At 33.5% G+C, this 72,089-nt stretch overlaps 4 protein-coding genes across 5 annotated transcripts; 3 read left to right on the top strand and 1 right to left on the bottom strand.

Annotated features, from left to right (window-relative positions):
- The first annotated feature begins 11,781 nt into the window (after positions 1-11,781).
- On the top strand, positions 11,782-36,099 carry LOC129880183 (probable RNA-dependent RNA polymerase 1). The gene is made up of 5 exons (XM_055954115.1): positions 11,782-11,992; positions 12,991-13,563; positions 30,571-32,435; positions 33,683-33,833; positions 34,997-36,099. The coding sequence occupies exons 2-5, from the start codon at positions 13,057-13,059 to the stop codon at positions 35,816-35,818; spliced, it is 3,345 nt and encodes a 1,114-aa protein (XP_055810090.1). The 5' UTR covers positions 11,782-11,992; positions 12,991-13,056; the 3' UTR covers positions 35,819-36,099.
- Positions 36,100-36,654: 555 nt separating this feature from the next.
- LOC129880184 (uncharacterized) lies at positions 36,655-41,202 on the bottom strand. Its single transcript, XM_055954116.1, has 10 exons — positions 40,853-41,202; positions 40,514-40,605; positions 40,106-40,213; positions 39,941-40,023; positions 39,675-39,808; positions 39,482-39,531; positions 39,236-39,328; positions 37,719-37,810; positions 37,228-37,334; positions 36,655-37,065 (listed from the first exon to the last, which is right to left on the bottom strand). Exons 1-10 carry the CDS (start codon positions 41,066-41,068, stop codon positions 37,024-37,026), a joined length of 1,017 nt encoding a protein of 338 aa, XP_055810091.1. The 5' UTR covers positions 41,069-41,202; the 3' UTR covers positions 36,655-37,023.
- An 8,186-nt stretch (positions 41,203-49,388) lies between these two features.
- Positions 49,389-56,748, top strand: LOC129880182 (probable methyltransferase PMT2). Of its 2 annotated transcripts, none has more exons than XM_055954113.1 (7): positions 49,389-49,697; positions 50,619-51,270; positions 51,387-51,597; positions 51,722-52,016; positions 53,198-53,572; positions 55,030-55,107; positions 56,149-56,748. In XM_055954113.1, the coding sequence occupies exons 2-7, from the start codon at positions 50,626-50,628 to the stop codon at positions 56,381-56,383; spliced, it is 1,839 nt and encodes a 612-aa protein (XP_055810088.1). In that variant the 5' UTR covers positions 49,389-49,697; positions 50,619-50,625; the 3' UTR covers positions 56,384-56,748. The 2 variants fall into 2 exon arrangements, with proteins under 2 accessions (XP_055810088.1, XP_055810089.1); XM_055954114.1 differs by lacking the exon at positions 49,389-49,697 and adding an exon at positions 50,196-50,325.
- Positions 56,749-59,027: 2,279 nt separating this feature from the next.
- LOC129875026 (protein PHYTOCHROME KINASE SUBSTRATE 1-like) lies at positions 59,028-60,918 on the top strand. Its single transcript, XM_055950463.1, has one exon. It carries the CDS (start codon positions 59,303-59,305, stop codon positions 60,689-60,691), a length of 1,389 nt encoding a protein of 462 aa, XP_055806438.1. The 5' UTR covers positions 59,028-59,302; the 3' UTR covers positions 60,692-60,918.
- Positions 60,919-72,089: the final 11,171 nt, after the last annotated feature.

Here is a 72,089-nt window from a genome sequence, read left to right as displayed (position 1 = left end):
TTTTGTTCTCTTATACTGGATTTTTTTACCATATTTAGAGAGCTGGTATTTATACAAGAGAGGAATTGCATGAGTGACAATCCCAAAATCTTCTAGTTGTTGCTTGATCTGATAGAGTTATTAGTGTTGTGTTCTTGTTTTAGAATTGTAATTTCTTGTTCTTAATCTTCTAAGGTCTACTCCTAATCTTTAAAGGAAGTTAGGTCAGTTCTTATTTCTATTTCTTTTGTTCATTTTGTCAAAGTAACTAGAGCTAGTTATGGAGATCATCCAAACTCTAAATCATCTAGGAGGTTAGTGATTTAGGAAGCAGTAGAGTTATTGCTTCAAATCTGTAACAAAGTTGTTACAAGGTGTGGAGAGAGATTGTGAGTACAATTCCTAGATTACAATAGCTTGTAATCTGAATCTTTGGCTCAGTTGTTCTAGTGGAAGTTTTGAGATGAAATCCTATGGGACAAGTCGTGGTTTTTCTCTCTTAAGCAAGGAGTTTCCATGTAAAAATCTTATGTCTATTTTATCTTTCTATTCTTTAAGTTTCTGCACTAATTTCTGATAAGGAACCCGGTCCCAACTATTCTGGTGGAAGCATACATTCTAATAATTAGTATCAGAGCAGGTTTCCTCTATCTGGTTAACAAAAGAGAAGGTCTTATGAAGATGAATGCTTCCCTCAGATACCCCGAAGGATAGAATATCAATAGACCTCCAGTGTTCAAGAGACATTACTTCTTACTGTGGAAAGCAAGAATAGAAGCTTTCATTCAAACTAAAGACTATGAACTCTGGACAAGAATTACTGTGGTCTTGAATATCCAATGAAAAAAGACAGTGATGGCAATGACGTGAAAAAAGAGAAGAGCAAATATGAAGCAGATGACTTTAGATTACTCAAAAAGAATGCAGAAGCTAAGCACATACTTATTTGTGGTCTAAGACTAGATGAGTGTGCTCAAGTACTTAATTGTACCTCTGCAAAGCAAATCTGGGATGCTCTCATAGAAATATATGATGTGGAAGATGACAGAACTGATTCTAGTTCAATAGTTACTCTCATGGCTCAATCAGAAGCTAAAGAAGAGGTAACACTTCTTGATCTTAAACAGAACCTGCACACTTATTCTGTGAAAAAATTGAGAAGTCTTGTTACTGTATTGATAGATTCAATTGTTGACCTATCAAACGATAAAGATAGAGTTATTAACTGCTCAAATACTTCTCAAGATGAGAATTTGTCTCTAGTTATAAAAATATCTGATCTAGAAGAACAAATAATGGTCTTGGTGGCAGAAAATACAAATCTTACTCTCGATATTAAAAAGTTGAACCAAAATTGCGTTAATGGCAAAGATATAGTCAGTAGTGTTCAACTTGAGCTAGAAGGAAACCTTAGTGATGCTAAAGTAAAGTTGTCTATGATTCTTGATAGAAATGTGCAGCTTAAAAATGATCTAGCTTTGGCAAAAGAAGAACTATTTAAATCACTAAAATGGACTAATTACCCAAAAAAATTTGAAAATGCTATTGATCAGAATAACAATGGTAGAAGAAGTCTAAAAAATCTTAGAATCAGTCCCTCTTACAATTCTAGTTGAAAGTGTGATTCAGAATCTGAAAATTGGTTGTGTTTTCATTTTGGTCGTAATGGTTATCTGAAGAAGGACTTCTAGCTTTGAAAAGGTCTTTATAATCGGTCTTCTATCTTGATGAATAGGAAGTGATGCACAGAAAGGAACTTGGTTCTAACTTTAAGCTTAATCATAAGATGAGAAAAGATACTTTGCCTCAATTGGATAAAAAAAACTCTTGTTGACCATTTGTCTGATTACTGGGAACTCAGATTGAAATGGATTCCTAAATCTAACAAATGATCTGTACTGTAGGAAATGGGGGAAGTAACAAACAGTGCTGGTTCATGGGCAGTGGTTGCTCAAAGCACATGACTGGCAAGATCAAAAACTTCTTCTCACTTAATGCACTTCAAGGAGAAGGTGTCTCTTTTGGCAATGGCAAGAAAAGATACATTCTAGGAGTGGAAAGAATTGGCAAATCTCTAAAACACTCCATTGAGAATGTTTACTATGTGAATGGCTTGAAATATAGTCTTCTAAGTGTCTCTCAAATATGTGACAAAGGAAATGAAGTCAGGTTTCGATCATAGATATGTATTGTTACAAATCTAAAATCAAGAGAAGTGATTCTAACTACTCGTAGATGCAAAAACATGTATGCTATTGATCTGGATACTGCTCAAGGGAGTGATCTTACTTGCTTAATTTCTCAAAGTGAGAATGCTAATCTGCGCCACAGAAGATTGGGTTATGTAAGTTCGTCTCTACTGAACAAACTGGTATCCAAGGACCTGGTCCGTGGGCTGCCCAGAGTTAAATTTTTAGAGAACAAAGTGTGTGATGCCTATGTCAAAGGGAATCAAATTAAATCCTCTTTCGAATCCAAGAAACAAGTGAGTACCAAAAGACCTCTGGAATTAATTCATATGGACTTGTGTGGTCCTGTGAAAATTCAAAGTAGAGGAGGAAAGAAATATATTTTGGTGATAGTGGATGACTATTCTCGATACACCTGAATAATATTTCTGAGGTCTAAGGATGAAACTTATGATGTATTGTTGATATTTTTCAAGATGATTTAGACAAAGTTAAATTGCAAGATCGCTGGAATCATGTCTGATCATGGGACAGAGTTTTAAAATGCAAGAGTTGATTCAAATCTTCCTAAAAAATTTTGGGCAGAAGCTGTCAACACAGCCTGCTATGTGACTAACAGATATTTAATAAGGTCGATTCTGAACAAAAATCCCTATGAGTTTCTCAATAATATGAAGCCTAAATTGAGCTATTTAAGAGCATTTTGTTGCAAAGGTTTTGTATTGAATAATGGAAAAGATGATCTCAGAAAGTTTAATCCTAAAAGTGATGAAGGAGTTTTTGTAGGATATTCCTCCTTGAGCAAAGCTTACAGTGTCTATAACAAAAGAACTCAATGCATTGAAGAGAATGTTCATGTGATTTTTGATGAAAATGGTAAAACCAAAGATCTTACAAGTAGAGATGATGATGAGTTGGAAGAACTATTACAAATACATAGAGATGTCTTCAATGAAGTCACAGAGTGATGTGAACCCTGTTACTAATATGGCTGAACCTGGACAAGATGAAGAAATAAATGAAGATATTGAACCTAGAGAGGGACCTGGTCTCCTTGATAACTCTCCAGTGAATGATATTATTCAAACTGAAAATGAGGATCTGGAAAATGAGAATGAAGAATTTGAGAAACCTTCTCAACCCTTAACATCCAAAATGGGGTGGAAACAAAAAATGTCTCATCCTCTTGATTATTTGATTTCTTCATTGGATTCAGGAATACAAACTAGATCCAAGACAAGAAATCTAATGACATTCTCAGCATTTATTTCAAATATTGAGCCAAAGAACATCAAGAAAGCTTCGAAGGATGTTGATTGGGTGAATTCTATGCAAGAAGAATTACATCAGTTCGAAAGAAGCAAGGTATGACATCTAGTTCCTACTTCCTAGACCTTCTGATAGAACCATAATTGGAACAAGATAGGTGTTTAGGAACAAACTAGATGAAAATAGAGTCATTACAAAAAAAAAGTCAAAATTGGTAGTGTAGTGATATAATCAAAAAGAAGGAATAGATTATGATGAGACATTTGCTCCTGTAGAAAGGATGGAAGCAATCAGAATTCTTATTGCCTTTGCAGCCTTTATGGAGTTTAAACTATTTCAAATGGATGTAAAAAGTGTCTTTCTAAATGGCTTTTTAAAAGAAGAAGCCTTTGTGAAACACCCTCCTGGATTTGAGGATGTTGATCATCCAAATCATGTTCTGAAATTGGACAAGGCTTTATATGGACTGAAACTAGTTCCTAGGGCATGGTATGAGAGACTATCAACATTTCTTCTTGGAAATGGCTTCAAAAGAGGAAGAGTTGATAACACATTATTCTTGAAGTTTAGAGGCAAGAAATTGCTTATTGTTCAAGTATATGTTGATGACATTATCTTTGGAGCCACTTTTGAATCTCTTTGTGAAGAATTTGCAAACCTTACGGGAAGTGAGTTTGAAATGAGCATGATGGGAGAGTTAAGCTTTTTTCTAGGACTGCAGATCAAGCAAACACCAACTGGAACGTCTATTTGTCAAGAAAAGTACATCAAGGAACAACTAAAAAAGTTTCATATGATGGATGCAAAGAACTATTGATAATCCCATGGGAACCAATCTAAAATTGGATTCTGCTGGGACTGTTCTGCAATTAATGAGACTGTGTATAGAGATAATTGGCTCCCTGCTATATCTAACTGCTAGCAGGCCTGACATTGTGTTCAGTGTTGGTATGTGTGCAATGTTCCAGGCTTTTCCAAAGGAATCACATTTGAAAGCTGCCAAGAGAATTCTAAGATATCTGAAGGAGACTGAGGACCTGGTCTTATTTTACCCATCAGGAGACTGTTTTGATTTAGTGGGATATGTAGACCCTTATGGTCAGACCCTTCTCCGGATCCTGCGCATAGCGGGAGCTTTAGTGCACCGGGATGCTCTTTATGTAGATGCAGATTATGCAGGGTTTTAGGTTGACAGAAAGTACACATCAGGAATGGATCATTTCTTGGGTTCATTTCTTATCTCTTGGGGAACTAAAAAATAGAATTTTGTTGCTCTCTCAATAGTTGAATCTGAATATGTCGCGGCTGCATCATGTTGCGCACAACTAATATACTCATGCCGAATTCCGGACCACCATCTCTATGTTAGCCCAAGCCATGACTACTCAATCTTCTTCCAGAGCAAATTTCAGATACTTGAGAGCATGAGCTTCAATGGATATTTCCTTTTTTTGATTCCAAAAAGCCAAATGAGAAATGTTGTAAAGAATGTATATATCAATGATATACTATGCATTGGACGATTTGTATTGGTTAGACAACTGGCCTTCTGCACAGGGACTCGGCCACATACACACAGACCTGCAAACTTGGCAAGATCTATTTTGTTCTATTTGTGTGTTGTCGTTATCAGCAAGATGTCCTCAAAGAGACCAGGTCCTCTACATGTTCCCTAAGTTTGTCAAATCATCAAAACCAACTACATTGAGCATTATCAGTTCAACTGGATAACTAAAGCACACTGATCATGTTAAGAGATGTCATGCTGAAGAAATGTATGTAGAAAACCTTGTTAATCCCCTAACGATATCTTACCAGGGACGTTGTAACCAGGAAACCCCACGATCATCACATAACTGATAACTTGTAAGGGCTCTGCTTAGTTTAGCTTGGTATGCCTTTTTGGCACCTCTTTTGTTGTCAAATATAGGACAAGACATTGAATATATTTTGTTCTGATATCGGAACTTAATTACCGTGTCATAAAAGCCTTCTGTTTCCTTAAATAAAGGTAGGACCTGTGAGAGGCTTCAATCATATTTTCTTGACTAGTAGACGGAAAAGAAAAGAGCATTCGAATTTTTTTAGGGTTCTTTAGTATTCAACTACATCGTACAGTTAGGTATTTGAATGTCTCTAGAATGTGAAGAGAACCTCGATATTGTTGAGTATTAGAATGAAACAGATCCAAAATGGGTATTGCTGATTCATATAACTTAGTAGAGACTTGATGGACAAAGACTTGCCACAAAATGCTTTGTTTGTTGTAGTGATATGCTCTTTGTGCACTTCTTTTTTTAGTCAAATATAGAAGAAGACGTTGAATATGTTTTTTTCCTGATAAGGTGACAACACATTATATATATACGTATAGCTTGTAGTTCTTGTACGTATTTCTCCTTTTTATTCTGTTATAATTCATGAAACAGAATGTTCTTAGGTACATGTATAGTTTTTATATTTTCTTAAACCACTGTTCTCGTCTGAAATAATTATAAAAGAGAAAGAGAGATAGAGAGAGAATCCTTGTTTGAAAGAATTCATCATTATAAATAAGATAAACTATAACAAACTCTGATTATAATTTCGAACAAAGACGCAAGTAATGCAAATTTTTATAGTGGGACTTGATAAATTGAGAATATGTAGGATACAACAACATACACAATGTAATTTAGAATACGAGGATGTAAAGATAAAAAGGCCAAATTACTTAATCGTACATGTGATGCAACGATGGACACAAGAAACAAGAAGAGAGTTTGTTTGGATGGAGTATCTTTTAGAGCATTATTTTTAGATAATATTTTGAGCAAAAGCAACAACTATGTACCCGGTAATCACACAAAGTAGCATCTGGGACGGTAGAGTGTATGCTGACTTTATCACTAACTTAGAAGTAGAGAGGTTGTTTTCGATAGACCCTCGGCCCAAAAAAATAGTCCACACAGTGAATAGTTTCATCCAAATGGTGCTCCATGTATATGCTCAAGACATTCAAAGGGGATAAAGCAAAGGGATCCTGTAGTGCTATACACTGTTTTTGTGGATATTTTGTGTGATGCAACCTTAACTTGTTTCGTACTACTGAATTTCAGGGATATTTTGTGTGATGCAACAAAATTCATACTTGCTGACTGTTAAATATGTCAAGATTCTAGATGAATTAATTTGAACATATGGTAGGAAGATAATTCTTTTTTGATATAAAAAGTCAAGGTAGAAAATTTGAAGTTGAAATATTGGTAAATCATAAAATGGTTTCACAAGATAAATCTTGACATTTTAACCTATAGTGATTTCATGGATGACATCAAGAGGAAGATTTCATTCTTATAAATAGGTAGTTCTTGGTTCATTTGTAACACACCTCTCACTTGCATTCTCATCTTCTAAGGTATTTGATCTTCTTTCTCTCTTGTAGTATTTCACTTGTATTCTTTTGGAGTGAGATAAATATTGGTTGGTTGTGCCCGAGGATTAAGCAAAAGAAAATAAACTTTTGCCGTTGTGATTTCCTTACTCTTTATATATCCGGCTTCCACAACATTTTCTGCATGGATCGAAATGATGAAGCCTTGTAATTATCTGTTTTTGATGTTTATTATGATGCATTAATTACTGATCTTTCAATTGCTTGCCGAAGTTGAACAATGATCTCTTTTGCTTTCTCCATAGTATATATGTTATAGGCCAAACCCATCGGTGGCCCCTTAAAGTTGGCACTAACTTTCACTTAGACACCTAAATCAGAAGATGTTCATTTTAGACACCTTATGTAAGGATCGAATGTGTCATTTTGACACTTTTTTGACAATCACCAAAATATATTAAGTGTGTGTAATGCACTCGCCTGACGTATCAAAAACATCGAATTAAATAAAGACACGTGACATATATATCAAAAATAATTATCAAATAATTACTTTTATGACCAATAATTTGATGACACGTGGCATTTTTTAATCCAAATAATAATTTTTTAAAAAATAAAAATTAACAACTATTAACCCACCCACCCCGCCGTCATCTTCTCCAACCCCTCCCCCACCCCGCCATCTTCTTCTCCTGCTCTGTTTCTCTCTCAATTTTCTCTCTTCCAACCCATAATGAAACACAGCAAGCATAACAAACACTGTGTTTTGCTTCATAATCCCTCTAAAGATGAAATTGAAGTAGCAAAAATTCTACTCGATCTCAAAAATCTAGTGAGAGGAAATCAATTGTGTTCGTTAATTTGGGGTTCTAAGAAAAGAAGATCTAATCGAGGAATAGATTTTTCTTCTTCTCGTGTCGTCAACTCTTCAACTTCTCTTCAAGAAAGTTTGAAAATCGATGAACATGAAATTCAACCCAAAATTAAAACTGAAGTTACTAGCCCTGCTACACCTCTTTCTTTTTCTCCAAATGAATCTGATGAAAAAGTTTTTCCATGAATTCACAATCCTTAAGGAATTGGTGAATGATTTTAGTTTTAAAATTGTTGATTGGTTTTGCAGACGAACCCCAACATTAACAAAAATGGAGCTAAATAATCAAAACAAAATGAAGAAGAAGAAGAACAAATGAAAAACTAACAAATGAAGAAGAACAACAACAAAAAAAAATATTTTTTAAGAAAAAACGCTCTTCACGCGCTTAAAATGGGTGCAGCACACACAATGTGCCAAGTCAGCACAAAGTGTTAAAATGACACATTCGACCCTTACATAAGGTGTCTAAAATGAACATCTCCTGGTTTAGATGTCTAAGTGAAAGTTGGTGTCAACTTTAGGGGCCACCGATGGATTTTCCTATGTTATATTTAGTATCAGACTTGTGTTATATCTTGTTACCAAATTTACAATCATCCATTGTAAACCCAAATCCTGATAACAATTGTAATTAGATATTTGTATATTGTCTCTGGAATGTGAATAGAACCTGATATTGTTGAGTATCGGAATGAAACAAGTTCCAAATAAAACAATATTGATATCGATGATTCATATATGACATAAGTGATTTCTACTTTCTCCCAAAATGCAAATAGACTTGTGAAGGTACACAAAGAATTTTAAAGGAATTATTCATGGTAGAAAATCCAACAAATTTCAAAAACATCGACCTCTTCACCACATAGCTTGGGGATCGATCTCATCCATGGATCAAAATTTACCATTTGAGGACTGATTTTTGGAGAACAATAAATTTCAGGACAACTTTATGATAAATTCTTCGAATAATTGTCAACGCAAAGCCTTTTGGGCTTTATTTGTTTCAATAATTTTTTTCAAAACCTGCTCTAATAGGAATTTTTCAATTACATAGATATCCTTTCAAATTCCTTGATTGGTGGAACTGTTTCGCTATTTATTCATTTTTAAAAGCAAGTGAATGCAACAATTTTATCTTTTTAATTATTTGTAATGATAGCAAAGAGCATAAATGGGAGGAAAGTGGGGGGCCCCGGGGGCAGGAAAAAGAGAGGAAAAAACATAGATACCAATCATCATTTATCTCATTTTTTTAATAAAAACAAAAACTTAAAGAAGAAGAAATTAGTAGAAAACGATAACGATAGGATATTAAAACTTTAAATAGCAAAACTAGAGAAGAAAGAGATATCATGATATTGCAAGAGCAAAGTAAATAAAAGTAACAAGGCATTAAGACTTGGAGTAGTCATAATGCTACAGTAAGGCATGATATTGCGAGGCATTAAGAATAGTCAAAATGCTACAGTAACAAGGTGAAGTCATCCATGACATCCCCAAATAATATATTTACAACAATTTTCAGTTTTTTAAAACATAATTAGTTTTTTTTAAAAAAAAACTAAGAATGTTTTTTTCTAGATAAACAATCAATATTTAATTAGCAGCCGAAAACTAATTACCCTCCTTTAAATGTACAAAATATAAAGGTAATTGTTTGCAAGAAATTTTCTAAGGAAAATCAACCGCAATTACAAAATAAATAAATAAAAAGTGATTTTATTTATTAAGATTGTGAGTATAATTCTGTTCTCTCTAAATTTCCTTCTTACTAGTAACTTATTTCTGGAACATGGGATAATTTGAACCTCTAACAATGTATTTCATTGCTAGGAACATCGGATAGCAACTTTGAGAAATACAATATTTAATACTATGATATTCAAGAGTTTATGGAATATTTGAGATAATGATCTTTTTTTGAATACTGAAGAGTTTATGAGAGCATTCGAAATGACCACTATTCAGCTTTGAGAAAAACATTATTTGATGTCTTGATCTCTTTGTGAACAACCAAGAGTTTAGGAAATATTAAAGATGTCTATTCAAGAAAATATGTATCTCTTTATATAGGCATAAGCTAAAATTTGGAATAGAATAGCCTCCAAAAAAACTTAATGGACCTTAGAATTTAAAGATGGATTTAACTTATAGAGTCATATTTTAAATTTGATAAAATTTACGGAAGTAAGACTTGTCTCAAATTGTCACCTTTATCATCATCATATACTAGTACTAATACTAATACTAATTTTAACTATATTATAAGCCGGAACTTTCAAAGTTAAAGTAAAAGACGAAAATAACCCTATAAAATTAAGTGACCATAATACCCTTCCATCAATCTCTTTGCTTCTTTTATTATAAGAAAGAAATTTGGAGAATTTGAAGAGTTAGCATTGAATAATTAAATGTAGACTAATTAAATTAAAAAATTCATGGAAGCTCAAGAATCCATAGGAGAGTACTATATAAATAATGTTCTAATTTTACATAAAGTGTGTAAAAAAAAAAAGCATGCTAAAAAAATGACTTCCTTTATGGTATCTGGCAGCCAAAGTGATGGTGTATGTTATATGTGTATTTGGAGGGTTCTTAAAATAATATATTGCTCGCAAATTGCTGGTTAGTATTTCTTATTCTTCATAACAAAAAATCTTAGCTATTGTTATCAATATGTGATGTGGTGCAATGGTGGATTGTTTCGCCTTAAACAGAGGTCTCGAGTTTGAGTCTTGGGTATGAAAAAAATCATGTTGAGATTTTCACCCTCGAATGATCCTGCAATACGTGATCCAAATTTAGTTGAGGCTCCACGGGCTCCAGACATCGGATGAAAAACCAAAAAAAATATTTCATATTCCTTATTAATGGTGAAAATATAGCAATCATCTATTTTTATAACATAAATAGTAAAAGATATGGAAATTGTCAGAAAAATACGAAAAAAGATATATAGAAATCATCTATTTAAAAATAGATTGTTATTTATCTTTTTCCCTGTTTTATGCCATTTTCCTTATCTTCTATAGTACTATGCTATTATGTGTTTGTTTATTTTGAACTTTTCTTTCTAAAATCAGTATTTGAAATTCGTTTACCATACATCTCCTTAATTAATGAACTAATAATTTCTAATTCAATCATGAAATTTTCAACAAAGAAAATAAAAAGTATTAAAACTTAAATAATAGTTTAATTTATATATGATATTTTTCTCCTATCAAATATGTATTTTGCTAAAAGATAATAAACAGAAACAAAAAGAATTTAAAAAGAAGCAATGATTCATTGAAACGCGTCCAAAGGACAAATAAAAATTGTACTATTTAAAAACAAAAAGTTGTACTATTCGAAAGAAATTGAAAAATAATAGATGACTTATTCGAATGATAAGCATTCTTCACTTTCAATTTTAAATTTTAATCATAAAAAAATAAAAAGCTGAGAACTCCTACGGAGGGATTAACAAAAATGAAAATTAATATCATATTTGAAAGTAGATTATATTTATACATGTATTTTATTTGATAATAAAATTATTTTGTCGAACATAAAATTCAATAACAACAATCTATGCAATGTAATTTTACAAATGGAGTTTAAAAATGATAGTGTGTATGCAACTTAATTACATTATGAAGATAAAAATATTATTTCCAATAAATTATCTGCTCAAGTAAAATATATCAAAATCAATAAGAAAAAAATACATGAAAATCATATAAAAAAATATTGTAGAAAAAACAATAGCAACCACAAATCATATTTGATAAACTAAGCAAGGAAAACAATAAATAATAATAAAATAATATAATAATAGGAGAGTTACTAATACTGATACTTATAAGCAAAACTAAAAGATGTTGGATTACAAATTAACATTCTACCCTAATCTTCGAACATAAAATCATCTTCAAAAATATCTAATATTTTAAAATTATTTTTCGATAAAAAAAAAAAAGCATGATGTCCGTACAGTATTAGATGACTTAATAATTGATTGGTTGTCTTACGTAAGTCTCAATCATCAGCAAACATCTAAACCAATCCCAAAATTTTATCAATTGAATCATTGTACGAAAAAAGCGAAGAATTATTGTACCCTGTTCGATTTTATATTTATATTACAAAAAACTTTGAAAGAAAAAGCAACCAAACAATGATAAAGAAAGATTCTTTACTTAGTTCACTAGGGATTGACTGATCACTCCGCCGTAACCCCAACGCCCCCACTCTGTGTGTGTGTGAATAAATGCTTCAGTTTCTGGCAATACTGGGTTGTATAATTTTTGAATAGTAAGTCTCTTCTTCAAAGACCCATGTGAAATTTTGCTTTGATTCAGTTTATTTTGAGTTGTTTATGTCTTTGAGGATGTTGGGTGACTGTTTCTTGGTTTATTTTTTTTGGTTTTAGTTGTTTAAAGTTTGAATCTTTTTAACGGTTTTGTGAGTATGACTGAATCTATATGATCATGGTTGGTGAAATTTCTGTAAAATGTCTGATGGAAAGAATGTTTTAACTAATGTTTCTGGTATGCTATTTGTTGATCATTGGTTAAGAAGAAGCAAAAGTTATCTTTAAAGAAGAAAAAAACAGGCTTTGTCATCTGTGCAAAAAGCTATATAAAAGAGAGTGTAAAACCACTAGATATGGCTAGAGGTAGTAGTAATTTGCTAGACTGGTGAAAGTTAAGAAAACCCATTTAGCTAGATGATTGACTTAAACTGGGGTTGAGTTAGCTTCAGTTGTCATATCTTTATATGGTATCAGTGCTAGGTACATCATGTTTGGCTCTCGGTACACGATCTAGTTGGGCCTGGATCTGAGGGGTGTTAGAGTGGGTCCCACATCAGTTGGGGAATGGATTGGTGGTCATATCTTGCATGGTATTAGAGTTAGGTCCATCGTATTTGGGCTCCCGGTGCACGCTCTATTAGGGCTTGGTTGTGAAAGGGTGTTAGAGTGGGTCCCACATCGGTTGGGAAATGGATTGGTGGTCGGTTTATATGGACTTGGACAATCTTCTCTTCATGAGTTAAGCTTCTGGGGTTGAGTTGGGCATGGGTACCATATCTTTATAGGCCAAAAAACCCTTTTGGACACACTATGTCTGTGTGAAATAGGAGGATGCAGCTAAATTTGAAATGCATTACATTTAGGATTCTCTTTTACCTAGTAACTTTTGGCTCTTCTTTTACCTAGTATAGTAACACTTTTACCTTAATCTTGTTATTTTATTCTTGTTATCTTCGTTCTTTACAAGTATTCTTACTTGTGTTACACATGTATGTAGACTTCAGGGTGTATTCCAGTTGGTGATTAGTATTTGAAAGTCGAACTGCACTTGGAATTTGGCTATATGGGAAAGACTATTCAGGTTTACGGATTCCCTTATCTTCTGTCTGCAGAAGTGGTCAAGTCATTCTTAGAGAAATATACAGGATATGGAACTGTATGTGCATTGGAGGTTAAACAGTCCAAAGGAGGACCTAGAGCATTTGCCAAAGTTCAATTTGTCGACAACATAAGTGCGGACAGAATCATCTCTTTGGCTAGTAAGAGGCTGTATTTTGGCTCTTCTTATTTGAAGGCTTGGGAAATGAAAACTGATATTGTCCAACTGCGGACGTATGTGGATCACATGGATGGCATAACTTTGAATTTTGGATGTCAGATATCAGATGAGAAGTTTGCAGTGTTGGGAAGTACAGAAGTTTCAATTCAATTTGGCATTGGATTAAAGAAAATATACTTCCTTTTATCTTGTGGTTCAGCTGATTATAAACTTCAGCTTTCATATGAAAATATATGGCAGGTTGTGCTTCATCGTCCATATGGTCAAAATGCTCAGTTTCTCCTCATACAGGTTTTTCAATTAACCAAGCCTTTAGCTATTATTTTCATCCTTTTCCCTGTGCTGGTCTTTGTGAATATTGTGACTATTTGATTGTTGGGGGAATGGTACACAATTCTCATGTATTGGGTCTCTTATTGTTTTTTGATCCACTTCTTTTAAGGTAAAATCATTTCTGCTAACATATATTTATTTGTTGAGTTATGAACCATATGGAAGGGGTTGAAATCCTATTAATGAGAATTTTGACAATCAATTCCATTTCTAGAAACTGAACATGCATGAAGGCTTGAACTATTTAAGTAGAAACTTACTAGCTACTGATCATAACGTAAAGAAGCTTTAGAAAATACAAAGTACAAGTTCATTAGCATTAATAGTGGTTAGGCACTCCCCAATATCATTCTGCTTGAAGTCAAGGTTGAATGCTTGTGCCTTTATAAGCATTGCTACGTGGATAACCTAGCATCCTGTCCAAAACCCTAATTAACATGCCAGAGTGACATATTCTCAGCCTATCTTTTGATCGGTCGACGTCCTTTTCTTTTTTACAAAAATATCTGTAAAAAGGGAAATGGTGCGGAAATATTCGATCAAATTTCTTTGACTAAATAAATTTAAAAGTACGTGGCATTGTTACACCAGATCTACGAATTTCTCAAGGAAATTCTTTCGTCTGACAGAACTGGTTTCCAGCCGATATACTTTTAGATCTATTCTGATCTAGAAATATGACCTCCTATTCTTTGAAGAGTATCTTTCAACTCTAACAGAGGTTGTTGACTAGAAACACTAGGTGCTTCTATCCTTATAGATCTGGTTCGATCTATTATTTTTCTAGATAGAAATCTAGAAGAATCTTCAAGCTGCAAAAATGGTTTAAACAACTTGTCTACACAGATTCTGTCGTCTTGAACAAACGTCAGACTGTGATGACTGTTAGTTAACGCGTAATTAACTTTGTAAGTAATTGAAAAAGGATGATTCGAATTTTTCATAAAATTCCTCCTTTTAAAATTGTATCCTATGGATATAGATCTTCCTAGATCTGAATCTCTCAAGCTCATACTTTGTTGGAGATTTATATCAACAAAGATTTTACCAAATTTTAGGTTTCCCTGTCCTCTGGTGATTATAGATTCTTCTCTATCAAGTAGTCTATCGTCTGAAACTACTAATTCAATCGGGGAATCTATACCTTCCATAAAAGTACTTTTAAGAATAATCTGAACAGTACTAATATGTATGTAAGCTAACTTGCTTCGTTCTTCATGACTCTTAATGGAGTTGAATATCTTTTCTAGTTGATCAATAGATACAACCGGAATAGTTACATTCCCGTTCGTCTTCTCAACTGGAATAGGCAACTCACCATACATGAGTCCATACTTAATGATATTCTTTCTAGATATCATGTTTTTAAACTTATCTATAACAGATTGTTTAAAATTATGTTCTGAAGATAGATCAAAATCAGTTTTTCTAACCTTTTTTAGATCTATTAAAGCTTCTGTAAAGAAACCTGATGATCCTTCAATTTGTTCGAAGTATTCAATATTATCAGACATATTTATTCATTTGTAGAAATGAACCAAAATATACCTGTTTCTTGTGAGTATGGCTTCTCCAAGCTGTTGGTTGACCGGCGTCTTTGTCCGGCGAGTATGGCTCCTCCGAGCTTCTCGTAACCCCGACGGGCTGTACCTCCAGAGCAGCAGCAACTGCTCAAGCACAAATCTAGGGTATAAACCCCCTAGGGTTCTTGCCTTTCGGCGACCAAAACCTTTCAGTCAGGAATTTGGGAGAGAATAAAAGAAACTTTTATCTTTATTAAACTCTGAGTAATACCATCATAGATGGCCTCAATATATAGATGAGGAGGAGCGGCCTCTACATTATTGCTCCTGACACAAACCACAAGATTATAACACGTCTCCTATACGTGGACGGCTATAATCAAAAGCACAAAAAGCTAAAAAAGACTAAACAGACAGAGTGGGACAGGATAATAAAGTAGATTCCCACCTACTCTGTCATTATTACAAAACGACAAACTGTACAAAACGTCTACATTTCTCTTACCGCGTGAAGCGATAAGGTGAGACGTGTCTCACTTTTCCATCACTCTTTCTTTGTCATGTCACTCTCATCCTGGCTGGCTGGTGACTTTGTCGACTCTGAAAGGGCGGGGTATTCAGTGATGTCCACATGTGCTGGGACCTCGAAGCAATGCTCGCACATGTGATCCTTTGAAGATCTTATCATTGAGCATAGCTTCTTTCTTTCTTCTTCTTGAAGTTCCTCAAGCTTTCCTTCCATGGAGTAGAAGGATTCCTCGAACTTAATTACTGCTGCAATTTCTTCTTGGGACATTTTCTTAGGAAACCAAGAAGTTGCAATAGTGTAATCGCTTGAATAATTTACCTTGCAATTAGTGGCATTTATTTCCTGCGATTTCTTGAAGACTTCTGCAATAAGCTTCATGTGAATATCATCCTTGAGTTTGTAACCCTCAGGAATGATATCTCTGGTTGGATATGAACCCTTACCATTTTTCCCTAAGCTGATGACAGACATTGCTGGAAATCTGATCTCCTTGCCTGCTTCTTCCTTAAAGATTGGGAATGACTGAAAACACTTAACTGTCATTATTGATTCTTTAACAATAACATTAAAGAATTTTTTAATCATCTGTTTGAACTTGCTAGGAAACAAATCAAACATTTTTGAGTCGTTACAGTAGATTGTTTGTATTAACCCACTGTGGAAGAGATCGTAGACCGTCCTTGGATCTGCTCCTGGGACTACAATTGCTCTTGGTCCAGATTTTGTCATTCTGGGGTAAAACCCATAGGTAGTATGGATTTCTTGGTAGTTGGTTAAGACTTCCCAGTAAAATTGAAATTTCTCCAATGTTACTAGCAAATCTCCGTCTTCTACTTCTTTCTTAACCTTGGACTTGTTCCTGCCTGTTATAGGAATCTTTCCAATGTTAACAAATCTAGAGCCTTCAGCTGTTTTCTCTGCTGCTCTTGCTGGGTTCAAGCTTAGAACTTTTCCCCATGTTTGGTGATATGCTTTGAGTGCATCCACCTTCCTGTCAAAGGATTCGTATTTTACATCATTTTTGATGTGCTGACTAGCAATATGCCAATCCGCATACAAACCCTTGAATGGTCCTGAAAAGATAACAAACCATTTTTTGTTAATAGATTTATTATCTTTTTCTTTTATTGCAACATCGTTTTTTGATGATGCTTCTTCTTTCCTGACTACCGCTGTAGTAGCCTTAGGAATTTCATCTTCCCTGATAGTTGCTGCAACTATCTTAGGGATGGAAACTGTTTCCTTAGGAGTTTGAATTTCCATAGGAACAATTTCTTGTTGTTGTTTATTTCCTCCGGAGATTAGGGAAATTGCTGATTTTATGCTATCCCTCTCCCCCTTGAAAATGTTTAATTGCTGCTCTGTAGCAGTAATTAATCTTTCTTTTTCATCCAGCTGCTGCCGGAGTTGTGCTAGGATTGCCTCCATTCTCTTGTCAATGTATCGGCGAATGGGTTATTTTCTGACTTGATAAATTTCAAGTATGGTTGAAACTGATGAAGTTGCAACTGCCACCTTATCAGTCTACCACGCTTGTGATCTTCAGATAATTTGTATCTCCAGAATCCTGTAAGATACTTTGAATCTGTTCTTAACTCGAACCTTGTTGATAAAAGTTCAAGCTTCCACTTCTTCAGCGTCCTTAAGCACGCCAAAGTTTCCTTTTCCTGGATTGGATAATTGAGCTCCGCTCCAGTGAAAGTACCTGAAATGTACCTGCACAAAACAAACTTTAGCTTCTCTGTTGAAGGAAGCTGGTTAGCTTTGGCGTTTGAATCAGACTTCAAACTTTTAGTCTCTTTGTCAAGAAACTGTTGTGAAGTATTACGTTCAGATTGTAATACCACAGTATTTTCAGATTTGTGGTTCTGAATCGACCGATTAGAATTTTGCAATTCCAATTTATTAGAACTTTTTATTTCAAGTTCCAATTTATTCTCATTGCCTATAAGTGGATTGCCCCAACAATCCAGGCCTAGAATTTGTTTTCCGTTTTGTATGGCAAGCATACAACCTGACCATGTACTATCCGATGCATCTGTTTCGATGATCAGAAAGTCCTTATCAGTTGGGTTGTAAAGTTTTGGTAAAACTTTACAATTAGCCTTGATTTTTCGAACAATGGCTGTATCAGCATCTGTCCAGTTCCATCGAACTTTCTCTGATATTTTCTTTTGCAAAACTCGCCGTTCTCCTGCAAGATTAGCAAGGAATCCTTGTTCTGCAATATAGTTCAAACATCCTAAAAATCTTTGAATTTGTTTTCTATCAGTTAAAACGTCTGGAAAACTTTCAAGTTTTTCTTGAACATTTGGAGTTAGCTCGATTTCACCATTACTGGTTATTTTTAACCCCAAGTATTCAACTTGTTTTTGTAAAAGTTTTGATTTCTTTTTAGAAATAATCAAACCTTTTTCTTTACATCTGTTTAAAACATTTGTAATTAACTGAATATGATCAGTTTCTGTTCCTGCAGAAAAGATAATTATATCATCTATATAAGCAAGACAATAATCTTCCAAACCTGCAAGATTTTTATCCATAAATCTTTGATAAATGGATGGAGCTTGTTTTAATCCAAAAGGCATGACATTCCATTCATATTGCCTTTGTGGAGGACAACTAAAAGCTGTTAGCGGCTTAGTTTCTTCTGATAACCTAAGCTGCCAATATCCTGACTTAGCATCTAAAGTACTAAACCAAGTGTTACCTTTAAGGCGTTCTAAGATGTAATCCTTCCGAGGTAGTTTGTAACTATCTCCGATGGTAGCATCGTTCAAAGCCTTATAGTTTATTACCATACGCCGTTTTCCACGCTTAATCTCATTGTTGTTTTCAACGTAAAAAGCGGGTGCGCTGTGTGGTGATGTGCTTTCCCTTATAATTCCTTTTTCAAGGAGTTCTGCACATTCCTGCTGAAATTCTTCAACATCGCGAAGTCCATATGGTATCCTGTTAGGGATATTGACTTCTTGATTTGGATCCTTCAGCCTGATCACAACCAACTCTTTGTTAGTATTTTTAATACTATCTAGTGGGTGATCTGAGCATACCTGATCAAGTAGATTATCTAACTCATTTACTGCAAACAATAAACAAGTTAATCTACATTGAATTTTATCTCTAAGAGCATCTCTGTTGAAGGAAGCTGGTTAGCTTTGGCGTTTGAATCAGACTTCAAACTTTTAGTCTCTTTGTCAAGAAACTGTTGTGAAGTATTACGTTCAGATTGTAATACCACAGTATTTTCAGATTTGTGGTTCTGAATCGACCGATTAGAATTTTGCAATTCCAATTTATTAGAACTTTTTATTTCAAGTTCCAATTTATTCTCATTGCCTATAAGTGGATTGCCCCAACAATCCAGGCCTAGAATTTGTTTTCCGTTTTTGTAAGATACTTTGAATCTGTTCTTAACTCGAACCTTGTTGATAAAAGTATCTGAAGATCACATTCTTTGAAGAGTATCTTTCAACTCTAACAGAAGTTGTTGACTAGAAACACTAGGTGCTTCTATCCTTATAGATCTGGTTCGATCTATTATTTTTCTAGATAGAAATCTAGAAGAATCTTCAAGCTGCAAAAATGGTTTAAACAACTTGTCTACACAGATTCTGTCGTCTTGAACAAACGTCTTCTAATCAGTATGGAAATAATGGAGGAGCTAGGAAATCAAATCGAACAGTTATCCACTTTGTTGGCTGCCTTGGATATCCCACAGGATAATGAAGAGGAAGTCTACGAAAGTGACGATAACAACGAAGTCATTTTTGATTATGAAACTGAGGATGAAAATCCTTATGACCAACCCTGTTTTCCCAATCAGGAGTTAGCACCATTCCAAGCCAATGAGGATCCTAATCCTTTTGGTGATGAAGAAATGGTTGATCCACCAGGATCATTGTTTGCAGTAAATGAGTTAGATAATCTACTTGATCAGGTATGCTCAGATCACCCACTAGATAGTATTGAATGGTTCTTTGAATGTCCTTAGATAGTTTTTTGTCTCCCATGCGGTAGACTCAACTATCAAACCTGATGATCCTTCAATTTGTTCGAAGTATTCAATATTATCAGACAATCAATAGTTGAGTCTACCGCATGGGAGACAAAAAACTATCTAAGGACATTCAAAGAACCATTACATGTTTCAGACAGCTGGAACAGATTCAAAGTATCTTACAGGATTCATGAGATACAAATTATCTGAAGATCACAAGCGTGGTAGACTGATAAGGTGGCAGTTGCAAATTCAAACGTCGATCAGTCTTACAACCATAGTTGCTTATTTTATCCTGAGCTTCGCAACATATTCCGAATTCTACTCGTTTCCGAATACAATTTTAAAAGGAGGAATTTTATGAAAAATTCGAATCATCCTTTTTCAATTACTTACAAAGTTAATTACGCGTTAACTAACAGTCATCACAGTCTGACGTTTGTTCAAGACGACAGAATCTGTGTAGACAAGTTGTTTAAACCATTTTTGCAGCTTGAAGATTCTTCTAGATTTCTATCTAGAAAAATAATAGATCGAACCAGATCTATAAGGATAGAAGCACCTAGTGTTTCTAGTCAACAACCTCTGTTAGAGTTGAAAGATACTCTTCAAAGAATAGGAGGTCATATTTCTAGATCAGAATAGATCTAAAAGTATATCGGCTGGAAACCAGTTCTGTCAGACGAAAGAATTTCCTTGAGAAATTCGTAGATCTGGTGTAACAATGCCACGTACTTTTAAATTTATTTAGTCAAAGAAATTTGATCGAATAAGATTGACTACTTCAGGATTCAAAGTATCTTACAGGATTCTGGAGATACAAATTATCTGAAGATCACAAGCGTGGTAGACTGATAAGGTGGCAGTTGCAACTTCATCAGTTTCAACCATACTTGAAATTTATCAACTCAGAAAATAACCCATTCGCCGATACATTGACAAGAGAATGGAGGCAATCCTAGCACAACTCCGGCAGCAGCTGGATGAAAAAGAAAGATTAATTACTGCTACAGAGCAGCAATTAAACATTTCACCTTGCTCTCTTGATCCTGGTGGATCAACCATTTCTTCATCACCAAAAGGATTAGGATCCTCATTGGCTTGGAATGGTGCTAACTCCTGATTGGGAAAACAGGGTTGGTCATAAGGATTTTCATCCTCAGTTTCATAATCAAAAATGACTTCGTTGTTATCGTCACTTTCGTAGACTTCCTCTTCATTATCCTGTGGGATATGAGCTAGGAAATCAAATCGAACAGTTATCCACTTTGTTGGCTGCCTTGGATATCCCACAGGATAATGAAGAGGAAGTCTACGAAAGTGACGATAACAACGAAGTCATTTTAGAAGGATTCCTCGAACTTAATTACTGCTGCAATTTCTTCTTGGGACATTTTCTTAGGAAACCAAGAAGTTGCAATAGTGTAATCGCTTGAATAATTTACCTTGCAATTAGTGGCATTTATTTCCTGCGATTTCTTAGAACTTTTCCCCATGTTTGGTGATATGCTTTGAGTGCATCCACCTTCCTGTCAAAGGATTCGTATTTTACATCATTTTTGATGTGCTGACTAGCAATATGCCAATCCGCATACAAACCCTTGAATGGTCCTGAAAAGATAACAAACCATTTTTTGTTAATAGATTTATTATCTTTTTCTTTTATTGCAAATTCAAATCGAACAGTTAATTTGTTTCCTATTCTTTGAAGAGTATCTTTCAACTCTAACAGAGGTTGTTGACTAGAAACACTAGGTGCTTCTATCCTTATAGATCTGGTTCGATCTATTATTTTTCTAGATAGAAATCTAGAAGAATCTTCAAGCTGCAAAAATGGTTTAAACAACTTGTCTACACAGATTCTGTCGTCTTGAACAAACGTCAGACTGTGATGATTCTTTAACAATAACATTAAAGAATTTTTTAATCATCTGTTTGAACTTGCTAGGAAACAAATCAAACATTTTTGAGTCGTTACAGTAGATTGTTTGTATTAACCCACTGTGGAAGAGATCGTAGACCGTCCTTGGATCTGCTCCTGGGACTACAATTGCTCTTGGTCCAGATTAGGATGCTACTAGTTCTAAACAAATTGTTCCAAGAACAATAAATAGATTTGAATTCAGACCTTCACCATTTTCCCAAACTCAATGGAAATAATGGAGGAGCTAGGAAATCAAATCGAACAGATCTTCCTAGATCTGAATCTCTCAAGCTCATACTTTGTTGGAGATTTATATCAAACTTGATTTTACCAAATTTTAGGTTTCCCTGTCCTCTGGTGACGTAAAAAGCGGGTGCGCTGTGTGGTGATGTGCTTTCCCTTATAATTCCTTTTTCAAGGAGTTCTGCACATTCCTGCTGAAATTCTTCAACATCGCGAAGTCCATATGGTATCCTGTTAGGGATATTGACTTCTTGATTTGGATCCTTCAGCCTGATCACAACCAACTCTTTGTTAGTATTTTTAATACTATCTAGTGGGTGATCTGAGCATACCTGATCAAGTAGATTATCTAACTCATTTACTGCAAACAATAAACAAGTTAATCTACATTGAATTTTATCTCTAAGAGCATGAAGAACCTCGTTCCTAGAGATGATGCGAGTTGTAACAACTTGCTTCTTTTGTCCCTGCAATTCTGGACAAGTTATTGATATAGTGTTTATCCTTTGAATGAAAGGTTGATATAGTTTCCTTTTCCTGGATTGGATAATTGAGCTCCGCTCCAGTGAAAGTACCTGAAATGTACCTGCACAAAACAAACTTTAGCTTCTCTGTTGAAGGAAGCTGGTTAGCTTTGGCGTTTGAATCAGACTTCAAACTTTTAGTCTCTTTGTCAAGAAACTGTTGTGAAGTATTACGTTCAGATTGTAATACCACAGTATTTTCAGATTTGTGGTTCTGAATCGACCGATTAGAATTTTGCAATTCCAATTTATTAGAACTTTTTATTTCAAGTTCCAATTTATTCTCATTGCCTATAAGTGGATTATGTAATCCTTCCGAGGTAGTTTGTAACTATCTCCGATGGTAGCATCGTTCAAAGCCTTATAGTTTATTACCATACGCCGTTTTCCACGCTTAATCTCATTGTTGTTTTCAACGTAAAAAGCGGGTGCGCTGTGTGGTGATGTGCTTTCTCTTATAATTCCTTTTTCAAGGAGTTCTGCACATTCCTGATTCTTCTCTATCAAGTAGTCTATCGTCTGAAACTACTAATTCAATCGGGGAATCTATACCTTCCATAAAAGTACTTTTAAGAATAATCTGAACAGTACTAATATGTATGTAAGCTAACTTGCTTCGTTCTTCATGACTCTTAATGGAGTTGAATATCTTTTCTAGTTGATCAATAGATACAACCGGAATAGTTACATTCCCGTTTTCATTTTTCAAAAGATTAATGATCTGTGTTTGACCATTAATTATTTCAACATATTTTTCTTCAGTAGTGCGAACAAGATTGACTACTTCAGAAAAATGTGTTTCAACTAAAGATTTAATGCAATCAGTAGTCGTTGTTCGACAAGAGGCAAAACTTTCTTCTCCATTTTAATCGGATCCTACATCAGTCCAATCATATTCTTCATATTCATAATTTAAATCATGAAAATCTAAGTTGTTGAACTGATATTTTCTTTTGCAAAACTCGCCGTTCTCCTGCAAGATTAGCAAGGATAGTACATGGTCAGGTTGTATGCTTGCCATACAAAACGGAAAACAAATTCTAGGCCTGGATTGTTGGGGCAATCCACTTATAGGCAATGAGAATAAATTGGAACTTGAAATAAAAAGTTCTAATAAATTGGAATTGCAAAATTCTAATCGGTCGATTCAGAACCACAAATCTGAAAATACTGTGGTATTACAATCTGAACATAATACTTCACAACAGTTTCTTGACAAAGAGACTAAAAGTTTGAAGTCTGATTCAAACGCCAAAGCTAACCAGCTTCCTTCAACAGAGAAGCTAAAGTTTGTTTTGTGCAGGTACATTTCAGGTACTTTCACTGGAGCGGAGCTCAATTATCCAATCCAGGAAAAGGAAACTTTGGCGTGCTTAAGGACGCTGAAGAAGTGGAAGCTTGAACTTTTATCAACAAGGTTCGAGTTACAGGATTCTGGAGATACAAATTATCTGAAGATCACAAGCGTGGTAGACTGATAAGGTGGCAGTTGCAACTTCATCAGTTTCAACCATACTTGAAATTTATCAAGTCAGAAAATAACCCATTCGCCGATACATTGACAAGAGAATGGAGGCAATCCTAGCACAACTCCGGCAGCAGCTGGATGAAAAAGAAAGATTAATTACTGCTACAGAGCAGCAATTAAACATTTTCAAGGGGGAGAGGGATAGCATAAAATCAGCAATTTCCCTAATCTCCGGAGGAAATAAACAACAACAAGAAATTGTTCCTATGGAAATTCAAACTCCTAAGGAAACAGTTTCCATCCCTAAGATAGTTGCAGCAACTATCAGGGAAGATGAAATTCCTAAGGCTACTACAGCGGTAGTCAGGAAAGAAGAAGCATCATCAAAAAACGATGTTGCAATAAAAGAAAAAGATAATAAATCTATTAACAAAAAATGGTTTGTTATCTTTTCAGGACCATTCAAGGGTTTGTATGCGGATTGGCATATTGCTAGTCAGCACATCAAAAATGATGTAAAATACGAATCCTTTGACAGGAAGGTGGATGCACTCAAAGCATATCACCAAACATGGGGAAAAGTTCTAAGCTTGAACCCAGCAAGAGCAGCAGAGAAAACAGCTGAAGGCTCTAGATTTGTTAACATTGGAAAGATTCCTATAACAGGCAGGAACAAGTCCAAGGTTAAGAAAGAAGTAGAAGACGGAGATTTGCTAGTAACATTGGAGAAATTTCAATTTTACTGGGAAGTCTTAACCAACTACCAAGAAATCCATACTACCTATGGGTTTTACCCCAGAATGACAAAATCTGGACCAAGAGCAATTGTAGTCCCAGGAGCAGATCCAAGGACGGTCTACGATCTCTTCCACAGTGGGTTAATACAAACAATCTACTGTAACGACTCAAAAATGTTTGATTTGTTTCCTAGCAAGTTCAAACAGATGATTAAAAAATTCTTTAATGTTATTGTTAAAGAATCAATAATGACAGTTAAGTGTTTTCAGTCATTCCCAATCTTTAAGGAAGAAGCAGGCAAGGAGATCAGATTTCCAGCAATGTCTGTCATCAGCTTAGGGAAAAATGGTAAGGGTTCATATCCAACCAGAGATATCATTCCTGAGGGTTACAAACTCAAGGATGATATTCACATGAAGCTTATTGCAGAAGTCTTCAAGAAATCGCAGGAAATAAATGCCACTAATTGCAAGGTAAATTATTCAAGCGATTACACTATTGCAACTTCTTGGTTTCCTAAGAAAATGTCCCAAGAAGAAATTGCAGCAGTAATTAAGTTCGAGGAATCCTTCTACTCCATGGAAGGAAAGCTTGAGGAACTTCAAGAAGAAGAAAGAAAGAAGCTATGCTCAATGATAAGATCTTCAAAGGATCACATGTGCGAGCATTGCTTCGAGGTCCCAGCACATGTGGACATCACTGAATACCCCGCCCTTTCAGAGTCGACAAAGTCACCAGCCAGCCAGGATGAGAGTGACATGACAAAGAAAGAGTGATGGAAAAGTGAGACACGTCTCACCTTATCGCTTCACGCGGTAAGAGAAATGTAGACGTTTTGTACAGTTTGTCGTTTTGTAATAATGACAGAGTAGGTGGGAATCTACTTTATTATCCTGTCCCACTCTGTCTGATTAGTCTTTTTTAGCTTTTTGTGCTTTTGATTATAGCCGTCCACGTATAGGAGACGTGTTATAATCTTGTGGTTTGTGTCAGGAGCAATAATGTAGAGGCCGCTCCTCCTCATCTATATATTGAGGCCATCTATGATGGTATTACTCAGAGTTTAATAAAGATAAAAGTTTCTTTTATTCTCTCCCAAATTCCTGACTGAAAGGTTTTGGTCGCCGAAAGGCAAGAACCCTAGGGGGTTTATACCCTAGATTTGTGCTTGAGCAGTTGCTGCTGCTCTGGAGGTACAGCCCGTCGGGGTTACGAGAAGCTCGGAGGAGCCATACTCGCCGGACAAAGACGCCGGTCAACCAACAGCTTGGAGAAGCCATACTCACAAGAAACAGGTATATTTTGGTTCATTTCTACAAATGAATAAATATGTCTGATAATATTGAATACTTCGAACAAATTGAAGGATCATCAGGTTTCTTTACAGAAGCTTTAATAGATCTAAAAAAGGTTAGAAAAACTGATTTTGATCTATCTTCAGAACATAATTTTAAACAATCTGTTATAGATAAGTTTAAAAACATGATATCTAGAAAGAATATCATTAAGTATGGACTCATGTATGGTGAGTTGCCTATTCCAGTTGAGAAGACGAACGGGAATGTAACTATTTCGGTTGTATCTATTGATCAACTAGAAAAGATATTCAACTCCATTAAGAGTCATGAAGAACGAAGCAAGTTAGCTTACATACATATTAGTACTGTTCAGATTATTCTTAAAAGTACTTTTATGGAAGGTATAGATTCCCCGATTGAATTAGTAGTTTCAGACGATAGACTACTTGATAGAGAAGAATCTATAATCACCAGAGGACAGGGAAACCTAAAATTTGGTAAAATCAAGTTTGATATAAATCTCCAACAAAGTATGAGCTTGAGAGATTCAGATCTAGGAAGATCTATATCCATAGGATACAATTTTAAAAGGAGGAATTTTATGAAAAATTCGAATCATCCCTTTTCAATTACTTACAAAGTTAATTACGCGTTAACTAACAGTCATCACAGTCTGACGTTTGTTCAAGATGACAGAATCTGTGTAGACAAGTTGTTTAAACCATTTTTGCAGCTTGAAGATTCTTCTAGATTTCTATCTAGAAAAATAATAGATCGAACCAGATCTATAAGGATAGAAGCACCTAGTGTTTCTAGTCAACAACCTCTGTTAGAGTTGAAAGATACTCTTCAAAGAATAGGAGGTCATATTTCTAGATCAGAATAGATCTAAAAGTATATCGGCTGGAAACCAGTTCTGTCAGACGAAAGAATTTCCTTGAGAAATTCGTAGATCTGGTGTAACAATGCCACGTACTTTTAAATTTATTTAGTCAAAGAAATTTGATCGAATATTTCCGCACCATTTTCCTTTTTGGTATCAGATTATTCAACTTGTTTTTGTAAAAGTTTTGATTTCTTTTTAGAAATAATCAAACCTTTTTCTTTACATCTGTTTAAAACATTTGTAATTAACTGAATATGATCAGTTTCTGTTCCTGCAGAAAAGATAATTATATCATCTATATAAGCAAGACAATAATCTTCCAAACCTGCAAGATTTTTATCCATAAATCTTTGATAAATGGATGGAGCTTGTTTTAATCCAAAAGGCATGACATTCCATTCATATTGCCTTTGTGGAGGACAACTAAAAGCTGTTAGCGGCTTAGTTTCTTCTGATAACCTAAGCTGCCAATATCCTGACTTAGCATCTAAAGTACTAAACCAAGTGTTACCTTTAAGGCGTTCTAAGATGTAATCCTTCCGAGGTAGTTTGTAACTATCTCCGATGGTAGCATCGTTCAAAGCCTTATAGTTTATTACCATACGCCGTTTTCCACGCTTAATCTCATTGTTGTTTTCAACGTAAAAAGCGGGTGCGCTGTGTGGTGATGTGCTTTCCCTTATAATTCCTTTTTCAAGGAGTTCTGCACATTCCTGCTGAAATTCTTCAACATCGCGAAGTCCATATGGTATCCTGTTAGGGATATTGACTTCTTGATTTGGATCCTTCAGCCTGATCACAACCAACTCTTTGTTAGTATTTTTAATACTATCTAGTGGGTGATCTGAGCATACCTGATCAAGTAGATTATCTAACTCATTTACTGCAAACAATAAACAAGTCAATCTACATTGAATTTTATCTCTAAGAGCATGAAGAACCTCGTTCCTAGAGATGATGCGAGTTGTAACAACTTGCTTCTTTTGTCCCTGCAATTCTGGACAAGTTATTGATATAGTGTTTATCCTTTGAATGAAAGGTTGATATAGTTTTAGAAAGTTATTTCCTATAATCATATCAACACCTGCATCATATTGATAAACAGTTCTAGCAATGAAGATTTTATTTTCAATAATAAGTCTAACATTTACAGATACAAAATATATCTCATGAACAGACTTATCAGCAATAACAATCTTTTTTGATACTGGTGTTTTTATCCAATTGCTAAGAATTGATTTTTTAGCAAAACAGAGTGATGCACCTGTATCAATATAAGCCAAAATCTTTTTTGAGCCTATTGAAGATTCAGATGTGGATTCCGATATAGAAATATATGGATACATTACTGAAGAATCAGAAGGATCAGACTCTTCGTAAAAGAAAAGTCTTAAAAACTGGTAATCCAGTAGCAACCTTCATCAAGGTACCACGCTTGTGATCTTCAGATAATTTGTATCTCCAGAATCCTGTAAGATACTTTGAATCTGTTCTTAACTCGAACCTTGTTGATAAAAGTTCAAGCTTCCACTTCTTCAGCGTCCTTAAGCACGCCAAAGGAACAAATTGAATTGAAGATAGTTGAGTCTACCGCATGGGAGACAAAAAACTATCTAAGGACATTCAAAGAACCATTCAAGAATAATCCTGCATTGGAATTTTATGAAAAATTCGAATCATCCTTTTTCAATTACTTACAAAGTTAATTACGCGTTAACTAACAGTCATCACAGTCTGACGTTTGTTCAAGACGACAGAATCTGTGTAGACAAGTTGTTTAAACCATTTTTGCAGCTTGAAGATTCTTCTAGATTTCTATCTAGAAAAATAATAGATCGAACCAGATCTATAAGGATACATCCTTAAAAATGAGTGTTTGAAATTCTTAACCTCTTTCATGAATATTTGCATTAGAACTTTTTATCTAGTAGAATCACCATGATATGGCACTGTCAACATTCAGAATTCTTGAAGAAAATGTCTTTCCTTTTTTGTGCACACATTTCATCAAAGATAAAAAATGTTGATTTTCTGTTATTATGCCCTCTTATTTCAAATTTAGAAATTAGTATTACTATTACTACTATTAATAAGGGAGAATCAGAGGAGCTTCTTGTCGTCCTGTCTACTGACCAATTGTGTAATTTTGGAATTTTCCCTTTGAGTTTGCTATTTTTGTATTGCACTTCACACAGCAGTGATAGGATATCAGACGGATCATAATGGGCTGTGCATTTAGACAAAATCATGCGCTTTTATCTCTGTTTAGCTTAGGAGGGTGTTTTCTGTACTTCTATATTCGTTGTCCTTTCTCATTGGTGGATACAGATGGGTTACTGCACTTCTATATTCGTTGTCCTCTTTAGTTTGCAGTACTTGTAACTTAGTTGCACTGAGGAATTGCCTCATAGCATTAGCTGCATCACGACACAGAATGCTGTAACCTTATATCGATTGATGAATCATAAATGAAAGCAGTCACTGCTCATAACCGTATAAAATGCAACTAAAACTCTGTTAATTTTGTTGTCTGTAATGTCCTTTTCTCATCACACGTTATTGTCCAAATTTACCATCTTGCATTCTTTTAGTGTTCGATCAGTACTTGGAGTTCAGTTTTGCAAGTAAAGTTAGTTCCTTAAATTTGGTGGTAGATTGTTCATTAAATCTTTCTCAAAAAAGGCTGTTCAATTGTTCATTAAATAACCTCCTCACAAAAGGCTGTTCATTAAATAATTAGGGGATCTCTAGGTATATTGTAGGATGTAACATCAATATTGCTCTTTGTTGTCCCTTCATTAATTATTGAATTTCTGTAAAATTAACAGTAAGATAATTCTTCTTATCCTCATTATCCTTTCTGTTTTCTCCCTAATCAGGAGTTTGTGATGGGTGAAAATATATTATATTTATCCTGAAAACTCATTCTAGCACCTTATTGGAGTTTTTCGTTTATGCATGATGTATTGCTTATCTCTATTTTTTTGGGGCATAGTTAGGTATCTTTAAAATTGTAATTTGTTTCCTTATTTTAATGCCTTTTTTCAGTTTACATGTCACACTTTATGGTTTCAGTTATTTTGGGGGATATTTGGTAGTTGACACATTCTAATAGTACTATTTACATGATCATTTTTAATTTGTCAGTAATTTATGATCTGCCTATCCTTAAGACACCTATTTTAAAGTATTGCATTGTTTCTAATCAGTTTTTAACAGGCATGTACTCTGTTTATCATTGTGCAAAATGTGTGCATCATAGACTAGAGCCATTTGGATAGCCCTTTTCTGTTTTCAATAAAGAAAACTTGAAAAATGATTAAAGAACATTTGTCAGTTTTTCAAATTTATAACCTTGGTGTCTATGTTAGCTTGCATGCACCTCAACGAAGTCCCCGGGTACCTGCTACCTCCCACCCACAGATACCGAGTTAACAATTTCTCTTTAACAACCAAAAGTTCATGATGATAAAAAAAAATGTTAGATAAAGATATTACAGCAGTTAAACTTGGGCATGTGCTCTACACAGGCTTGGTACCACTGATTCATTAAATAAGCCAAGCTTCTAACTTGCATATTTATGTAAGTTAACAAATATAAGTCCACATTTTTCAAATTCTTCAATACTTGTGACTTGTCTGCTTGTGATCTTTTAAGTTAAAGAATGCGAAATCAACTTTTCTACTGTATTTGCAAAATTTCTTCAAGAGTATAGTTGCATCAGTTAATATATCGCTTCATATAATTGAATTCTGGTTAGATCGGTAGTCTACTCTACTGATTTACAATAAGATTCTGTATTGACTTATTCATTCAATTTCTATGATTTAGTTATTTGGTGCTCCTCGGATCTATAAGAGACTTGAAAACTCCTGTTATAGCTTCTTTATGGAAACTCCTGATGATCAGTGGGTGAGGACAACAGATTTCGCTCCATCTTGGATAGGGCTATCTTCTAGCTTATGTTTGGAGTTTCGTAAGGGCGTTCATCTTCCAAATTTCCAGGAAAGTTTTTTTCACTATGCAGAACGTGAAAACAAAATTACTTTACAGACTGGTTTCACTTTTTCGTCTCTCAAAAGATCGGCTCTGGTTCCCATTGTCCAGCCTCCTGAAGGAATCACATTGCCCTACAAGATATTGTTCAAAATTAGTTCTTTGGTACAGCATGGATGCATTCCTGGGCCAGCATTAAATGTCTACTTTTTCCGATTAGTTGATCCTCAAAGGAAAAATATTGCATGGATTGAGCACGCCTTAGAGAAACTGTACTATTTAAAGGAGTGCTGTTATGATCCAGTGAGGTGGCTCACTGAGCAGTATGATGGGTATCTCAAGGGTAGACAACCTTCAAAATCTCCGTCCATCACTTTAGATGATGGATTGGTGTATGTAAGAAGGGTCCTAGTAACACCATGCAAAGTTTATTTTTGTGGTCCAGAGGTTAATGTTTCCAATCGGGTTCTCCGCAATTATTCTGAAGACATCGATAACTTTCTTCGAGTTTCTTTTGTTGATGAGGAGTGGGAGAAACTGTATTCTACAGACTTATTACCAAGAGCAAGTACTGGAAATGGTATTAGGACAAACATCTATGAGAGGATCCTATCAACTCTGCGGAAAGGCTTTGTAATTGGTGATAAAAAATTTGAATTTCTTGCATTTTCATCGAGCCAGTTGCGGGATAATTCAGTGTGGATGTTTGCATCTAGACCTGGCCTTACTGCAAATGATATAAGAACATGGATGGGTGATTTTTCGCAGATCAAGAATGTCGCAAAATATGCTGCCAGACTTGGTCAATCTTTTGGTTCCTCAAGAGAGACTTTGAGTGTTGGTAGGCATGAGATTGAAGTTATTCCTGACGTAAAGGTTCATGGAACCAACTATGTCTTTTCTGATGGAATCGGAAAAATATCTGCTGACTTTGCTCGTAGAGTTGCCACAAAATGTGGCCTTCAATATACTCCATCTGCTTTCCAGATTCGTTATGGTGGATACAAAGGTGTTGTGGCTGTTGATCCACATTCATCAATGAAGCTATCTTTGAGAAAGAGCATGTCGAAATATGAATCGAACAACATAAAGTTAGATGTCCTTGGGTGGAGCAAATATCAGCCTTGTTATCTTAATCGTCAACTGGTTACTCTCTTGTCTACACTTGGGGTAGAAGATTATGTTCTCGAACAGAAGCAAAAGGAAGCCGTAGATCAGCTTGATGCCATCTTGCATGATTCTTTGAAGGCACAGGAGGCTTTGGAATTGATGTCTCCTGGAGAGAACACTAATATTCTCAAAGCAATGCTAAATTGTGGTTATCTGCCTGATGCCGAGCCCTTTCTTTCAATGATGCTGCAAACCTTCCGCGCATCGAAGTTGCTTGATTTGCGGACTAGAACAAGAATATTCATTCCAAATGGAAGAACAATGATGGGATGCTTGGACGAATCCAGAACCTTGGAATATGGTCAGGTGTTTGTTCAGTTTACTGGTGCTGGACGTACAGAGTGTTATGAGGATTTACATCCGTTTAATGACAGCAGATCCACCAACTGTAATTTCCTTCTCAAGGGATATGTGGTTGTTGCAAAAAATCCATGCTTGCATCCTGGTGATATTCGTGTTTTAAGGGCTGTAGATGTTCCAGCGCTGCACCACATGGTAGATTGTGTTGTGTTCCCCCAGAAAGGAAAAAGGTAAAATCTTACATTGGAAACCTATTAACTGTTTATTTACGAGTAATCAGCGCATTATGTTGTGTATCGTGTCTCTATTATCGTAATTTTTTTTGTTGTTAGTGTTGTTTCTCCATTGTAGACTTTCCTATTCATTGCTATGCTGTCTTTATTGTTTCTTGATCTTTTAATTGCGTTTGAGGCACTTGAGCCGAGGGTCTTTCGGAAACACTCTCTACCTCCTCGAGGTAGTAGTAAGGTTTGTGTACACTCTACCCTCCCAGACCCAACTTAGTGGGATTCCACTGGGTATGTTGTTGTTGTTGATAGTCTGGTCTTACTAACGCTCTAATCCAAATTAGTTTCAAAGATAAGTCACATTGACTCTTGGGAAACAAAAAGCACCAGAGGGAGTAATTAGGCGTCTTTCCTTAGTTAGAATTCACTTGTTTAAAATCCCCTTCTAAAGTTATACTGAAATATGAAGAAGTCTTTTCTTCCTTCCCATATTCTACACTAACTTATGTGTGGAAATCATTTTCCTACTTGCTGCACAATTATTTCAACTCTTAACTTTGTACGAATGCTCTGGCCAACATTCATACATTATCATCAAAGCTTTAATACTTAAATATTTCATCAAACACTAGCTATATTTTCATCAATATCTAAGTTTTCTGCAGAAAATATTTTCCGCTCGACCAACCAAACAATGATAATTAAATGACTTATTTTCCAAAACATATTTTCTGAAAAATGACTTCAGTCGAACCAAATCACCCTAGTCTCTCATTTTTCAAAAAAAAATTAGGACCCCATTGGGTTCATTGTATATGTTACAAGTTCCATGGAGTTAAATCTGGAATGATGACATTCTACAGTCTTCAACATATATCCCTACTGATTGTGGAATTCATGCAATCATGCAGCATTTATATAATTATGGGGTCAAATTTTTTTATGACTATAATTGATCAGCAGTATTTCAACAACCTCTCTACCTCTAAGTTAGAGGTGAAGTCTGTGTACACTCTACCTTCCCTACACCCCACCTTATGGTATTATACTGGGTATGTTGATGTTGTACACTTCAGCAGTATTTCATCTATCTGGAATATTCTCAATTTTTCTTCATGGAAGAATTTTCAAATGTGAACTTTATTAATTGTTCTTTCTAGTAAAGTGTAAAACTAGTTTCCATCCTTATGAACTATCTTTATTTCTTTTTTCATGGCATTGTTACTCAAGTGTTAAAACTTTGATGACAGACCTCATCCAAATGAATGTTCTGGGAGTGATTTGGATGGAGATCTCTACTTTGTTTGCTGGGATCAAGACATGATTCCGCCAAAGCAAGTCCAGGCGATGGAATATCTTCCAGCACCCAACACACAGTTGGATCATGATGTCACAATTGAGGTACCCTTAGTTTCGAACAACTAGTTTTACTTCCAAAATTATCATGCTTCTGATTCATCACTATGTTCAACCTTGCTTACCTTCCATTGGGAGAATTGGCATGATCTTGATATTAGTCTTTCCTTTTTATCCTTTTTTTATCAACGCTTCATATTAGTCCACTTATTCTATTGCTGAGATTAACTTCTCCGAGATTTTGATTCAGTCGAATCTATTTTAGTGTATGAGTGTTAGATGCATCAACTACAGACTGGTTATTGTACTTTTCACCATAATCTTTACTACCTGAAATATGTTTAGTGGTGCAAGGTATGGTGGTGGATGATGGGGTGTGAAACTAGAACTTTTGCAGGAATGTTGGGTTTCTAATTCCAGAGTGGTTAGTAAACTTCAAGACTAGAGAAAAAATTTAACCAAAATCAAACTATGGATGTCAAAGTTAGGATGGTTATTTGTTTTATTTTAGTTCCTGAACCAACAGATAGTTTTGGAATTACATGTTGTTCATAATTGATCTTGGCTTACTGTAATTTATGAATAATGCTTATGTATATTTTTAATGCCATAATTGTATATTTTCACTGCATTTTCTTTAATGTCCAATTTACCTATATTAGATGTACATCTAACAGCACTGCCTTTGTTTTCTTTGTTTTTTACATCAATAAAATTCTCTACCATAAAAAAAAATTGGAGGAAAATATACCCTGAATATAAACAACTTGTAAGTGACCAAAGCCATAAATAAAAGATTTCCGTTGTGTCAAGCCTGAAATAGTTTCTTCTTTCCCCTTTCTTATTTACCTTTTCAATTGCACATGTGAGATTCCTTTTCCAAGTTTATTATTATCTCATTCTAGAGGGGGATTAATCCTGAGAGTCCCAAAAGTTCATGGAAGAGTGCCCATTCTTGGGTTTTTGCTTTAAAACGCCGTATCTATCATTTATCTCTTGCAATCATGGTTTGCATACCAATCTGTGCTAGAAGAATTACATCTCTCGAGTTTGTATTAGGGAATGGACTCTTGAGATCATACTTATAAGATGTGTAATGCAATACAAGTACTGATGAGTCTATTATTTTTTGTTGTTGTGGGGGAGGAGGGATTAGCCAGTATGTGCAAGTACTGAGGAACTCCTTTTCAACTGTCTGCCTACTGCAGGAAGTTGAAGAGTACTTCACCAACTATATTGTGAATGACAGCTTGGGAATCATAGCAAATGCCCATGTCGTATTTGCAGACAGAGAACCTGATATGGCCATGAGTAATCCATGCAAAAAACTTGCTGAGCTCTTTTCAATTGCAGTTGACTTTCCAAAGACTGGTGTTCCTGCTGAAATACCATCTCAATTGCGCCCTAAAGAATACCCAGACTTCATGGATAAGCCAGACAAGCCAACGTATAACTCGCAAAGAGTTATTGGAAAGCTTTTCAGGAAAGTGAAGGACAAAGCACCTCAGGCTAGCTCTATCGCGACCTTCACAAGGGATGTTGCCAGGAGATCATATGATACTGATTTGGAAGTTGATGGATTTGAAGATTACATTGACGAAGCTTTTGACTACAAAACTGAATATGACAACAAGCTGGGTAATTTAATGGACTACTATGGCATAAAAACAGAGGCTGAAATACTTAGTGGTGGCATTATGAAGGCATCAAAAACTTTTGACCGCAGAAAAGATGCAGAGGCCATTGGTGTTGCTGTGAGGGCCTTGAGGAAGGAGGCCAGGACCTGGTTCAAGAGGCGTAATGATATAGATGACATGTTACCAAAGGCTTCGGCTTGGTACCATGTTACATATCATCCTAGATATTGGGGTTGCTACAATCAGGGGTTGAAAAGAGATCATTTCATTAGCTTTCCCTGGTGTGTTTATGACCAGCTGATCCAGATTAAGAAGGAGAAAGCACGTAACAGGCCAGTTCTCAATTTGTCATCTCTCAGGTCTCAGCTGAGTCGCAAATTAGTGTTGAAATGAGGTTTCCAGCAAGCGTTAAGCTGATATATATATATATATAATGGAAGTAGGGTGTGATCATAAGAAAACTGCTGTGGTTGATATTATGTAAGAAGGATGCGATCGTAAAAGAACTGCTACACCTTGTTAACAACCTTGTCTTTTAAACTGCATGAACCTGTAACATATATGCAGTACTCGTAAAAACAGCTGTATAGCTAAGTACTAATATGTATGTGAGTAAGTTCGTTTTATATCTCTTCTCAACATGGTTCATATTAAGCTTTTTGTATTACGCTTAACCACAAGTCCTTTCTTGATATCCACCAGACAATAGAAACTACTGAAAGTTTGGAAGACATGACTGATGGATAATCTATTGAAAACAACCTCTATACCCCACAAAGGTAGGATTAAGGTTTGCGTACATCTTACCTTCCCCAAACCTCCACTTGTGGGATTATAGTGGGTATGTCGTCGTTGTAGGACTGATGGATAGAGAACTTAATAGCTGCAACTCTTTGTTAGCACTGTGGTAGTTATGTCTGTATGCCAGGATAAATTTTGATTGATGGATCACAAAGTTAGCCTAGTAACTCTTGCTAGCCCAGACGGCAGCAACAACATCAATGGTGAAATTTCAGCAATTTGTTTTAACCTGCCCCTGTTCCATTGTCATCCCTAGTCATAAATAATATTTCAGCACCTACAAATACTAAGCTATTTGCAAATACTGAATCTAAAATACTGGTGAGACAATCATATTTGTGCCAACAGGGTTTGGTGTGACCCTTCTTAATTCTATCAAAGATTTGGACGTCCCTAAAATGTGAAGAGAACCACATCATTGAGTAACCTTTTTAATCTAATTAGATATCTGAATGATATCATCGAAGCTTCATTCATATAACTGATCCCGACTAACTTATACACACAAGGATACATTAAAGGAAACGGTATACTCAAAACCTACAACAAAATAGTATATTGGATTACTGAGAAATGAACAGAAGCTTCCTCTTCAGGGGGAAAGAGTATTATTAGCTCTTCCAGTAAACTAAGCAATTGCATTGGGAAAAAAAGATGATAGCTTCTCACATTCCTTACAAGCTCCAACTAGCATTTGGCCTTAATTATTCGTTCATAAGTTCAGCAACTGCGAACAAGCTGATGAAGACGACTGAGAATTGTTAACTGGCCTTGTCCAGGGAATTATGATGCCTAGGTCAAGTTGCTTGTATTATTTCCCTGATATCATACCCTTGGAGCTATATACAAAAGAGTTTAGAGGAAGAAATCAGACTAACATATTCACAGAAAGCAATATGGCAACAAATATTGCCTGCTAGATGGTAATCCTAAGTTTTCCATGCGTTAAATGACTTCACAAAGAAGTGAGAGCTTAACTGAATGTACGAGGAGAAGATTACCTGAAGGAAGGTCAGAAGCAAAATAACACCGGAGTTCCAGAAAGCATGAATTGTGATTGGGGTTAGGAGGTTCCGCGTTTGAGCATAAGAAATTCCCAGAGCAGTCCCTGAATGCATGTCATTTTTCAGCTCAGATTAAACATGAAGAAAAGAGCAAGAAAGGGTGAAATCAATTAACTATTCGCCTCAACGGTGCTTCAATTCCAAACTAGTAGAGGTCAACTACATGAACCTTTTGTATCCATTCTACTATGTCTGAATTCATTTCATTCCTCTAAAATCGAATAAAATATTAGCTCAAAAACTACATAAGGTTGTTGATCCTTCTTACAAAGTATAAACAACTCTTACTAGAACTAACTTTTCCTTCCCAAATGAAAATTTTTGAGAACTTTCAGAAGTAAAACCCAATAAAGTTATTCCTTCTTGTAATTTCTGTTTTTCCTCTTCTTTGTCCAGTGTCATTTACATTTAAGAATATGAAGCAATACCAAGAACAAAAAGCTGAGGAAATTGTCCAGGAGTGAGATGTGCAAGAGCAAATACAGCACCACTAATAACCGCTGCAAGCGGTGTAGGTAACCTGCAAAGACAAATGGAAAAGCATTAGAGACAATGAAGCATCAAGTCACATGTCCACAGTAGACACGCATGTGTATGTATGAATTGTCCATAAGTAATAAAGTCATAAGACGACTTTCTCCCGCTGATTTTTCTTTCATTCCTTTTGATGAAGTAAGTAGTGTTATAAATGGCATCAAGAAGATGGTATGATAGCAAAATAGGTGCAAAAGAGTCGAGTTTGTTAGCTCTATTACAATGAGTCCTATGTTATGGATAAAGAGCTAACAAAGTCCAAAAGTCTGACATGTATTCTCTTTTATTCTCTTAAATGTGCCTTTTATCTATTTAGATAATGAATGAAATCCAGACTTGGACAAATATTTTGTCACGACTCACAACTCCATTTTCTGTTTGACATCCTCTCTCAATTGCATTCTAGTCGAAGGAACAGAAAGGTCCGGCTATTGGTCTTTGCTAGCATGTATAACTCTCTTAGCCACTTCCTAATGCATCTTAATCCTCGTCGGGGACTCAGGGTTCTCATGTTTCTATTCAATAACTAGGTTGCCATTTTTTCCGCCTTATTCCCTTTAAACCCAAATTTAATTATAAAACATCCACAACAGAATGTTCAAGAGATAACATCATAGTTCCTAAGCAAAATATAGAAGGATCAACCCCAGAAATACTTTCAAGTTGAGAAGGTTCACACTTGACATTTAAGTTGTGACCGGTACGAAAAATGTTTTCCAATTTTCTCATGTTCGGTTCCAATATTTTGGAAAACATTTTCCTCTATACCAAACACACCCTAAGGGTATCTACAGCCTACCTCATAGCATGTTGGCATTCAATAACTAGGTTGGCATTTTTTCCGCCTCATTTCCTTTAAAACCAAATTTTATTATAGAACATCCACAACAAAATGTTCAGGGATACATCGTAGTTCATAAGAAAAATATAGAAAGATCGACTGATCAAGCCCAGAAATACTTTCAACTTGAGAAGGTTCACACTTGACATTTAATGCATAGAGCAATGCAGTTGGCAGAATCTATAGAAAGAAATCCCAGGATGGCAAAAGATATCTTTTTTGTGGATGTCCATTCAAAAGAGCTATTGGGGGCAGCCTTACTAATTCGTATTCGTCTTTTAAGACAGGATCTCCTAGGCAAGGATGGGAATATAAAAGCAAAATAGTAGATCAACTATGAAATCAGAATGTTCACATGTTTATTGCGTTTGCATGCTCATAAGAGATAATGATCCAGTGGGGTAACAACTTTATCAAACCTTGAGCAATTCAAAATTTTCAAAACTTTTTGTTCCTTCTTTTTCAAGTTCTTCAACAAAGTCCAGAAGATTCACAGACACATAGAGCCAGTTCTAACAAATGTGAAGCAGTAGTATATCTGTAATCAAATTTATAAAGAAAGAATTATACCACTTAGTCAGAGAGACCATAAAAAATCCTCTAAACACAGTCTCCTCAAGAATTGGAGCAAGTACACCGGTAATGCCAAGCAGAGAAACAGTGCTACATAAAAAAGAAAGCTGGTTACTCAATTGCATATCTTACATAACTACATAAGTGCTCAGTAAGTGGCAGGATAGCCATCAACACAAAAACAATTGATCTATTGATAACAGAGATAATTTACAGATAACTTCAAACTTCCTTCAAAATTACCTGATACTTGAGGAGCCTATCAATGGGAGTAACCGAGCAAGAGCATCAGTCTGTAACAAGTTTTAAGGAATTAAACAAGGGAAAAAGAAAACATCACAGCAGAGAAAAATGAACTTTAATTTGCTTCGAAGGTTATACAAAGAATGAAATTCTCATTCCAAAAGATTGGATGAAATGTTAGTTCAATTCTAACCTCTCTTTGTGGCGGCTCACCGTTGAAAGTAGACATTGCCACTCCTGTTAAAGCAATTGCAGCTACTGCTCCCACTAGACCAATTCCAGCCCACAAAAGCCATCCTCTCTGGAGATTGAAAGGTTCCTTCAGATCTGGAATACTAAGAGATCGTAAATCAACCACACTGTAATACATTTAGAGTGGAGGAAACTGCAATCCAGTTTTCGGACCAAATAAAGTAACAGATGAATGAATCATTACATAACTTGGAAAATGCTAATTACCATAACGATATATGTCATCAGGGAGTGGTTGAGATGACTTGGTGAGAGTATAAAGGACTATTAGCACAACTGCAGTTGTTATACTGGAAAAAGAAAGTACACAAAACATCAGAATCGTGGAACTTGGACACAATGTGAAAACGATGCTAAAGTGACTGTCCATACGCTTGATCAGCGAACAAAATTTCAGCCTTCTCATCCAAGCTCAACGCTTCTACATCAAGTCCTACATATGGTATTGATGCTGTCTCTATAAGTCCTGTCAAAACAAAACTGCCTGAATATTAGTTAGCTTTTTCCTCCCTAGATCAACACCGGTTGCTAGTTACCCAATATGCTTCCAAGACAAAACAGATTTTCCGCTTATAAAGATATTTTACACCAAGAAATAGAACAAAACTACCATTTTCAGTTACTATCAAATAAATGTTGCAGTTCATAAATCTTCTATTTTGCTTAGTTGCAATAGTACATCCCCATTACAAAAAGGTTCAATCTTTTTACAATTCACAATAAGATTACACTTCATTAGTCATTCATATTTGAAACCTTAGCCAGATAATAAAATTACACCTTAATCCACACGCAAGTGAAGAAAGTGAAACAGTTTGCCAATTCCATGGCACATCCCAGCGTCTCAAAATTGGCCAATCAGCTCCACTTCCCTGTAGTAAAACAAAAAAAAAACAAGAATTACTCATAGAGAAAATCAATCTAAGAAGCTCATTCCAAAAGCACTCAAATTAATCATTTTCCATTTCAAGATTCCATTACATCACTGTGACATAGCACAATTACTTCCACCTTATATATAAAACGTTATTAAGTCAACACCACAATCAAGAAATACTACAAAAACATTTTTTTTTTTAAAAATACCCTTAATGCCAATTTGAAGTTTATTATACTTACTTTAGAATCAGGCCCTTTTCTGGGACTAGAAAAGCATATAGTAGTGAACCCTCTGGTAGAAACTTGACTAGGGGCTGAATCTTGAAATTTGAGAAATGGGGCAATAGAGATTCTATGTGATTTCTGAAGAAGAGTTTTTGATGAATAAAGTTTTGGTGAAAAGGGTGAAGTGATACAAGAAGATTGAGTGAGAGTTATACATAAATTGCCAGCCATTGTTTGAAAGTTCAAACAGCTTGGAAGAGAATTGGAGTTTTGGTGGAGATAAGGAGCTAAGGATTGTGGATGTGTGGTTTTTGAGAAGTTCAGGGGGTGAAAAGAAAATTGAAGTAGAATGGAGTACCAATATTGAAAGAGGAACGTGACAAATACGCCCTCAACTTTGCGATTTAAAAGCATATATTTCTTTCATTAAAAAATGATGCATATACTCGGTAAAATAAGGTAAAAGGGACCTTGTGAAATGAAGGATAGGGAATTTGTATTTTTTTTTTTATTATTATAAATATTTAATTAGATGTTAATTATGAAGAGATGGGGTTGAATTAGAATATTTAAAAATTTAGGATAAAAATTAAAAGATCAAAAACTTTTAATAAAACCCTAATTTTCATTTATTTACTCCACTTTTTTAAACTTATGTTCTCTATTTTCCTCTTCTCTTCTCTTTTCTTTACTCCATTTTTTAAAACTTCTGTTCTTCATTTCCCTCCTCTCTTCTCTTCTCTTTTCTTCATTTTTTTAAACGCTCTTGTTTCTTTTTCTTTCATCTTCTTCTTCCTTAACTTCTTTACTTTTTTTCTTCTCCGTTTTTCCCTTTCTTTTTAAACTTTTTGTGTTTTCATCTTCTTCTTCTTTGGATGTTGTCATTCTCATTTTTTTCTTCACTCCGATTTGATTGTGAAAATTATATTAAAAAATTGATGAAAAGAGAAGAGAACATAAGAGAGGATATGTTGTAAATGTTTATATAAACATGAGTTGTTCAAGCAACCAAGAAGATATTTAAACAACCAAAAGTTGTTTAGTTCAAACAACCAGAAGATATTTAAACAACCCTAAATTGTTTAGTTCAAACAACAGAAGTTATTTAAACAACCAAAAATTATTTAAACAACCAAAAGTTGTTTAGTTCAAACAATCAGAAGATATTTAAATAACCCTAAGTTGTTTAGTTCAAACAACCAGAAGTTGTTTAAACAATCAGAAGATATTTAAACAACCCTAAGTTGTTTAGGTATTTTTTACAACTCTCTTATATGTTAGACCTATTTGTAAATAGCAAAACTTTGGGGTGTATAAAAATATTCTTTTTTAAATTAGCATAACTCATTAATACCTAATTATACTAGAGTCCCTTTTTACCTAATTTTTAAAATTTGTGTCCTATATCCTCAAATAGATAACTCAAAAGTCTCTTTTAATTAAAATCCTCCATATACTCTGGATGTCTGACAAATGATGCATATATATCATTTTTGTGAATAAATCTTTATCTACTTAATTAAGAAAATCTAAAAATTGCTTTTTTTTTAATTCCAAAAATGTCATATCTGAAAAAAAATTACTTCATACATCTTTTTTACTCCTCCGAACCCTACCCAAATTCGATCCAAATGAAAAAACTCAATTCCTCGTCTATTCAGTCATCACGCTGATGACTTAGACTTAAGACGCTTTTAGTTGGTTGGGTACGGAGGAGTAAGAAAATGAGTGAGCTGATTTTTTAAAAGCCACATGTTATTTTTGAAATTCTAATAAATCAGTTTTAGAATTTTCTTAAGTCGGGGATCTATCGAACTAGTCTTTCTACCTTGTTTAAGTATATTTTATCCATCTCAGATTCTACTTTGTATGATTATACTAGGTATGTTGTTTTGTAGTAAATATAAGCCTGTGAATCAAAAGAATAAATATAAACTTATTAGACAATGAGGGTATATACATCATTTGTTAAACGTCTAAGGTATATATGCACCATTTTTTTAACGAGAAATATATTCGTTCTAATTTTTTGATTTTTCGATATTTATGCCTAACGCTAATTCTTCTAAATCATAAAATTAAGTGGGTGTATTGGCCCCTTTTCCATAATAATGTTCTCTTGTGTTGTTTGCATGTAGCCTCTTCATGTATAGTAACATGGTGCAATTTGCTCCAACATATTTTACTAGTCATGAAAGGCCATTGCTATAATCATAGTGCAATTTGCTGCAACATATTTTACTAGTCACGAAAGGACATTGCTATAATTCTTTTATTTCAGCCATTAATATAATTCTTATGATTAATTGACCAGATTTTGACTAATTAAAATTGACGGTAGAATTATGTAGTTCCTGTGATTGAAGTCTTATGTTAAAAAGCAATTATCGACATGATATTGCTTAATATAAATATAGAGCGTGAACAAATTGAATGATAAAGAACATAATTTATGAAAATTGAGTTAAGGGTGAGATAAGAAATGACTGATGCATAGAATTAGCTAATTCTAGCCTAGAGAAAAGAATGGGTAAGACTCCATTGCGCAGCCAAACCCAAAGAGAAAGAATGGAGAATCACCACATATGAGCATATTTCAATAGGTAAAGATATGACATAGGAACCTAACTCAACTTCAAAAGTCAGAGGAAAAGGGTGTCCAAATCCATATAAGAAGATCAATTTCCCATTCATCTACCGATGTAGGACTTCCTAACACTTCCTTGCACGCCCAGACCTCAACTGGAGCGTGAACATTTATAAATGGGGACCAACATCGGTGAACAACAAATTAGGATGGGTCTAACTCTGATACCATGTAAAATAATGGCATATGTGCTTAACTCAACCTTAAAAGGTAGCTCATGAGGGAATGTTTGTCCAAGTCCATATAAGGAGATCAATTTCCTGTCTCTCTACCAATATGGAACTTCTTAACACAAAGCAATGACTCAATTTTAAAAGATCACAACTTCAAAGTATATAAGAAATTTGGTCATGACATCTAAACAAGAATTGTGCCTCTTTAAGTCAAATTTTCAATGACTAAAATTGTTCGTCATTTTGTCATCCCTATAAGGAGTTACGAGTATTTTATCGAAAGGTATCTAGTAGTGAAGTATAATTTGCTCATCATAAGCACATGTACTTTTTATAAATAGCTATGGCGATAGCTTTTGAGCAGTTTTTTGTAAGGGTTTAGGCCTAGGGGTGTTCCATTTTAACCAAGTGAGCTTTTATTCAGATTTTGTGTTAATTAAAATTGATCAATACTCATATTAACAAGATCTAACCATATAAATTGTTAGATTCTTCGAAATCTACCAAAGAACGCAAAAATGAAGTTCAAAATTTATCTTCGAGAGGTAATCTCACTACTCAATTTGTTAGATGAGCCTTGGTCTTGTGAATGAAATTAAGTAGTTCATGTTATAAGTTCCATATATATATATATATATATATATATATATATGTTAGATATAGAGTCGTGTCAGTACGAGCCCAATATATGTTACTTTTTGGGAAACTTACATAAATATACAATATTAAGAAAATATTTACCATTTATAGCAATAAAAAAAAATCACTAAACACTTATAATACAGTTTTAATACATATTGCAGAGAACTATTTATAAAACATATATAATACAAGTTTTATAGATGGATAATACATTTATCACATACTTTAATAGACTTATAATACATTATGTCAGTTTCTTACTACACAAACATAAGTTATATTTTAAAACACTTATAATACATTTATATTGTATGCACAATTCACTTTTAATACAAGTGTAGATTTATCATAATATTGCTATGTATTGCTATAAATGGTAATAAATAAAAAATATCGCTAAAATCAGTAATTAATTTTTAAAAAACACTCAATCAAGTAATTTTTCCTTACTCTTTTGGTTTCAATTTATGTGACACATATGAAATTTGAAGTCAAACAATTTTTATATGTTTTTTTAAATATTTTAAGTTGTTAATTATTATAATTTATAATGCGTAATTTTCACATCATTTATATGTTACTCCTTTTATCCTAATTTATGTCACACGGATGAATTTTAGAGTCAATCAAATTTTTTTATATATTTTTTAGATATTTTAAGTTGCTAATTATTGTGATTTATATTACTTTTTATGTGATGTATATTACTCCTTTTGTCTCCCTTTGTCCCGATTTATGTGATTCAAATGAAATTTCGAAAGTGAATCATTTTTTTAATAATTTTTTATAGTTAAGTTATTAATTATTATAATTTATAATACTTTTTACATAATTTTCTATCAATATAAAGCAATAAAATATAAAACTTTAAAGAAAAAAACATAAAAAATTATCTAATTATCCCTGGCATACAAGCAGGCATGTTGACGAAGTCATGCCTGCCTGTAGCCTCTTCTAATAAGTAGAAATACTAGTTACGAAAATTCTGTGTTGTGCAGGGCTCCAATATTTATTCCTAAATTTATTTTTTAAGTAGTATTAATTAAATGATATTAAATTATCTTATTAAGTATAAAATAAGTACTTGATAAAGATTATTAATATTGATAAATTTTAAGTTGTATTGATTAAATGAACTTAAATTTTTACTCTAAAATATATTATACTGTAATATATATTTGTGTGATAGTAAATCATTTCATTTTTTTCGCGTAAATATAATGTGAAGAGGTCCATTAAGATATCAATAATTAAAGTATTCTTCGTCATCAATCGTTGATTTTGTACTCAAACTAGTTATAAAATATACAAAACTATTATCGATATTCAAAATAATAAAGCTATAACATAACTAAAGCAGGTCCTACACTTTTGAAAAAATTGTATACTAATTAAATTAAAATAGAATAAACAAAATAGTTTTTAAAAATTTTCCAAAAATATTCTTGTTGAAGCATGCACGTCGACAGAAACATGCTGCTTCAGCTTCAAACTCTGTCTTATATAATAAGAAAATATATATAAATAAAAACAAAAAGTTCCATAGTAACCTAATACTTAAAAGCTCCGCCAAAACTTCTTGTACTGTGTGTCTATTTATGGAACAATTCTTAAAACAAATTAGTCCTTTGATTGATAAAACTGCTAAAATATCTTGAGATCTTTACTTTAATTCATACTATTGAATAATAATCGAAGACAGCAAAAAGGTATGAAAAATTGAAAATGCAAATGATTACACTTGTTTCATCATTAAAACTCTATCCATTATCTAACAAGTAACAACCAATCCCAAAACGATACCCCACACAAAACCTTCAATTCTACTAAAGTAAAGTCCAATCTCATGACCAACATGGTTCGTGGTGAAATGATTGAGATTTTTTTATTTTTAATTAAAGGTTATTTTACAAATAAAAAAAGTTCTATTAAAAATATCGCTTTTAAAATTTGACTTTGCAATACACAAATTCAAATTCAATCGAATATTGATATCGAATAACAAATAAGAAATAAATTAAAATCCAATCTTATCTACTTGTTGAATTGATAACGATATGGAATTTTGTTATTTTGTTGGAGTTAGTCTTAAAGGCATCATGATAATGCCCCTTCACAACAAGAGAACGGGTCCATTTCTAGAATTACTTGAGCAAGCCAAGTGTTTTGCTATTTAAAAGAGTTTAGCTAATATTTATCGACGTGACAAATAATTTTTAAAAATTATTATTATTTTTAACCTGTTGTAACAATTAAACTGTCTAATTCTTAAGTTTTTAAATTACACCTTTTACAAATGTTACTTGCAAATATAATTTCCGTAAATATTAATGTATTTTTTTATACTGATATGTATAATAGTCAGAATAAAAAGAAGAAGAGTAGAATATGAAAGAAATCATATATAACCCTAGACTAGATCTCTGATATGTTATTATAGAATATGACATGCTGATCATTTATAATAATGCATTAGAGAAAAGGGCAAAAATATCAAGTCAACTTATCCCTTTTTCCTATTTGAGTAATGGAAAAAAAACAGGAAGAAAATACAAATGAGTATATAATTACTTTATGCAAATGTGTATATAATTACTTTATGCATATTTAGTTGGATATCCATCCTGGAACCATATTTTAGTATATTTTAATATACCAAAAAAATTAATTACTGAGATATAAACTTAGTTGTCTTGTCGGTTATGGTAAGGAAACATATAATTTTAATTGATTATTATTAGTATTGCTTCTTCAATTATGCCCCCCTTTTTTTTTGGATGACTTGGCTAATTTTATCCCCTATTATTTTTATACTCATAATTTTCATTAACCTTTTTGGCATAGCAGGTCGGAAGAAAAAGAGGAAAAAAATAAAAACAAACTGGAGTTATTCGGTTTAATGTTCTGATGACACGTATTTTTATTTTTATTTTTATTTTTGGGGCAAAAAGTGTGTTTTTTACTATATATGATTCTTAAGAACTCAATAGATTTTTCTCCTTTGATCCAAACGAATAGAGAAGGAATTTTATTGAGTTCTTACATTTTTATGTTGACAACTTATTTTTATTTAATTTTTTAATTAATCTTTTTAAGAAAAAAGAGGAAAATTAACAAAAAAAATTCAATATTAATTGCGTTTATATAAATTGACAAGAGAGTATTTATGAAACATTATTAAGTAGTAGTTCCCATGTCTTTCTGAAAAAGTACGATAAATTAGGGATCTCCTAACTCCTAAAAATCTCACCTAATTATTACCCTCCTTATTCTATTTTAATTTGTAAAAATTAAGTACTTAGAAGAGTACTCCCTCCATTTTAAAATAATTAAATTGTTAAAATATGACACATATTTTATTTTATTTTTAAAATAAAGATATAAATTAGTCTTGTTTTTTCATTTGTGCCGTTTTCAAACTCCATGCGAACTCTCAATACTCATTTAATTTATTCTTGGAACTCAACCTTGAAATTTAATTAATGAAGGGTAAAATTGAAAAAACTTTCCAACATTTATCTTGAATAGTGAGCAATTCAATTATTTTGAACACTAAAAAATACTCCAACAATTCAATTATTTTAGAATGAATGGAGTACTTTTTAATAAATAATTTCCAATTTTAGAGATATTTTTTACTTTATTACCATTTATAACAATGCTATGATAAATCTACACTATGTATTAAAAGTGAATTATGCATATAATATAAATGTATTATAAGTGTTTTAAAAATATATTATGGTTGCTTAATAAAAAATTGACATAGTGTATTATAATTATATTAAATTGTGTGATAAATGTATTACCAATCAATAAAATTTGTATTATAGGTGTTTTATAAATTATTTTTTATAATATGTATTAAAACTATATTATAAATGTATTATAAGTGTTCAGTAAAAATAAAAATTGTATTACTATAAATGATAAATATTATTTTACTATAGTATATATATAAAAGTAAGTTTCCCTTTTAGTTTCTTAGTCGGATTTTAATTTTTCAGGAAGCTTAAAAAATAAAATAAAAACAAAATTTTATTTTTAAATTAAATATATAATAAAATACATATATATTTTATAATCTTAAATATGATAAAATTAAATAATCAACAAAAAAATTAAGATAAATAAATTAAAACGGTGTGTCTTGATTAAAGAAAAATTATAAAGAAAAACAAATTATAAAGCCACCGTCAAAGCATATTTTCCGAAAAAGAGGGGAATTTAGTCTACGTCGTGGTCCACATTATATCCCTGACGGCCCCCACCCATTTACCATCCGACGCACCAGATTAGTCAATATCTCATTGATCAAACGATCTCCAACCGTTCATTCCTGCCGACTACTTCACTAGAAAGACACAACTTGTAAATCATTTTCAACTTATAAACTGTTCTTCATCCAAATAAACTTAACTATTTATTGAGTCTTATTTTAAGCACAAAATTACTTTAAGTTGGCTAGCCAAACACTCAAAAAAGAGCTAAAAACAGCTTAAAGTCAATTCAAACTGCCTCTAAATTAAAAATATATATTTATTTAAATTTTAAAAAATAATAAATAATTAAACATTAATTATTCATAATTGAAATATGAAGTGCATCAAAATATTCTATAATCTAATAATTTATATATATATATATATATATATAAATATAGGTAAACAGGGTGTGGATTGAACCTCAATAAAAATTCGAAATTACATATAGTCAATTGAGTTAGTAATTTTCTTTTTTTGTGATTTTAAGTATTTCAGATGAAAAATTAATTTTATTTTTATGTTTTTTTGAAGTAGATTTTAAAAAATAAGATAAATAAATTATAACCAATTAAATTTACATTGTTGATTTACGACCAATAGTTTTCACCTTTTTTATCTCTTCAAAAAAACCCAAAATAACTTCACCTTAAAAATTCATTAGCACCGGCACAAGTCTTTCTTCTCCTTTGCTAGAGGTAGGTCCCACATTTTCCAATCAATTCGCGTGTGGGTCCCTTATACAGATCTGGGATCTCATTGGTTGCGCACTTTGTATCCAAAATTTTCCATTTTTATATTAATAACAAATGCAGAAAATGATTTAATTAGCAAATAGAAAATCACTTTCTTCAAAGTACCATTTTTTCTGTCTTTGTATGAAAGATAGAGTGAAGAATACGCGTGTGTTAGATATATTTGGTTCAAAAAAATTTCAAGAAACGATTTTTATGAATCAAAGTTGGGATTTTTGAAGTGGGGTTTCTGCTAAATTTGTTTCTTGGTTAATTTTTTGAATCTTTTAGGGACTGGACCCATAACCCATTTCTGTCTGTTGATAAAGGAAAAGAAATAAAGGGGAAAAGAAGAGTTTGGGAAATCATTTAAGGAATTGTTGGAATCTTTTCATGCCATTGGTATGTGGTTCTTGAATCATTTGTTAGCTGTGATCTGCTTATTTAATCATTGGAATTTCGTGATTTAGATTTGTTTTCTTGTTTTGTTGGTTCATTTGACAGGTGGGGTTTGTTTGAAAAACGATTCTGAGCTCATTTATGTTTCAAATCTGGTCCCTTTTTTGTTTCTTTTTTTATGTAATATTGATCATTGATTAAATTAGCTGAGTTTAATGAAACTTGTGCTGTTGAGCATTTATTGTGACATGTAATTCTTTGGCTAAAAGGTTTCTTCTTTGGTAGTGCATTGTGTTTGTTGCTGTTTTTGTTTCATTATGTAGAATTCTTGAACTAGTAAAAGATCTGATTTTGATCCTTGTAGATTTCTGAATGCTTAAAAGATCCAATTTTTGTGGGATGTCCCAGAAGGGAATTTCTAGTGTGTAAAAGTTGTGCTGGTTTCACCCCTATGCTGGATCTGCAGCTATTCAACTTCCCATCTTATCCCTGGCTTGGGGAATGAGAGCTTCATCTGATCCAAGTCTACATTTTGGTTTAGTTGATTTCGACCAACTTTAGGAACTTAGGTAGCATTTGACATCGAGAGAGCTCTTATGTTCTGAGAGTGATGTGTGGAGGAACTTTGAAGGTTTGTTTGAAATAATAAGCCTATGTATAGAAAATTTAAGATCTTGTGACCTCAATAACCATTTATCACACTCTGATCTAGCTACAAGCTTGTATTTTTCTTACTCTAAATTATGAAAGGCCATGTTTTTTTTTTTTGGTTTCCCACCCGTGTCCGGTACCCACATTGGAGGCCATGTTATATGCAATTTGTGATGTCTTGATTTGCTTGCATCTTTTGTTCACTTGAAGGAAAATATGCATCTGCATTTGTATTTCCTTTTCCATACTAATGAGGTGCTGAAATTATTTCAGGGCTGCAATGGCAGGCAAAAACTCAGGGGATAATAGGACTAGGACTTCTGTATCAATATTTATAATAGCTGGTCTATGCTGCTTCTTCTATTTACTTGGAGCATGGCAAAGAAGTGGTTTTGGGAAAGGAGATAGCATAGCAGTGGCAGTCACCAAGACTGCTGGTGAGAATTGCGATATATTACCAAATCTCAATTTTGAAACTCGTCATGCTGGCGAAGCAGGCGGTACTGATGAGTCGGAAGAAGTCGAGGAACTCAAGCCATGTGATCCTCAGTACACTGATTATACACCATGTCAAGATCAAAAGCGTGCTATGACTTTCCCAAGGGAAAATATGAACTACCGAGAAAGGCATTGTCCACCTCAAGAAGAGAAGTTACATTGCCTTATTCCAGCACCGAAGGGATATGTTACCCCGTTTCCATGGCCAAAAAGTCGGGATTATGTTCCCTATGCCAATGCTCCATATAAGAGCTTGACTGTTGAGAAGGCCATTCAGAACTGGGTTCAATATGAGGGCAACGTGTTTAGGTTCCCAGGAGGAGGGACCCAGTTTCCTCAAGGAGCAGATAAGTATATTGATCAGCTTGCTTCAGTTGTCCCAATCGAAAATGGGACAGTTCGGACTGCTTTGGACACTGGTTGTGGGGTATGTTTCCTGTTTTGTGAACTTCTTTCTTCTCTAAACAAGTCTCTTTGCCTATATGGAAAGTATTTGTTATTCTGTTGCTGTTTTTTGGCTACGAATTTCTCAAATTGTGCTAGGTTGCAAGTTGGGGTGCTTATCTTTGGAAAAGGAATGTTATAGCAATGTCATTTGCCCCAAGAGACTCACATGAAGCTCAGGTTCAGTTTGCTCTGGAAAGGGGTGTGCCTGCTGTTATTGGTGTACTAGGAACTATCAAAATGCCATATCCATCTAAAGCCTTTGATATGGCCCATTGTTCTCGTTGTCTAATCCCATGGGGAGCTGCTGGTATGCATCTCATGTTGATATCCAGAAAACATGGGCATTTTACTTGTTTATCTGTATGTTTTAGCTAATTATTGCTTTTTGATAATGGTTTTTTAATTGCATGAATTGTTCATTCGTCATGTAGATGGAATCCTCATGATGGAAGTTGACCGAGTTCTTAGACCTGGAGGCTACTGGGTGCTTTCTGGACCTCCTATCAACTGGAAGGTCAATTATAAGGCCTGGCAACGCCCCAAAGAGGATCTTGAGGAAGAACAAAGGAAGATTGAAGAGGCTGCTAAACTTCTTTGCTGGGAGAAGATATCTGAGAAGGGCGAGACTGCTATCTGGCAGAAAAGAAAGGATGCTGACTCATGCCGTTCTGCACAAGAAAATTCTGCAGCCGCAGTTTGTAAATCTTCTGATCCAGATAGTGTCTGGTATGTCATCATACTTAATAGTTCAATTGTATGTGTTGGAAGTTCTCAGATCTTCTCTTGGGAAAATGAAAAAGGTGAATGTGCTTCATGCTTCCCAATTCCCATGAGTGGCGTGCTCTATACTACTGTGAAATATGTTTCCTCTTGAGGTGCTTTAGAAATAAATTAGATCATGTCACCAGTTACAATTACTTGAGCTTGAGAAACTTATTTCTTACGAATGAATAGCATGTCAAGAAGGTTCAGTATGCAGATTTGAATTGTCTAGGTGGCAGAAAATTCACTAAGTATGCAGGACAATCCATTTCCCGTAATCTGATAAGGTAAATATCACATTGCTAACCTACTAAGCGAACGGTGTTATGCAAGTGGCTTAGTGCATGCTACAACTTATCTCAACTCTCCACGCCAGGTCCTTTCCTAAAAAAGCTAAAGGAAAAGGATAGACTTAAGTTCTTGCATTATATTAGACATGTTACTGTCAGTTTAAAATTTTCTTTAATGATTTAAGCTGTATGTTAAAAATAATATTTTCCTTCATATTTAGTTACACCCTGGTTTGACCATAGAAGCAATTTAAATAACTTGTTCTGCACTATTCATTCTAAAAATCACAACTTGTTCTGCACTTTAATCAGTTCTCCTAATCTCTTATTAACAGTTCTGGTCATCTAATTATTCAACAGCCACTTCTGCTTATTAAGCCAGCTGAAATTGTTCAATTGGTGCTTAATTCTTGTTGAACACAATGTATGTACCACCACAGGAATACAATAATTTATAGCTAATTGCACGATGAACAGCACTGTCCTATTTTGATGACCATAAACAAGATAAGCCTTACTTCATTTTGTCCAAACTGGTTTTCTGATTAAATTGAGTATTTTAGCTGGTTTAATTTTTCAGCTATTGGTTTTGGGATTTCTAGAGAACTTAAAGTAATTCACATTTTATCTATAAATGCTTATTTGTGTTGAATGTGACAGTAGGATTGGCATTGTGTTTTGAATACTTCGTTATTTTGCAGCGAGTGATACAACCCTGAAATCGATTGTATATTGAAATGCATGATTACTGTGTTTTGTCTGAGGCAGCTTCATTGGTCTTGGTTGTGTTCATATTGATTCAATTTTGAAAATCAAGCTCATGGCTGATCCATTACTTTTACCTCTTTGGTGCAGGTACAACAAAATGGAAATGTGCATTACACCAAACAATGGTAATGGCGAGGACGAGAGTCTAAAGCCATTCCCTGAGAGACTTTATGCGGTTCCCCCAAGAATTGCCAATGGATTAGTTTCTGGAGTGTCTGTTGAGAAATATCAAGAAGACAGCAAGAAATGGAAGAAACACGTAAGTGCTTATAAGAAGATCAACAAACTCCTGGACACTGGAAGGTACCGCAACATTATGGACATGAATGCTGGACTAGGAGGTTTTGCAGCAGCACTTCACTCTCCCAAGTTTTGGGTTATGAATGTTATGCCAACAATAGCTGAGAAGAATACTCTGGGAGTTATATATGAACGGGGACTGATTGGTATCTATCATGACTGGTACGTACACATAGGCTGGAAGAATGATCTATAGTACTGATATTGAGATGATGATGTAGTTATTTCCGTCTCCGTCATAATCTAACAATATAGGAATTATTCTCTGTTGTCTCCCTCATAATCTCTCATAATCTAACCTAAAAAAAGGGAATTATTCTTGTTGTCTCCCTCATATCTAACTTTTTAGGAATTCAGTCTCTGTTTACTCTTCTCATGCAATTTCAATCTGTGTTTACTGTTAGTACTTCTCTTTCTTCAATATTCTCTGTTTAACACTTGATTTTTGCATGGGATTACTGCTTATATTTGTTGGCCCAGTTTACTTTGGGTATCCTATTTTATTTATAGTAGTTAATGCTCCTTTATCCCCGATCTTTCCTACCCTGACTTTATCGCTCTCATTATTCATATTTTTATATTATTTTCTATATGCTTGGCTCTACTGACCTATGTCTTGTTTTCCTTGTTTCCCTTGTTTCTCCTCCCTTGTTCTTCTCTCTTAAGCCAAGGGTCTTTCGAAAACAACCGCCCTACCTTTCAAGGCGGGGGTTAGGTCTGTGTACACTCTACCCTCCCCAGACTCCACATGGTGGGACTATACTGGGTTTGTTGTTGTTGTTGTACTCTTTCATTTCTTTCCGAGGGTCTTTCGGAAACAACCTCTCTACCTTCTCGAGGTAGTGGTAAGGTCTGTGTACATTCTACCCTCCCTATACCTCACTTTGTGGGATTTCACTGGGTATGTTTTACTCTTTCATTTCTTTCAAACCTGTACTGAAAAAATGATTTTCTTGAGACGAGAGTATCAAAAACAATCTCTCTACCTCACAAAGGTAGAGATAAGGTCTGACTACAACCCCACCTTCCCTAGACCCCACTTGTGGGACTATACTGGGTATGTTGTTGATTTAACCTAATTTGCACGGACTCGTCAAAAATGGCAATGAGTGCGTGTCAGATTCTCCAAAAGTAGTGTGTTTTGAAGAACCCGACACGGATGCGGCATCGAAAGTGAAGAGTCCGTGCAACTTTGGATTTGACAGGCAAAGGACCATCAACCATGATAGAAACTCTCTTTTTCCCCTGGTTCAATCTGTTTTGTTTACATGCTGGAGCTAAGATCAAGACTTCCACCCATGTAAATGTCTAAAATGTGTTCCTGCATTTCATTTTTGATGAAATCGTCTCTTATGATTTCATCAAAATGTTTCACAAATGCACCTAAGATTCATATATACAAAAGTAATTTTCTCACTTATTTCTATCAGAACATATTCCTGCTTTATTGAAATGGCAAAAGGGATGTCAAGACAGTGCAGTATGCTGTTTGAGAAAATAGCTTTTATCAAATTTATCTTTGTTTTTGTTCACAAGGAAGATACTAGTGTTATGTTTTATCTTATTTCTATTTATTTCTCTTCCTTATCCGCTGATCATATAGCTAAATTCTGAATCAGGTGTGAAGCATTTTCTACATACCCAAGGACATATGATCTCATTCATGCTAGTGGACTTTTCAGTTTATACAAGGACAAGTAAGTTTTTATCTTCGTTTTATTTTTTATATTGCTAATTAACTTATTAGCATGTTCGTCATTGAGATAAAGAGCCTAATAGCACTGTGGTATTGCATTTCCTTTATGAAGGCCCTATTGTTGGCCATGCCTAGTTGCTACTTGAGTAACAGGCCTTATTGCTTCTACGTGCAAATTCTTTGTTCTTCGTGAAGCACATGAAAAAACTAAACAGTCGCATGTTTTAAATAAAGGAAAAAGCTGGTGATCTATAAGGTGGTTTAGACAAATCATTTTCAAGTTACATTTTTATTGCTCACTTTGATTCGCACTTATTGTTGCACTTTGTAGGATTAGCAAAACTGGTAAACAACTTGTAGAACACTGCCTTTTGTCAGACAAAATGACCAATACACATACCTAGTTGCTGCATTTTCATTTCTGTGATTGCCAGGTTTTGTGACTGTCTTGGTTATCATGTGCTCCTGTAGTCGTTCGTGACGAACTCCCTATTTTGATGAGCCCCTCTGACCAAGAAGATAAAAACTTTAGGAGGCTTTTTGTCATCGTATTAGAGGGTAGGTGTGTAGACAGAATTGCATTTGTGAAGGTTGGTTAATTTGATGCCAATAATTTTAAAACAATAGAAATTATTTTACCTCGGGTTCAAACACTTGGACTAAGGAAACTTTTCCATTTAAGTAAAAGGGTCTAATTAATTGTGATACGATAAAAGCGAGTATAACTTAAGTAAATATATACTGGTAGTAGATTATCAGCCACTTGTAATTTTAGGGTAGTAACCTTCTCAAGATCAAGTACGGTATATTGACTGATATTTGAAGTACCGGCAGAAGTTTGCGTGTGCGGTGGTTATATCCACCGTCATTTCTCCTTTTTGCTGCTGTGACTTCATATGCTGTTATTCGTAATTACACTGTTCTTGTTGAAATAGTAATGCCAGCTACTGACCCCAACCAGAAAAAATTCCAGATGATGGGAGCTATAGAAAATAAAAGTAATTGATGTCATCAACTAAATTAGCATTTTCTATTTTTATAGGTGTGAATTTGAAGACATTCTCTTAGAGATGGACCGTATTTTGCGTCCAGAAGGAGCTGTCATTCTTAGAGACAATGTAGATGTACTGATCAAGGTGAAGAAGATAATAGGAGGCATGAGGTGGAACTTCAAATTGATGGATCATGAGGACGGCCCCCTTGTTCCCGAGAAAATACTGGTTGCTGTCAAACAATATTGGACTCTAGGTGATACTAACTCCACATCCTCGCAATGAGATTCCACTGAAGATGTTGTCTGACCATTTGAACTCGTATGGATCAGGAAGACCAACATCTTATGAATACAAAATCCATGGTTATGCAAGACATTTCACCACTAGAAATTTTTGATCGAGCAGGGTCCACGAGAGGAGGCTCCATGGTGTATCTTTAGTGATGGATCCATAAATTATACCAGATGATTTAGCCTTTATAATTGTCTTCATTTTCTTCTCTGTTCCATGTCTCTTTAGATAACGACTCTAAAAACTGAGCAACATGGGATTATTATGAAGCTTTTCGAAAGTTCTTAGGAACATTTCTTCCCTCGATATACCTCTGTAATGTGTTGTTCAATTAAAGTGGAACCTTTGGATCTGGATCTAGTTGATTTCTTATATGATATCTTGATTCAGTAATTGTTTTTTCTTCATTGGAATGAGGGGGAGTTGTAGCTTTAAACATACATGAAGACACATCCTTGAGAAAAAAAGAAGCAAAACATACATAAAATGGAAAGTGCACTGGAACCAATAACTATCCAAGAAACCACAGGACATTGATCTTATTACAAAAGGCATTGATATCACTGTGCACTTCTTTTATATTTGGGGTTTTTGTACCTCAAGTTACACTTAACTAGCAGGGGCAGAGCTAGTCTTTTTAGCAACGTTTTAGTCGGAACTCGTAAATTGCATTTTCTGGAATTCCCAACTCATAAACTCAAAATTTTAAATTTTGATCTGCCTGCCTGCCTCTAAATGACAAGTTTGGCAGTGGGGTACAATGATTTGAGACAAATTTTGTTACCAAGTGAAACTAAGATCTAAATACAGAGAATTAGCCCTCTGCACCTAAAGACCAAGTCAAATAACATAATTTCTGTCAGTCATATCAATATCAAACTTACATTCATAGCGCTTGAAATAAAACATTCCTCAGAATTATATCGAATACATGACCACCAAAATACATGTTAAGACTTCCCCACCTTTTTTTATATTTTTTTTTATAATCTTTAGTTTAACCATTTAGTATTCGGAATAAACTGGTCTGACTAATTAGGATTTGCGTTGGATGGGCACACTGAAGGATAAACCGCTCCCTACCAAAAGGTACTCCAACGCCCATGACAGAGGGCAAGGTTAAAGAGAATGACTGACATGCTTGCAAACTAACAAATTTTTGAAGAGTGCATGTTAAACCTTAGGTGCATCCAAGGAAAGCAAAGATCTTTATAAGGCATAAAACAAATTCCAATGGTACACACGCCTTTGAGTTCGATGATGGCATAGGCCAGGGAACAAATCCGTGAAGTCCGTTGGACCAAAGCGGACAACATATGTCATTGGCTTAGACTGTGACATCTGGTTAAGTGCGGAGGAATCTAAACCAACCATCCTACGCCTCCCCTCGGTGGTGGGACTATACCCCACCTTAGATGTTGCTAATTGAGTTGTAAAATCTTTTGTTGTGTGCATCAAGTAATATGTGAATCTGTGGCTCTGCAGAGGAATTTGCCGATAAGGAGCATGTACACATGAATGATCAAACATTATTGATACCAAATGAGTTAAAATTTATTATCTGTTCATAAGATTTGATTGTAAATGTTGTTAGATATTGTCTGGCCAGCAGTCTTTATGGGCCAAAATTCACAAAACACCATTAAATTGACTTGTTCTTAGTGTTATAACTTGTGATAGCTAAAGCTCAAGCTAATGTGGGGTAACTGCATTGATATGAGTTCTGTTTTTGATAGATTTCTAACCTCATCTACTTCTACACCATATTTAAAATAAATTAAATATATTCCATAAAGGACAATTAAATATTCTGCATTTTTCGGCAAGATATTAAGTTTTACTATAGAAATTATAGCTCTATGGTTGATAATTGCAAAGCTGAAAGTAACTAGCCACCTATAAAATCGACATGCTACGCTTGTTTGGTACAACAGAAGTTATTTTTCATGAAAAATGTTCAATTTGACTCAAAATTGAATTACAGTTTATGATTAATTAAGAAAATAGTAAGTTGAATAAAAGAAAGTGTAAAGAGTACTACTTTAAAAAAAAGTGGGAAAGTTCTTGAAAGTACTCAATCTGTAAGGTGTGTTTGGTATAAGTAAAATATTTTCGATGAAAATTGTTTTTCTGAAAAATAAGTGATTTTTTAATTTATTTTTTTATATTTGATAAGTAAGCAAAAAATATTGATATTCTAGGAAAATATTATCGAGATGGTGGGGTTGGTGATGAGCATGTAGTAGGGGCGGGAGTGGGATCGGGTGGAGTGTCAGATATGGGGAGGTGATAATTAGCGTGAAATGTCATTTATGATACTTATTTTTCCTACTTCGATTCGAAAAACTATTATCCTTATTTTTAAGAAACTTAATATTTTTCACAACATTTGACCAAGCAAACATAAAAATATTTTGAGAAAATGTTTTCCTCCATAACCAATCGGAAACAACTTCTCTACCACACAAGATATGAGTAAGGCATGCATACACTTTATCCTCCATCTCACTTGTGGAATTATATGGAAATAATTATGGAATATATTATTATTGTTAATGATAATTTTCCTCCCACCTTATAAGGTGGGACAAGTGTCGAAGGAAAAATCACAATCGAATGTTGAGAACTCTGATAAAAGGGGAAGGAAGAAAAAAAAGGTATATAGCTTTATTAAGCACCATCAACTTCAATAGTGAACTGGCTTCCTTTTTCCTTTTACTTCTTTCCTCCTATGATTTCTGTTATATCTGCATCCAAATTATTTTTCATCAGTTTCCTATTGTAGTTTAGTGCTTCCAAAATCCTTTTTTCTTTACAAAATTCTCTTTTTAAGTCCTTTTCCTTGCTTTGCTTACATTAAAAAAAAAAAAAAGATACTTTCTTTCCACTCAAATACAAAATTTAGTCTCCATGGCGATGGTCAAAGTAGAAGCCACCAAAAGTGGTACCAATCTTTTTGATGCCTCATTTTCTTCTTACTTGAATGGTACTGAAGAAACCATTGAACTGAATCTTGAGTCAAGTAGAAATTTGAGCTATAAGGCAGATGATGGAGAAATAGACATCTTTAGTGCAGAAAAATATTTCAATGAAGGGGTTGATCAAGAAAATAATGAGCCAAAAAACAAACACAAAATTGTTGATCAGCCATCTGCTAATATAGTTTCTTTGCAGCAAAAGATTAGGCCTTTAACTCCAAGTATTCATTCAGAATCAAGTTGGAATAGTAGAAGTGCATTGTTGCAGAAAGTTTCAAGAAATCATCATCATCTTCAGCCGGCAACAACAACAAAGCCTAATAACAAGTCTTATGGAAAGAAATTCCTTGCCAGAATTAGCTGTAATTGTTATTGTAAAGACAAGAACTCTGTTGAGATTGATGGTCAACATGGCAAATCAAAATCAAAGCAAAACCCCATCAAGACTAGAAGTTCTGAGTCCAGTATAATAGGAGCTAATCATCAAGATTTACACTTCAAAAAAATTGATGAATTGGGACTTGGACTGAAAACAGATGAGCGTTTCGCCGTTACTGTTTTTGATTCTAAAGTTGAAAATCCAGGAGTGAAGATACAATTACAAATGGAAGAAGAAGAAGAAGAAGAAGAATCAAGAAAGTCCCTAGAAGTGTTTGGCTTTCCAATAACAGAGAAAGAAAGAAGCAAATCCGGCATTGAGAAAAAAATAGGCATGTTAACATGGGATGCAATTGTTCCAAAAGCTGAAGAAATTGATATCATCAACATAGGTGCAAGTTCAAATGGAACATATGAAGAAGATTATGCAGAAAGTGATGCAAGTTCAGACTTATTTGAAATTGAAAGTTTCCCAAGTAACAATACAGCTAATCCAAGTCTTGTTAGACAGGGCTCAGATAGCATGTCCTGTTATGCTCCAAGTGAAGTTAGTATTGATTGGAGTGTTGTCACTGCTAGTGCAGCTGATTTCTCTATAATGTCTGATACAGAAGATGTCAAAATACCCTCAATTAGAAACAATCCAAGTAGACTTTCCCAAAATGGAAGAGAAAAAGCTAAACGTCATTCGAGCATTCTATTGGGATGTAATAGTCATAAAGCTGTAGGAGTTGTGGGAGATGCATATAAAACTAGTGAAAAAACATCAACTGAGATGCATCAGAGGAATTTCAAGACTTATGAGCCTATTATGCCAATGACAAGATTTCATGCTGAGAACAAAGCGAGTCGATTTGATGGAAGAAACAAGAAACATGAATTTACTACAAGATCATTTGCTAGCACATATACTAGACGTCCTGCAGATTTCTTGTATATTTAGATGTGGAAAATTTTGTTGTTTTTAAAAACTTTTATGTAACTTTAGCAGTTGAAGAATAAATTAAAACTAGTTAGGAGTATTTTTGTTAGTTCTTGTTCTTGTTCTACTCTGTGTAAGTGTAATCTGAGATTCATAGTTTTAGGTTGTGAATTTGAACTGTCTAAAGTTAGATACATCTTGTTGATTTTGTATTTGTGTTTTTGGCTTATTAATAAAGCTAATGTAACTGAATAGTTATATTGTGCTTTCTAATATATCTTCGCTTATTTAACTCTCTTGAATAATCATTTCTCTCTTTTGTACAACACTTGAGAAAACCAAAATTCTGATTATTTTTTTTAAAGTCTAGTTCTCTTTGTTGTAACTTGTATGATGGTGTATTTATTAGTGTGCGCACAAAGTCCCACATTGGAAGCAAATGAGCAAAAAAAAACTAGATAATTAGCTAGCTAAGTGTATGAATACCGTTAATAGTATGAAGCCTTTTGGAAAAGACAATTCGAGTATGATGAGTGATGCAGAGTTGATTATCCAAATAGCCTATTTCATTGCCGTGTTAGAAATGAAATCCTATTCTTTAATTATCTAGCTATAAATTTATTTAAAATTCAATAAATATAAATATTATAATCTAAAATTCATAAACTAAAAATCTTAGCTCCAATCTCTATATATGATTAATTACCAAACTTAGCATCACTGGGTCATGTTCTTCTTGCATGCAAGACATTCCATACTTATTAAAGTTATTTTTCTTCTTCTTAAAGTGTATTTAATATGGTGGGGTTGACTATTTATTTCCTTTTAATTAATTCCAACTTGTCATGAAAGTGATATATTGTGCTCCTCGTGGCTTACTTTTAAGGGCTGGTTTGGTTCATCCTTGGCCAACCATATAGTAAAAGGAATATGTGTATAACTACTATGTTGATAAACTTTAAAATTTAATTATTTATTGACATGCATTTATATAGTCTCTCTGTTCACTTTTATGTGTTTACTATATTAAAAATAAATAAATACTAAATTACCTTCCCATTTCAATTGTGTCCTATGTCTTTTAATATCTATCTAGCTATGCTTTGTAAATTGTAATCTATTTTTCTAAATAGCTTTAAAGTCATTTCAATATTTTAATTATATAAAATAGTAGCACTTATATTACAACCAAACACATCAAAAATATATTGTTATTTATGTATATTATTATACCTATATTTTTTTATATTAATATGAACATAATATATTATTTTTTATGAATAATTTAAATATCTTACCTATGTTTTATCAATATTTATTTATAAAAAAGGTTGAAAGCAAAAACTCTAGCAAAAGACCAATTCGGATCCAAGTCCAAAACCATAAAAATAAAACAAAAGCAACAACCATCAATTTTGATTTTTTATTGCTGGATAAATATCAAATCTCTTCAAAGTGGATAATGGGTCGTTTGGTTATCCTTTGTTTGCTAATTAATTTGTTTTTCTATTCCTTCCCTTTTTTTTAATTTTATTTTTTATATATGATTAATAAGTAAACAAATAAATTTAACCAAAAATAACAAAATCAATGAATATTAGCATAATTGATTTAGTTTAGTGTTAATAGTAATTTTAATTTTAATCAGTAATCGATCCAAATTGATCCGTAAACATCCATATTAAGAGAATTGGTTTTAAAAATGTGTTAAAATTGAAGATGACATATCTCAATATGTTTGTTCAAACATAGATGCAAAGCCAGCTGGTCTTTCGAGTGAGTTTTCAATCTCAACTTTAATGATGAGTCAATTTTCAACAATAATTGAAAAGGTATAACCAAAGTCATCTCAATCATTCATTACCTGTATCTCACTACTTAAGACTGACATCTAATATTATTGAAAGGAAAAAATTGCACTAGGACGACTAAAGTCTGTTCACATGAGTAGCCCAAAAAAAAAAGGACAACTATAGTATATTTCGACCATATTATTTAGACATAAATATCAAAAATATATTTAATTATTTTTTTAATTTCATACCTAAATTATTGGGAGTGTGAGTTTCATACCTAAACTACGTGGAGTGTGATATGATAAATTTTTTAAAATAAAAGAGAGAGTGTAGCACATACACCATGGTAAAAGTAGAATAAAAGAGAGAAGTGTGTTTATCAAACTGAGAAGTGATAGTTTAGGTATGAAACTCACACTCCCAATAATTTAGGTATGAAACTCAAAAAAAAGAGATAGGTTAGATGTGTTTTTGACATTTATCTCTATTATTTATTAATAAATATCTAAATAAATTGGTTGAACGATATATGTTGATAAGTTTCCTCTTTGATCCCCCATCATATCTCTTGATACTTGAAACCTGGTTAGTGAGAACCAGGTTCAGAATTTGTATATAAGTAATATTGTACTAAACTTCTTTCAAATTTTAAATTAAGTTTTCGTAAGGAGATCGATACTGCATGTCCAACTGCAAAAATAGCTCATGAGGCGAGAATTGACCATATAAAAAAATAATAATCTATTTCTAAACAAAATGGACACTTAACAACCCCCCCCCGAACGCTCTGGCTTGTCAATTGAAGCGTGGATAATATAGTATGTGGGCCAATATAATTGTAATACAATAATATGGAATTAGAGTCAGACTCTTGATATCATATAAAGAAATATATTTGAGTCGAACTCAACTTGAAAAACTATATAGTTCATGAGCAATAATTATTTAAGATCATATAAAGAGATAGTTAATATATTTATCAATCAATGTGGGACATTTAAACTAGTTTGATTCCACTATACTCCAACTTAAAACTTCAAATTAATTTGTAGAAAAATATGTAATCTGAGACGTACCGCCAACATATATGGTTGGAATAAATGGATGAGATTCATTCATATTTTAATTAGAGATTTCTAATTGGAGCCAGTGATTTCCCTTTAATATGCCATATATATGTAATCCAAATTTAAATTAGTTGAACCAGTTTAATTCAAATACGAGGTGATTATATATATATATATATATATATATATATATATATATATATATACTTATAAGCATCTACCTGAATTTATATCTCATAAAGTGGTCCAACAAAATATAATTAAGATCCTTAATCACTTTGCTGGCAACTTATTAGGTATTTTCATGTAATATTATATGTGTATAGTTTCTCTATCAAGTGTTGAATAAGGCTTGTTATATTTTTATCAGTTTGATTTAAATTATTTTAAAATTAAATTGATATGTAATTTAAATTGATCTATGAAAAAAATTTCTTTAAATATTTTTGGAAAGACATTTTTTATTTGAAGATAATGTGACTTGTGTTCACATGGATAAGGACATGTTCATTTATGATACGATAAATGTCACCACTCACCTCTACGGAAGGTTTGAGAAATTGAAAGGAAATATTTTCATGTAAATGATTATTTGGTCACATAGTTTGAGTACATCACAAATATTGTGGTATGTTTTATTATGAACTATCCAAGGAGAAAAGAAAGAAATATTATTGTGTGACTAAATAAATTTGTCATTGTTGTGTACCTATGGTACGACAAAGTAAAGCAAGAAACATATCTTGCATGTAATAATTTTAAACCATGACAATAATAATATAATTTTCTCTTTGAAGGAGATGCTCACCATACAGATGGTCTCATGAAATATGTGACAATACACAAAATTAATTGTAAACTCCAAAAAAGCTACCGTGTTATTATTGAAAGAATAATATGGGGTTGTATAAGTCTCAGAAAGAAACTTTTTAAGTTTCAGAGGAATTGAAAAGAAAATTTATTATATTGAAACTATAAATTATGAAAAGATTTAATATCTTCATATTACTACACTGAAAGTGGGTTGTAAATATTTACGTAAAAGGTTATCCACCTTTTTCTCTTATTTGTTGTACACAAAAACGGGCATGGTAATGAAATCACATGCAAAAGTAAATTAAAAGTTTACTGAAATAAAAATCAGTTGACATGATCGGTTGGCCATTCCGGTTCAAACGTGATGCAAAAGTAATTAAGAATTCATGTGGCTATATGTTGAAGAAATAAAAGATTCTTCAAGAATTCTCTTATGTTGCTTGTTCTCATAATGAATATCAAGGTTGGGATTGTATTTTCTTGAAATTTTGAAACATAAAAAGGTGAATATGGGTCCGTTCACCTGTCATGTGGACCATTTGCAACTATATATTTTTAATAGTTGCATCTATGGGATGGTCACATGTATTTTGATTTTTGTAAGGTTATTTGCTCGAATTGTTAAATTAAGAGCACAGTTTCAAACTAAAAATTATGTTGATAATGTTGGTTGGTTTAGCAGAAATCACATGCCTCCAATTATAGTTAAACTATGGTCATGATAACAAAACTCTCAAATAAAATTTGGTATGAGATGGGTTTATTTAACATGTCGCAGCACATGTATGTATCAATCCAACAAGGTTCCCCCATCACAATTGGTTCAAGGTCAGGAACCAAATAAATTTCATCTAAAAATTTAAATATATGGTATCTGATTTAATTTCTCCACCACACACAAAGATGAATCCCCAAAATAAGATTGAGGTAAATGTTAGATTTCCTAACATTTAGGGGGAGAGATGATTAGCAGCTGAAAATTACATATGGAATTAATTCTCTAGATCCTCGTAAAAAATGTGAACTTGAAGTCTTAGAAATATTTCTAATTGCAAAATGATGCAAGTCAACTGCTAGACACATTTACTGACCTTATGTTATAATTCGACTGCAAATGCTTCAATAAGAAGTCCTTGAAAGGACAAAGTATATGGTACGCTTGAAGCGCGATGGACCAATCAGTTTCAAATGTAAAATTCCTTGAGGAAGGAGAGGAGAAAATGATCAAAATGGAATGATAACGAGGCAAGTGCTATTAAAATGCACCATGACATAATACTTTATAAAATCTTGACAAAGGTTCAAGTACCTGAAAATAATAAAAAATAAAAAGGGCTCGATAAGTTATGTCGAACTGGAACTAGTATCAAATAATTATCGACGATATTTTTGATATAATGTAGCGCTCAACATTATAAATTGTATTGAGGAGGATCTTGTTTTTAAGTCTGTCAAATAGTGTGGACAGATAAAAAATTGGCCAAATAAATATGCAACTCAAGTATATTTAATTTCACTTGAAAAATGATGTTTTGGACTTATAGTATAGAGATCAAGGTATAATGCCAATGATGTACAAATGAATTATTATGAGAAAATATAACCATACGGTATCAAGTACGTCTTATGCTTTGGGACATAAAATTGTTTTGCAAATGTCCTGACATTATTGTGTGGAGATATATATTTTCCTCTGGTGGATGCAATAATGTTTGTTTTGATCTGACAATATATGATAAATTTGAATGTGTATTATGAATAATTATCATGTTTAGCTAGATGATGAAGGTTATATGAAAATTCTTGAAGCATTCAAGGTGCCTGAAGCATATAAAATATTGAAGAAACTTGTTCAATAAATCTTCAAGAATACTTATATGGATTGAAACAATCATGAAAGAAAGGGTACAAAAATGACCCTATTTGAAGGTTGGGATCTAAAGTTAGTATAATAGTCGTGTATGTTGATGACTTGAAAATCATTAACACTCTTAAAAAACTTTCAAAAGCTATTGAGTGTTTGAAAGGGGAATTTGATTCGGGGGACTATGTACATTGGTTTATTCTATTCCAATGAATCCAAGTCAGAACTGGTTAATTATACAGATGCAAATTATTTATCCGATCCGCATAAATATCAATCTCAAACTTGATATTTATTTACATGTGGAGGCACAACAATATCTTGGCGATATATGAAGCAAACGTTAGTAGCTACTTTTTCAAATCATGCAGAAATAATAGTCATCCATAAAGCAAGTCGGGAGTGCGTTTGATTGAAATCACTGACCCACCATATTAAGAAAATGAATGGTTTTCTTTTGAAAAAAGGATATGCCGACTACCATGTACGAAGATAATGCTCAATTGAAGGAAGGATACATCAAAAGAGATCAGACAAAGCATATTTCACCAAAGTTCTTTTTTACACATGATCTTCAACAAAATTGTGAGATAGAAGTTCAACAGATCCATTCAAGTGATAATCTTGCCGGTTTATTCACTAAGTCATTTCCAACATCAACATTTGAGAAGTTGAGACATAAGATTGGAATGCGCCGTCTCCGAAATATCAAATGAAGCTTTCACCATGGGGAGCAAAATATGCATTGTACTCTTTTCCTTAACCATGATTTTGTTCCAATTGAGATTTCCTAGTAAGGTTTTTAATGAAGCAACACTTAAAGCATATTATAAAATGTGTGTACTATTTTTTCTCCACTAGGCCTTTTCCCACTAGATTATTTTTAGTAAGGTTTTAATGAGGCACATTATCTATGGACATTCAAGTGGAGTGTTATAAATACATTGAATGTGTGGATTGTCCATTTAGTTAATACATGAACCTCTTACATTCATGTATACATATTCCCTAGGTTCTATGAACCATTTTGGATAAGAATGTATTCATTAATTAGGCATTTAATATAGTTACTTTTGAAGTAATTTTTCAAACTATAAATAGAATTGTTATTCACTATTGTATGACACTTATATAGAAGAAAAGTTCTCTCTTTCATGTACATTTTTTGCCTTCTTTTCTTTATAGTTATTTTATTCTGAGCTTGATTTTACAATAATATAGCTATAATATAAGGGAAAATATTTTATTTAGGAACACAAACAAATTAAATGAAAACAAATAAAGAATTTAAGACTTTTAGAATTAGCGGATTGGGTTATAAGCCTATTATCATTCCATATCAATTCAATCCATTTCAACCAAAATAACTTTTAGAAAAGTCATTAAAATTTGGAGAAACTATCTAATTATACAAGCGTTCTTACTATATATATTAATGTACTCTATGGTTTTGAAATAATTACATATTGTCTTACTAATTAGTAATTTCGTATCAGATTTCAAGTCAGATACACCATTCCTTCACATTTTCCCCTCGATACATGTATCCTTGATACCAGCTACATTCTGAAATATAGATACATAGGAAGAGAGGCGAGCAAGAAAAGGAGAGAGGTGAACGAGAAAGCATAAAGGCGAGTGAGATAGGAGCGAGGCGAGCAAGAGAGTCAACATGTATCTTTGATACTAGATACATGTATCCTTGATACCAAATACATTCTGAAATACAGATAGATAGAAAGAGAGGCGAGCCAGAGAGAAAAGCGGCGAGCAAGAGATCTAGTCAACATGTATCTTTGATATTAGATACATCTATCTTTGATACCAGATACATTCTAAAATACAAATACATAGGAAGAGAAGCGAGCAAGATTGGGAGAGGGATGAGCAAGAGAGGAGAGAAACGCGCAATATAGGATAGAGATGAGCGAGAGAGTCAGTGTATAACAGATGCATACGAATTACGCTTAAATAAAATGTATCTGGAATAAATTACACCTATTTGGTCCACATGCAACTGAATGGTACATAAGGTAATCTTCTAAACTGATGTGAGCACACATAATTAGGATCTAAACTAGTGGAATTTGTATTGTTTGTATTAAAAAATTTAACATATCCGAATTCAATCCAATTCACCTATTTAACACCTCTACTAGGGGTGTACATGCTCCGAACTGGTTCAATTTTTTCAAGTACCAAACCAAATTATTTGTGTCGGATTTGTAAGTCTATAAACCAAATCATAACTAATAAAACTCAGACTTTTCAACCTTGGATTTTTTTGGATTTCTCAAATTTTTAAATTTTTTTGGGTTTATCCGGTAAAGTATTCATACAAACATATAATTAACTTGTGCTTCAAATATTTTTTTAGTCCTACCAAAATACAACTATCTGAAGTATATATTAAGAAAATAGCATAAAATATGATACTAAAATATTCAACAAAAAATAATAATTAAATTGCATAAAACAAATATATTACAAATTAGTGAGTCATAATAAAAATGATCATAATTTAAAAGTACTAAATCATGCAAAAATAAGTTTAATAAGTAATAATATGACTAAACATTAAAGAAAAACTAAAATTAGGTTATGCATTTTAATTTCTAAACCATGTAAAACTAATGAACAAATATCCAACATTATTCTCATTCTTAGTGTTGAATTGAATTTTTTGTTAGCATTGGTATTAATTTGAGCTTTATTACAATTACTAATATTTATGGTTGGTTTGATTTTGGATTGACCTTTTTTTTTAGTTAAAACCAAATTAGCCCACATATAGTCAAATTATTATTTTTCAATACCAAACCAAGTCAAATAAAATAATTTATCAGTTTTTTTTTCTCGATTTGTGGTGTGGTTCAGTTTTAAGTCGCTTTTGTTCACCCCTAAACTCTACTTGCTAAGTGACTAATTAATACATCTATAACTTGTTAAATTATGGGTATGTTTGGTATGAAAGGAAAATATTTTATTAAAAAATAAGTGAATTGCTTACTTATTTTTTCGTGTTTGGTAAATTAGCAAGAAATTTTAATCTCATAGAGCATTTATGTATAATGAATTGAATGAGGTGGATAGTGTGGGTTCGGGGGGTGGTGGGATGGTCAAGGTGTGGGGATTGTGGATGTTGGGTGGGTAGCGAGGAGACAATGAATTTAGAATGTCATTTATGAAACTTGTTTTTCCTACTTTCATTAGAGAAATTATTTTTCTCATTTCTAAGGAATTTGTTTTCCTAGAGAATTTCCACAATATTTTGACCAACCAAATATAAAAAATTAAAAATTATTTTTAAAAAAAATGTTTTTCCCCGTAGCAAACACACTTAGTTAAGTGGTCACAATGTTAATTACTTTCTGTAAGGTGTTGGACTCGTAGCATCACCAGGTACTAAATAAGGGTTTCTAAGTTTCTTACACAAATATATATGGCAGCAAACAATATTCAAGCTAATGTGTATATATATATATATATATATAATGTATAATTATTTATAAGAGATGAATATATCTTCATATACATTGTTATATAATGTATTTATATATTTGAAATAGTGTATAATCATATATATGTTGTATAATTAATGTATTTCCACCATTATACACAAAATCAAATGAAGATGGAAAGAATGACTGAATGAACATTTATTCTAATATTAATTTAATGAGACAACAAATTTATCAGAAGCCAGAACAATAAATAATTAGCTGGTAATTAGAGCATTTTCGGTTAAAACAATGACCGATTGTCCATTCCCTTTAATTTTCTCAATATACAATACAATATTAATCCATTTTAATAAGAGCCAAACTATAGTCATTTTAAAAAATTCCGCTTTTAATAAGAATGTATGATAAGGTTTATGATATACCAACATGGGTTGTGGTGCAGTGGTGAGACTACTTCACCATTAATCAGATCGAGGTTTCAAATTCGAACCCTTGGAATGAATTTTTTTTGGTTAGGAGTGCGACCCCCGAATGAGCCCGCGCGAGGTGGAAAACAAACAAACAAAAAAAAGGTTTATGATATAAAGGTGTGTATAGTACCCTTCTGGAAAAAAAAGAAGACAATTTAAATGGGAGGAAATGCCTCTGCCCTACTTGTATATACAAATGTAGATAACTAATTGAACAAAGATATTCATAAATCAGAGAATAAAGCATGTTGATCATTTCATTTGAAATATACAAAGAAGAATATGGAACATTTTTGTGGTCCTTTAATTTATTGTTACTTACATTCGTGGCACCTAAAATGAGTAATCTAAAAAGATAATCATGAGTTTCAATTCTTCGATATTTTTGTTTCAAAAATTGAAAACTCAAAATTATAAATAATGGTGAAAGCTAAAAGTGGAACAGCTGACGTTAATGAAAACAACGGTATAAATCATATCGTGGGATGGTTGAGATTCATATATTCTTAACTAGCTAGAAATTTTGGGTTCATAGAAAGTGGAAAAGATCCTGTTGGAAGTTCTAGCTCCTAGACATGAGTCTTGCAAAGTAAAAAGTTGAAATTAATCTGTTAACCATAGCCTAGAATTAGCAAGCAGTCATGGTTAAGAAGCTGTTAGAATCAATTAGAAGTTAGTTATAATTTGTTAGATATGCTTAGAAGTAGTTAGTATATGAGTGTACAAAATACACAAATATATCACACTATACAAGTGTGAGTATATAAAGATGTAACCATACACTGTACAATTCAATTTTTTCACACTTTCAGATATTTTCTTCTCCTCTAACTTTACTCTCCCTTCTCTCTTCTTCTCTTCTCTTCTGCTTCGTCTGCATCTTCTTCTCCTTTCTTTTCTTTCCTTCTTCTTTTCATCACTTTATCTCCATATCAAAGCTCTACTGATGGATCCATCATAATCTGACTCCAATGTCAGTACCAAACAATAAAATGAAAAACAAAAAAAAAGAATAAAACCATATCACAAGTATCCAAGTTGACGTCTTAAAGTCGTTGTAGCCTCTTACTTGGTTTCTTTAGTATTTTTTTAATAAGTTTTTGTTAGTACAAACTACAACCAATTTGTTTTTTTCTTATAGAAAATCAATTTCGAAGAGATTTCTAATTAAGAGAAAAGAGTAACTCTAAGTTTCTAACACAAAAAAATACGAAATTTCCCAAAAATTGCAAGAATCTTCACCTTAAGCAGGGTACTTCTTTCGAGTTTAATCTATGTGCACCGATAATATAAATATTATTAGATTATTCATAATTTAGGTATTTATATATGTAAATCCCTATTTAAAGCATAATCTATAGGTCCGAGTACTTCATGAGCTGCTAACATTTCAATTTTTGGTATTGGGAGATGAGATTTAGAATACAATTGAGTGAGAAAGTGTCAAAATTTCAAAAAGAAACAAGATGAAAAATTGACAATAGAAAAGTTTTGGGAAAGGCACGCACAAATAAATATATACGATAGGGCAATAGCAGAAGAAAACTCAAATCTAAACTTTCCCTTCTCTTTGAACCAATAGGAGACAAACTAATGCAAGAACAAATACTGTTTGGGCAGCAAGTATATCAACCAAACCAAACAAGATAAAACAAGAATAAATCAACAACACGAGACATCAAGATTTACGTGGAAAACCCTTTCGGTGTGAAGAGTAAAAGTCATGGGACTAAAAATTCCACTATAATCAAAAAGAGTTACAAAGGTGTTCTCCAAAATGGCCACCAAAGAAGTGCAAAACAAAGAGCAACACAACTATAAGATAGCACCAAAGAACTAGAGAAGAAAGGAGCAAAATCACCAAAACGCCGCTATTGTTCACGAACTAAAAATTGAAGCTATAGGACTCCAAAAACACCTTTGCTAATTTTCAACCAAATAT

Source organism: Solanum dulcamara, chromosome 2 (genome assembly GCF_947179165.1).
Source record: "Solanum dulcamara chromosome 2, daSolDulc1.2, whole genome shotgun sequence".
NCBI lineage: Eukaryota > Viridiplantae > Streptophyta > Magnoliopsida > Solanales > Solanaceae > Solanum > Solanum dulcamara.
This window is presented reverse-complemented; position numbering and strand designations above follow the sequence as displayed.

Bases quoted from the DNA above. Each gene is read 5' to 3' on its own strand.
- LOC129880183 (XM_055954115.1), top strand. From the start codon at position 13,057: ATGGGAAAGACTATTCAGGTTTACGGATTCCCTTATCTTCTGTCTGCA. The intron at 32,436-33,682 runs GTAAAATCTTAC...CTTTGATGACAG, and splicing joins TTCCCCCAGAAAGGAAAAAG to ACCTCATCCAAATGAATGTT. The intron at 33,834-34,996 runs GTACCCTTAGTT...TGCCTACTGCAG, and splicing joins ATCATGATGTCACAATTGAG to GAAGTTGAAGAGTACTTCAC.
- LOC129880184 (XM_055954116.1), bottom strand. From the start codon at position 41,068: ATGGCTGGCAATTTATGTATAACTCTCACTCAATCTTCTTGTATCACT. The intron at 40,024-40,105 runs GTATGGACAGTC...TTCTTTTTCCAG, and splicing joins ATTTTGTTCGCTGATCAAGC to TATAACAACTGCAGTTGTGC. The intron at 39,532-39,674 runs GTTAGAATTGAA...AACTTGTTACAG, and splicing joins GTGAGCCGCCACAAAGAGAG to ACTGATGCTCTTGCTCGGTT.
- LOC129880182 (XM_055954113.1), top strand. From the start codon at position 50,626: ATGGCAGGCAAAAACTCAGGGGATAATAGGACTAGGACTTCTGTATCA. The intron at 51,598-51,721 runs GTATGCATCTCA...TTCGTCATGTAG, and splicing joins AATCCCATGGGGAGCTGCTG to ATGGAATCCTCATGATGGAA. The intron at 55,108-56,148 runs GTAAGTTTTTAT...CTATTTTTATAG, and splicing joins TTCAGTTTATACAAGGACAA to GTGTGAATTTGAAGACATTC.
- LOC129875026 (XM_055950463.1), top strand. From the start codon at position 59,303: ATGGCGATGGTCAAAGTAGAAGCCACCAAAAGTGGTACCAATCTTTTT.